This window comes from Schistocerca nitens, chromosome 5, assembly GCF_023898315.1.
Source record: "Schistocerca nitens isolate TAMUIC-IGC-003100 chromosome 5, iqSchNite1.1, whole genome shotgun sequence".
Classification (NCBI taxonomy): domain Eukaryota; kingdom Metazoa; phylum Arthropoda; class Insecta; order Orthoptera; family Acrididae; genus Schistocerca; species Schistocerca nitens.
In genome coordinates, this window is record NC_064618.1 from 601,736,958 (window position 1) to 601,809,046 (window position 72,089).

Genomic DNA, 72,089 nt, shown 5'->3' on the forward strand with positions numbered 1-72,089 from the left:
AGATCTAACGATAACACTAAAAGGGCCACACGAGCTGCAAGTTTTATCGTGAGACTTTTTCGCGTCTCTGTTACGTTGCAAACTTTAAAAACATTGCCCCGCCACGAAAAGTATAACGTTTCTCATTGGATAGACAGAATTTTTGTAGGCGGAGCTTAAGGTTAACATTGAGACCCTGATTGGTCAGATTAAAACACAGCCAGATAGGTTTTTTTAAACCAACTTCGGTAAATTGTAGTAAGGAGACGTTAGGAAAGAGTTAGTTCGGAGACGGTGAGCTGGATGGAGTTGCGCCTGCCGCCGCCCCCTGACGAACACCGACAAGGTAATGAACGCACGCGATGCCGCATTTTTGAGCGCATAAGGCTTCACTCAGAACTGCAGAAGTCTCATCTGTTACATCCCCTTTTTACCTAATACTAGTGTCGATCGTCAATTGAAGCTCATGGTATTCACATTTGCTATGTAAGTTCAAATCTGAAACGCGATGATTTTTCTGTTATATAATTATTGAGAAGACACATCAGCCACTGTAATTTACGACAAGTTAGATAAGTAATTATAATAGATGGTCACTGTAGACCATTTTAATAGTTTTCTCTTTTGTGAAACTTAATTTAAACCTAGATTATAGATGTGATATGGCATAGGTCATCCTTCGATCCATTGTAGAACTTGGAAACCCACTCAGGGAATATTCGTTCACATTTTTGTTGAACGCAGTTGGTTTTTATCATCCTGTATTAAAATATTTCCTTTTATCAATAGTGCAATTTATAAACAATGTTTTGAGAGTAGAATAAAATTTCCAATGGTAAAATTAACTGCTTTTTCGACGTTATTTTACCAGCTAACTAAAAATAGGAAAGCCTTGAACCCCTTCCACTAAATTTAGTTAGTATTAAGATTCTTTTACAGGGAGTGCAGTGGAGCTGACGCTGAAATCATTAAGTATTTGGTTATATCATCGCTAGTCTCACTGAATTCTTCTGAACTCTACATGTCATGTGTGGTCTGGCGTCTCCTTACCAGCAACAGGTCCCAGCTTCAAACTAGTCAATTCCCTAAAAAACACGCCCAGAGCGTCGTTGTGCGAAAGTGGTAGGGAGACACGACATAGAACAAACAGACACCACGCAGAATGTTAGACGCAGACGCCCTGTCTCCCCTTCTGATTGGCTCAGAATTTCATTTTGATGTGTCTGCTGCATCTTGTTGCCAAATCGCTGCACAGGACTCTGAATTGCTGGAATTTGTTTCCCTTGCACTCCAGAAAAATTGCACAGGCCATGGAAGCAGACACAGATCTCAAGATTTTGTTGCATTACATTCGCACGTCTTGGCCTCGTTCACTGAACAGTATCCAGAAGTCATTTGTGCGCCGATATTTTGCACGTCAGCCTAACCGTTCATTTCAACAGGATGTGATTCTAATTCAAAATGAGAGTGAACAATCGACCGTGCGTATTCCCAAAGTGTTGAAAAAGGGTGTGTTACTATTGCTCCCTTTAGGACAATGGGGAATTGTTCGCACTAAATAGCGCGACGGTACTGTACTTGGCAGATCATGGATGCCTATACTGAACAGATGACGTCACAGTGTCGTGTACGCGTGAAAATCAATCCGCTCCGCCACAGACATTCGCAGCTTGGCCTGAGACTCAATCTCCATGGCAACGAGTGCACATAGACTTTGCAGAACAATTCTGGAACACTCGTCGGCTCATAGTGGCAGACTCTTTCAGCAAGTTCCCATTTGCGGTGTCTATGAACTCTGCCATGTCAGCCGGCCGTTGTGGCCGAGCGCTTCTAGCCGCTTCAGTCTGGAACAGCGCGAGTGCTACGGTCGCAGGTTCGAATCCTGCCTCGGGCATGGATGTGTGTGACAGGTTAGTTAGGTTTAAGTAGTTCGAAGTTCTAGGGGACTGACCTCAGATGTTAAGTCCCATAGTGCTCAGAGCCATTTGAACCATTTTTTTGTGCCATGTCACGTAGAACGATTCAAGTGTTGTCCTCCATATTCTGCATAGAATGTTTGCCAGACGTATTTGTGTCGGACAACGGACGACAGTTCACTTCAATTGATTTTGAACAGTTTCGTGAACGAAATGGCATTCGGCGTCTAACAACTGCTCCGTTGCACACCCAGTCCAACGGAGAAGCAGCCCAACGCACTTTTAAACAACAAATGGCAAAGCTTCGCGCCACCCACACACGGGAGCAGGTGCTGGAACTCTTTCTCGCCTCCTATCGCTCCTAACCACGAGACGGACCATAACCGGCGGAACTTCTGCATGGCCGCCGCCATCAGGCGCTGCTACGCTTGCTACACCCACCGCACCATCCAGCGCCGCCAATGACCCACAAGTATCGCTATACGCCACGCGATCTTGTCCTTTACAGGGTTTATGGCAACCGTGGGCGCTGAGAAAGAGGCGTGATCCAGGAACGCATTGGCTCTTTTAAGTACTTGGTTGCAAGTCCCGACGGTTTGCAGCGCCGCCACCAGAACCAAATTCATGCGTGTCATTCGCACGTGATGCTGCTCCTTTTCTTCCCCAAGATCCACGGCCTCATGGGACCGCTCGGCCTTCGCAGCCGCTGGTGCCACTAGGACACTTGCTCCCGCCGCCCCACTCTCCGACCCAATGGACTGGCCCCACCATCGCCGTCACCGTTGGCGTCGCCGTCGCCGTCATCGCCCCAGGATATGCCCTCAGACCTGGACATGTGACCTGGCAGCAGTTTTCCAGAGGATTCTCCTGATTCCTTGAAAGCCAGATAGCGGGGTACCGTCGGGTGTACGCCGTCCTCCACAGTCACGGCTCCTGGCTCATCTCTACGTCCAGCGCCCTGCCTAGACCCCCCCCCCTCCTCCATCGTTTCGTTCGCATCCTTCCTACACGACAACAGTGTGTCATTTCGGGTGTGGAGGGGTGGGGGTTGGGGAGGCAGGAATGTGCTGGCATAAGATGTCGTCATCACACCACTCGGCACAGATGAAGCGAAGATCGATTAGTAGGCGCTGGATCAACAGCGCTTGTCACGAGGGAAGCCAGAGACACACGACAAATAACAGTACGTCAAAGCCCCCTCGACAGCCAGTATTTAGATCGCGGCCTCTGACCACTGACACACCCAATTGGGCGTCTGTCAGTTGATTCGCACAGGCTACGACAGTACATAGCGGGACTAGCAGTGATACTGAAGTTGTTAATAGTAAGATTACCGATATTGTCTGGAAGAGGACGATTACTGATGAGCTTTTGCCACAACACATGGGCTTCACTCCGGACAAGTTAATGTTCACGTAAGAATGGACAATGTTAATCCATGACAAAGTATACTGGCCACCTTTAACACATCCTCCCCTTTGGTTCCTTGCGGTACAACACTGTACATCATCAGTCCACCTTGTTTCAACAACCTCCTGTAGCACCACATCTCAAATGCTTAGGGTCTCTTCTGTTCCGGTTTTCCCACACTATCATACAATGCTCTGCTCCAAACGTAAGTTCTCACAAAGTTCTTCCTCAAACTGAGGTCTATTTTAGATACAAGTAGATTTCTGTTGGTCAGGTGTGCCCTCTATCCCGGTGCTAGTCTGCTTTTTATGTACTTGCATCGTCCTTCGAGTGTTGTTTTACTAGCAGGGTATCAGAATTCCTTAACTTCGTCTACTTCGTGATCACCAATTTTGGTGATAAGTTTCCCACTGCTCTCATTTCTATTACGTCTCATTACTTTCGCCTTTTTTCGGTTTCCTCTCAATCCATATTCTGTACTCATTAGGCTTCTTAACTTTCGGTGCTGATAACAATGTCATCAGTGAATCTTATCACTGATATCCTCACACACTGAATTTTAATCCCACTCTAGAACCTGTATTCTATTTCCGCAATTACATCTTCGTTGTACCTCTTGAACATTAGGAGCGAAAGATTGCATCCATTTCTTACACCATTTTTAATCCAAACACTTCGTTCTTGGTGTTCCAATTTTATTGTTCCTTCATGGTTGTTGGCATCTTGTATACAGGGTGTTACAAAAGGGTACGGCCAAACTTTCAGGAAACATTCCTCACACACAAATAAAGAAAAGATGTTATGTGGACATGTGTCCGAAAATGCTTAATTTCCATGTTAGAGCTCATTTTAGCTTCGTCAGTATGTACTGTACTTCCTTGATTCACCGCCATGATTTCATACGACATACTCTACCTGTGCTGCTAGAACATCTGCCTTTACAAGTACGACACAACATATGGTTCATGCACCATGGAGCTCCTGCACATTTCAGTCGAAGTGTTCGTACGCTTCTCAACAACAGATTCGGTGACCGATGGATTGGTAGAGGCGGACCAATTCCATGTTCTCCACGCTCTCCTGACCTCAACCCTCTTGAATTTCATTTATGGGGGCATTTGAAAGCTCTTGCCTACGCAACCCCGGTACCAAATGTAGGGGCTCTTCGTGCTCGTATTGTGGACGGCTGTGATACAATACGCCGTTCTCCAGGGCTGCATCAGCGCATCGGAGATTCCATGCGACGGAGGGTGGATGCATGTATCCTCGCTACGGAGGACATTTTGAACATTTCCTGTAACAAAGTGTTTGAAGTCACGCTGGTACGTTCTGTTGCTGTTTGTGTTTCCGTTCCATGATTAATATGATTTGAAGAGAAGTAATAAAATGAGCTCTAACATGGAATGTAAGCGTTTCCGGACACATGTCCACATAACATATTTTCTTTCTTTGTGTGTGAGGAATGTTTCCTGAAAGTTTGGCCGTACCTTTTTGTAACACCCTGTATATCACCGTGTCGTTTGATTCCATCGACTTGAATCTTAAATTGTTTTCACCGCCAAGGAAATGTAAATCGTCGTATTTGATATAAATTTCAACTGGATACCTCTGGGAGGTCCTGAGGAAAAAGGGTCTTAACAGACAGACACATAACAAATACCAAAGAAAAAATGCTTTTTATATGATGTAGTGAACAGTTTTTGTATTATTTTCCTTTGCTTGTACGGATTTCTTTCCAAAACCGCCACCCCCAACTCTACTACATCGCACAAGACCGATAGACCACTTTTCACAACCACAAGAATGCTCCAGAGCATATGCGACGATGCAGCCTACCTCCGCATTATTGACTCCCTCGCAACGCTGGGCACAGAGATTGTGTCGTACGCGAATCAGCCTGTAAAGCAGTGAGCATTATATGTTATACCTACTCCCAACACAGCGTCGGTTGCAATAGCAACCGATACAATCAGAAAAAAAAAGAAAACATATTTGCTGGAGTCTATAGTTGCACATTTATACTGCCTTCAGGCTAGCGGTTTCGGTAACAAGTACCATAATTACGCCATACCAGGCCAGCAATCTTCAAGTTTGCCTTCCAAGTAGGTGGACCATACATAATATGTGGTGTTAACCCACTGTCATCTCGCAGAGACCTCTAAAAAACGATCACGCTTTAACTACTTCTTGTATCTTTCCAGTCACGTTAATGTGACCATCTGCTAAAAGCCTGAATTACCATCTTTTGCAGCGTGGATGTTCTGGAGGGTATCTACAGGGATGTGGACCCATACCGACTCCAGTGCCGTGACCAGCAGGTTTCTCAGTTGAGGATCCGAGGCACAAACAGCCCGATTGAGGTAGTTCCACAGGTTTCTATTGGGTTTAAATCCATGAAGTTTGGCAGCCGGGGTGATACAGTAAACCCATCCTGGTGCTCTTAGAACCACACAGGTACACTACTAGCTGTGTGACACGTTGCATTGCCCTGCTGGTAGATGCCATTGTGCCTAGGAAGAACAAACTGCATGTAGGAGTGGATATGGCCCCGAGGATAGATGCATGCTTGCGTTGATCTATTGTGCCGTCTTGAATGACCACCCAGGGAAAGTCACGAAAATATTCCTCAGATTATAAAGCTCCTTCCTCCAGCCTGGATCATTCTGACGATTGTTGCAAGATGTCTGCTTTCAGACGTTTAAAGCTGTACGCTAACAACCATCTGTCATCTGAAAAGCCCACCTGTCGCCATTCAGTGGACGTCCAGTTGGGGTACTGGTGTCCAAATTCCAGCCTTCGTCTCCGATGAACAGTAGTCAGCATAGGTGCATGAATGCGCCGCTGCTGTAGAGCCCCATATGCAGCAACATTCGCAGAACGGTCGTTGATAAGGCACTTTTAATTAATGTTTTGTATTTGTCTGGCTCCTACGTAACGGGATCGAGGCTATACAATGAATTAAAGTTATTCAATTTAAGTAAATTTATACAAACTCTCGGCTCTTGTACATGGCATTTTCGTTAAAGGTCCATTCATGTATTTTTAACCGTTTTCTTCCCTGTGTGATTTTTGTAATATCGGACTTCGTGAAAAGACAGCACCCGAAGACAACGGTGGTTCGAGCTGGACGACTTTTTGCTCAAAAGTACGGAACCTTTCGCCATGCCAAGTCACCCAACAATCTTACAATAAAGACACAAAAGAAAACATACATAGGTTAGTAATAACTATATTCTGAAATGAAAACACAATTAAAAGTACATTTACATTATGTGATTACGAGTGCCGTTTGGTTGCCACTCGTGAATAAAATAATGAAATACATGTAGTATTAATGGCGGTGTGGCAAATACATACGATCTGGATAAGACCTAGAAAACAAAAGGTGGCTCTTATTCTTTCGCCAATGATGAGACGATCAAAAACCTTCAAATGTTTCCAGAGGCTGCATGCAATGTTTATACAGCCGTGAACTATATCTATGGCTCAAATTATTTGTTTCATTACTTTTAATTACGTTTTCCGCTATTAAAAGCTCTGCATGCAAATTTGCCTTTGAACTGCACCCAGAGTTGCGAGGCGCAAGGACACGCCTGCAGGTGAGCAACTCACTCTAGAGCACATTGCATATATAAGTCTACAAATAGACATCATATACAACATACATATCATAACATAATATTAACACAAAACAGATTTCCGATGTTTGAATGTGGCCCGTGTGCCTGTGAGTTTTATGTTGGCATTGCGCCTACCGCGGATGCGCAATCGATTTAAGTTCAGTACTAGCGCGGCCGTTGCGAAGAGAGTTCATCACACGACACATAGTTTATTCTCAGTCTGTGTGTTCATGTCCACAAGACGCCGCAAGTTTTATCATCATGGATTTTACAAATGTGAATTAACATCTAAAACAGGTACAAAATCCTAAAGTTACAACTCTCATTAACATGAAATTACAAATTCTTATTCCTGATAGTCTCTTTCGCACAGTATTGCGCTTGAAATGCCTTTTTGTTTCAGATATAACGTCTTTTCACGACGTGTCGTCGTTCACAGTTCCATGAACCGAAAACATAACATCACTTTATAAGGTGAGCATTGTTTATGGCAGCTCAATGTCATAGTTCGCAGTTTTGATACAGATGCGTGTGCACGATCGCTCGTAGCTCATTTTACATTTTTGCACTGGTTGCACTGTTTATTTAGACTGATGTCACTGTTTTTGTCCTGGGTCGTACATCGCCTGATAGACGACCAGTGGATTCCCATTCCACAGCATAAGTTCGTGAAGGCATGGAAGCAGGACCTCGGACAGCACCCGGCACGATGCTGGCGTCGACCCTCGGTTCGACCAGGTAAGTGTGTCCGTCATTTCCGAGAACATATTGCTCCCTGAGGACCTGTCCAAAATGCCTCCACTCATCAAGTGGTCTTCCTCATTTTGGAATAAAGCGACCCTAGGTGCAGTAGGAACCAGTTCTTGCTATACGGACTTGTAGAGATGCAGAGGTGCAGCGCAGTAAATGTCAATTTGCGATGCTCTCAAAAGTGTCGGTGCACTTCACTATGACAGTTTGTCAAGCGATATACAAATATTCGTACACAAGTAGTTGTGACGTAGAACAAATGTCCATCGTCAAGTCTTTACGCAAACAATTCGTAACACGATTCTACATCAACAGTTTGTAAACAAATTTCAAACATAAATAGTTCATCACGTCTGTATACATAGCATTATATCACGAATACTCTTTTTCGATTATGCGGTTTTGCACATCAGTTTCCTCGTAGTCACTAGTTCAGCGACGTATAGTAAACGTCCACAAATAGTTTCAGGTTATGCAAGTCTCATAACTTTTCTATATGGACACATGTAACAAGTACAGATAACATATACAAGTGAGCATGTATCATTTAGCTTTACCTTAATACAGATAAATACATACAAACATGCTACGTACAGGTTTTTTTACATAGGTACAAATAAATGAAAACATATTATATATTGGCTTTACATAAGAATAGATACATATTCCTCCTGTCTTCACACAAATATGATTGGTTACATAGAAATATTTTTCATATAGTTTTACAATCATTACAATCATTACATTTGCTTTTGCAAATGATGTCACCTGAAATAGAGGGGGATTAGACACGACATCCCACGCCACCAATAAGACCATGCGCACAACTACAAATAAGCAAATAACAAAGCAATGAACTAACATCAAACACAAAATACTCGCGACACGAGTGTAAGTGTGCAGTCTAAGCATGGCCTTAGCTACCTGTAAGTGTGTGTTCAATGGTGAGATGCGTGTTCAATCAGTTTCAAGGTGAAAGTGTAAGGGTATAGAATGATTAAGTATTCACGTCAATCAGTCGTTAGTAGTCGAAGACTGATGGTGCATATAGTCAATCTCGTAGGCTGAAAATATATCTTCTTCACACCTGTATCAAAGTGAACATAAAATGTGCTTCAAAATTTTAGGTGAGTGCTGTAAATATTTGCCGAGGACGAATCTCTTCTTTCTCCTTCTGCTGCTGACAAGAAAATCTGAAATAAAACTATTATATTACGTAGCTTCTCTGTAGAAGTACTGTGAGGTACGTGTATTTGATAGTTGAGTATAACTTAAGCATGATCCATAGATGTGTTTACTGTTGAGGATGGTATACTGTAAAATCGCGGTGAGCATGTAGTCAAAATGGTTCAAATGGCTCTGACCACTATGTGACTTAGCTTCTGAGGTCATCAGTCCCCTAGAACTTAGAACTACTTAAACCTAACTAAGGACAGCACACGTATCCGTGCCCGAGGCAGGATTCGAACCTGCGACCGTAGCGGTCGCGTGGTTCCAGACTGAAGCGCCAAGAACCGCTCGGCCACAGCATATGGTCCAATAATCCTGTTTGTTTTAGGATGCTGCAGCAGATATGCACCAGGAGGTGGAATGCTGACAATAATGAAAGGACCGTCGTACAGCAGACGCGATTTCGCGTTGCGCCACTGAAGAGCAGACGACTTATGGTGAGTATGCAAAAGCACTAACATTCCATCTTTAAATTAGGTTTAAGTAGTTCTAAGTTCTAGGGGACTGATGACCTGAGATGTTTAAGTCCCATAGTGCTCAGAGCCATTTGAACCATTTGAATTATAATCCCCAAGTGTTGAACTGAATTCACAGCCTTTATATTTGTGTGATTTATCGTGTAACCGAAATTTAGTATTTTTTTTTTTTTGTATTAATGTGGATGCTGCAGCAGATATGCACCAGGAGGTGGAATGCTGACAATAATGAAAGGACCGTCGTACAGCAGACGCGATTTCGCGTTGCGCTACTGAAGAGCAGACGACTTATGGTGAGTATGCAAAAGCACTAACATTCCATCTTTAAATTCCTGCTTCCTCTCGACATTGCGCACGTAAGTTTTATTCCTAATTTTGGCTTCCGCAATCAGTGTCGTATGGACTTCCCTTACCTTTTCGTCGTGTGTTGTTTGCTGAAAAGCAAGTTTTGGTAACGGCGTTGTCCAATCGTTGTCTTCTTTGCGATTGAACATGAGCTCATTAGGAGTGTATGGAGTTTCATAAAAATTGAGGTTGTTGTATACCTCTTCAAATAAAGACAAATATGCTACCCAATTGGTATGTCTGATAGAAATGTAGGTTCTCATAAATCTGTTCATCTCATGGAACACACGTCAATGGGATTACACTGGGGACTGTATCTTGAGATAAAAATACTCTTAATACTATTGTCTTTGAGAAATTTACGCAGTTTGTACCCAGTATAGTATGCAGCAATGTCCGATAAAATAGCTTTTGGTTTTCCCTCGTGAGGAATGTAGTCCCATGACAAACGATGAATGATGGCAGTGGCAGTAGCAGATCTTATAGCATACAGTTTAACATGCTTGGAGAATAAACTGTAAAATGCAAGAATATATTTCACACCACCACTGCTTGTGGCGCGTAGACTACTTATGTCAGAACTTACAATTTCTAGAGTTTACTGGGTAGAATTGAATGCAAATCAGTCTTTGTAGACAAGTTCAGCGATTTAGATTTTTGACAGATCGCACATGTTTTGAGTATACTGTGGATCTTATGTCTCATATTACTGAAGTAACGATAGGTACTAAGCTTTGTTGGGCACTTCTTGGTACCATAATGACCCCAAGCAAAATGCGTGTGCCAAATCAGGTTGCGTTCAGAATCCTTAGGAATACAAACACACCAAGTAGTGGCTTCAGGATGACGGCGATAAAATAACATTATGTATCAAATATCGGTTGGACGGAGGATGGTCAGGTTGATTTGTGAGTAAAACTCTTACCTTATTCCAATGAGGATCAGATTTCTGCAACCGTTGACATATTTCTACATGAGTCGATATAATACTGGTGATACAGCTTATCCTACATAAGAAGTATTCGGTAATTATTCACATTCTCCAGGTCAGAGGTTACTCATTCAAGTCTTGAGGCAGACGAGACAAAGTGTCGGCAATGATGTTGTCTTTACCCTTAATGTATATAATTTCAAAGGATTAGTTTTGCAAAGATAAAGACCAACGTGATAACCTGGGATGTACCAGCTTACAAGTTAACAGAAATGTGAGAGCTTGGTGGTCAGTATAAATTTTAGTGTGCTTACCATACAAATAATAATTGAATTTCTCAAGGGCCCACCCTATAGAGAGTGTTTCATGTTCTGTGGTAGAGTATGTGCATTCACATTCACAAAGTGTGCGGCTCGGAAAACTAACAATTTTCACATATTCTTGTTCTCTATTCTTTACAACTTGAAACAAACAACAGCCTAAACCACAGCAAGAGGCGTCACATGTCATACTAAAATCTAAATTAAAACCAGGGTGATTCAAAATGTTTGAGTTAATCAAAGCATGCTTAATACTATCAGAGTCTTTCTGACAGTGGTCAGACCACATCCATATCTGATTCTTTTTCAGTAGGTTCCATAGATGTTTGCTGTTTAATAGTTGGTGTGGTAAAAATCGTCGAAAGAAAGAACAAAGTCCAAGGAAAGATTTCAATTGCTTTCTAGTCCGTGGACTAGGAAAATTCGTGATTGCGTGCAGTATACTTTCTAGAATCTGGCGTGATTGGGACTTGCCAGAACGAATTGGTCAGCTCTATCGTAGAAAAATACTTATAATCTAAAAATTTGTGGAGCTGCTCCTCTAAATTCTCAGTTTTCGTGCGAACAGGTAAAATAATCTCATTAATTGCACGAGCATCCAAAACAACTCTGATATTCCCGCTGGGTTTTTTTTTTTTTTTTTTTTTTTTTTTTTTTTTTTTTTTTTTTTTTTTTACAAGAAGTAATGGGCTGCTCTAAGGTGCCGTGGAATGTTCGATAATTTTCCACTCTAATATTTGCTTCAACTCGTGCCACACAGCAGGTCGTTGGGACAGTGGCACCTTATAGGTTTTGTGGGAGAAACTCTGGTGAGGCTTAACTTCTATTTTATACACATATGTGTTGATCAGAACTGGTCATTTGCTAAATACCTGTATATACTTGGACAAAACATCGTGAAGTTCATTATGTTCATCATGTGTGGCAGCTGTGGTTTCTGCTAACTTATTACTAATTAAAGTTTTTTCAGCCCTCAAACTCGGCATCAGGTGCGTGGGTCTGCGTGTCAAGATCATTAGTGTCCTGTATTAACTGAACGTTGTACCCTGTACAATATTTATCGTGCTTCAGAGTCCTGGTATCCAGGTTAATTGAAATTTCACTGCTCTTATCTCTAAGTATACATTTACGTTGGGAGAAGTCAATAGTACTGTCCTTCTCGCACAATATATCTAAACCTAAATTGCAATTAGTGTCCATGTTTTGGACGGGGACGAATAGCCATTGTACGTTTCCATTGCCTACCTTGACTGTCACAAATACCTGTTACTTAACCTTAGAAGACTTATTGTCTACGGCATTTAAAATTTTACAGTTATGGACAGGATACTCTGGTACGAGTTCAAAGTCACACATTTTCTGGTAAAAATCATAGGACAAGGCACTAACAGCTGCTCCTGTGTCCAAAATAATAGTAGTGGGAATACCACCCACAACACCAGTAGCTGAGGCCAAAACAATTTCATTGGGTGATGAACGACATTGTGTGTTCTCTTGTAACAGTTCATCAGACAAGTTTTCGTCATGATTATACCTTATAAGTAATAATGGTTGCTGTATACAACTGTTAGCTACATGATCATTGTGCCGTTGGAAAGTGGGTGTGCCAAATAATAAATTCAAATTGAAGTGACACCCCCCCCCCCCCCAACTCTTTCACAGCCATGACCTGAGGGCAGAGTAGTGACTGGTTTTAGTTTGACGTCGTCACATTTGTAGTGGGTGCACGCACAGACGGAGGTGGAGTATCACTAGTTATTTCGATAATATTTACATTTGGATATTGTTTGTTCCAGTCTCCGAAATGTGACAGTCGTTGCGTTTTCATGTTTTGACTCACCTGCATGTTCGTAAATGCATTCAAGTTTTGAGTTTGCATTTACAGCGGTGGCAGTTGCCTCTGGCCTGTATTATTGTTTTGCTGAGGTGGTGTCGCAGTGTTTTGACACTGGGCAGTGTAGTTGTCGTTATTCCAGCTCTGTTGCTGGTTTGGTGGGGACTGATAGTTATTTTTGTTTCTCTTAAAATTTTTCTTACGATTCTGATAATTATTTTTACCGTTCTAGTTGTTGTTGCGCGGTCTCTTATTTGGGTTGCTGCCAATAGAATAAGAAGTGTTGTAATTACTGTTTGTGCTGTGTTGAGCATGTTGGTTCTGATGTGTATATACATTTGACATGTGAAGAGGTTGATTCTGTTGGCTTGCGTGTCCCACAGCAGCCAGCGCGCCGGAATTGGGTTGGCTACCTTGCGTATTTTGCATGGCGCTGGTGTAAACAATGTAGCAATTGTTTTGCCGTACGGAACGCAGGTGCTCGTAAACTAAATCAATAGAATCAAGCACTGTGAGAAAATACTCTGCGTTGTTGTCTGGCATGTGCAGATGTTTCTCTTTGATATTAACCGACAGTCGCCTTAAATGGGCGGAGGATGTCGTTCTTTGCAACCGGCTCGTCAAGGAAATGTCCCATATTTAAATATTTCTCGAAATACCGGCGCAAATTGCCGTGCTTAGGATTGAATGGTTCAGGATCCACAACCTGCCAACGAATTCGTTCCTGTACAGATTGTGACCAAAATTTAGATAGAAAGGCTCTCTCAATTTGTTCGTATATGACGCCTCTGTCGGATTCATTATGCGCCCAAATAGCTGCGTCGCCTTAGATATAACTGACAACATAAGATATGCTCTACAGTCACTCCACGTACGAGGAATTGCATTTCTGAAAGCTTTAATAAAGTTGACAGGATGTACGGTTCTTTTTTCAGATATAAATGTCTTAAATTGTCTATGTTTTATGAGGCTCTCCTCTTCCTTGGAATTTTAGTAATGTTTAGTTTCAGAATGATTACTTTAAGGTTCAAATGGCTAATGGCAAGGAAAATGATGTTGATCATTATGACGACTGCAATGTACTGTGTCTGTCGAGATGCGTACTTTTGTTGTTGTGAGTACGCAGTGTGCGTTGTGTATGCTTCACAAATGTACTTGTATTCACTGCCCAACTGTGTGTTTTGGTTGGTATTACCATCATTGCACTCTGGTTGTACGTAATTGTCAAACTTTCGATTGCGCAGCGGCAGATTGTGCTGCTTGACTGATTGAGTGTTTGTTGTTATTTATAAATTCCGCGACAGTGTCGTGGGGAACAGCAGGCAATTTTTCTAGTAAGCACTCGTCAAAATGTTTGTCTTTTTGAACGTTCCAACTGTGGAATTCTCTATTGATGCATGAGAAATGGTTGTCAGTACGTAGTCTTACTTTATCAGAAAACTGTTTGTCAATTGTGTCAACCTTGTTTTCGACATCGGTAATACGGGCTTTTATATCATCATGCACTGCCGGTCAAGATTTAATCTGAGTAACTACAGACTGGCATGTTTTACTGAGATTGTTGACTTGTGCCTGGATATCTGTCACATCTTTATTTGTGTTTTGTTGTTGTAATCAAAGCTCTGAAAATTTGGCATTGAGGTCGGACACTTGTCCAGTCAGTCGGCTATTTATCTCCTCATCACGTCTACATAAATTTTCGTTTGACATTTTAAGTGCAGCTAAATCTGATTTAATTTCATGATGTCGTGTTTTTATCTCGTCATGAGCTGTTTTCAAAGCGGCGCGAATAGACGTCGCCGGCTGTAGTGGCCGTGCGGTTCTAGGCGCTACAGTCTGGAGCCGAGCGACCGCTACGGTCGCAGGTTCGAATCCTGCCTCGGGCATGGATGTGTGTGATGTCCTTAGGTTAGTTAGGTTTAATTAGTTCTAAGTTCTAGGCGACTGATGACCTCAGAAGTTAAGTCGCATAGTGCTCAGAGCCCCTTTGAATAGACGTCATCTGTTGGTCGATACGTGCGTCAGTGTCCTGCTTATACTTTGTCATTTGATTTTTGTTGTCAGTCATCTTGTGTTTTTGATCGTACATCTGTTTCATAATAGCTTCGAACATACTAGCAATACTAATGATGTGCAACTGTTCCACCCCCGCCACGTCCTTAGGCATGATGTCAGACACCAAAATTGGTTCGGAACTAGACTTAGGCATTCTATTTTCTAAATTTACGTCACCAGAATAGTCAATAATATGTCGCTCGTTAGTATTCAAGTCAGCTGTAGCGTCACTTTCATTATTTAATGGAATGTCAGAGTCGGATTGCTTCTGTGTTTGCAGCCTCTGATTTTCCATATTTACTAACTGTTTTCTGGTCAATACAATGCCACACGCAATGCGTAACGCAATAAAAATTTAAAGTAGTATGTGTAATCAGAATAAATGTAAAAATTAATCTCGCTGTGCGACAATGTCTGAACAAGAAAATTAATTGTAGAAAAAGTAATATTGGAATTATGAATACTAATGGCTGCACACCAAATTACGTCGCACAGAACTAAAGTCGGCCATATTGTGAACTGATAAAACTGTATTATTGCGCTGTATGAATAATGAAAATAATTTTGGAAACCACGATGTAGCTTAAAATCACTGCTACGGAAACGGAAAATTGTGATTGGCCTACCAAGCAAGCTACGATAATACAAAGCGCTTGGGCAAGATTGCTGATGTAAAAATGCGGTGTCACCTTGTATCCGAGATTACAGCGTAATTTCAGGTGTTGACATAGAATTCAGTAATTTGTCTTACTTCAATGTATTCCTGTCTCGTATCCCGTATGTCGTTAGCAATAAACGTGTAACAAAAGGAAGACAATATAGCACATGGAACAATGAGTCCAGACACGAAGTCGCCAATTTAATTAATTTTTTTATTTGTTTGACTCATACGTAACTGGATCGAGACTATACAGTGAATTAAAGCAATTCAATTTAAGTAAATTTTTATAAACTCTCGGCGTTTGTGCATGGCATTTTCGTTAAAGGTCAGTTCTTGTATTTTTATCCGTTTTCTTCTCTGTGTGATTTTTGTAATATCGGAATTCAGGGAAAAACAGCACCCGAAGACGACGATGATTCGAACTGGACGACTGTTTGCTCAAAAGTACGTAACCTTTTTCCATGCCAAGTCACCCAACAATCTTACAATAAAGACACAAAAGAAAACATACATAGATTAGTAATAACTATATTCTGAAATGAAAACACAATTAAAAGTACACTTACATTATGTGATTACGAGTGTCGTTTGGTTGCAACTCGTGAATAAAGTAATAAAATATATGTAGTATTAATGGCGGTGTGTCACATACGTCCGATCTGGACAAGACCTAGAAAACAAAAGGTGGCTCTTCCTCTTTCGCCAATAATATGACGAACAAAATATCTTCAAATGTTTCCAGCGGGTGCATACAATATTTATACAGCCATGAACTATATCTCTGGCTCAAATTATTTATTTCATTTCTTTTAATTACGTTGTCCGCTAATAAAAGCTCTGCATGCAGATGTGCCTTTAAACACTGTTGCTCAACCGTGTCACGTCGGTTCACCTGTACACATCTCCAGTTGCAGTTCCACTAACTCGTGCACACCTCTGCAGCTGTCGTTCACCTCTGTCATCTATGGCCCGTGGTGAAAAACAGTTGCCTCGGTGCCAGTTTTCGACTACGCCATTATTTTATACACAATGTAATTTAACGCCGGTGGCGCTTGAACACGTTACAATCTTAGCCGTTACGGAAATGCTTCCAAACATGGCCCAAAATACAGTGATCATACCCCTTTCGTCGTCAGATAAATCGCTCTGTTTTCGCATTTTGAAAACGACTGCACTGATTCCCGCGTTGCCCTTGCAAGCTTTATTTACTCGCCACTGGTAGTGCTGAAACCTCCGTCTTGTGAGTGACTATTGCACGTTGATGTCGAACATAGATTTTTACTGTTCTACTTCAGCTAACAAGATTGCGCACGAACCGCAATGGCTACATTAGCTTTGGGAACCCCAGGCGCTAACCTAAGGACACGTCAGAGACTTCGTGTTATGAAGTCCTGTGAAAAGAAATGGCAAACCCACACACCAAAAATTGTGAACAGCTAAAGAGACTACTATTGTACATACCGAAGAAAAACAGTCGTCTCAGATTGCTTATGCATCGGCCGCACCAGACCCACTCACGAATTCATGTCTCAGCAAGCGGACCTTCCAAGTTGTATTTCAGAGCACGCCTGACAGTGCCTATTATCCTTGCAGAGCTGGATTCGTCGTTATTCTGACCCTAACCGACAACACAACAGCTGCCGACAGTACTATACCCTTTTCTGATAAAGCGGGCATTATAACAAAATTTAATGATATGTCCCCCTTACGCTTTGATGCAGGAGGCAGTTACAGAGGGAATGCTTTTTGATGCAATGCTGGTCCCGAGGGACATTCATATAAACTCCACCTCTTAGCCAGCACATACGATGACATTCCACTGCTTTCAGTCTGCATACATGTATACTCCATTTATTTTACTCCTTTGACATGTTACACAAGCCTTAAAGCATTGCATAAAAGTACTTCACACGTGATGTTGTTGTGAGTGGGAGCATTACATCTCCGTCTTCACCAAACTGTCCCGTAACTTATGTAAAACCAGTCATAAAAATTCAAATGAAATCGGAATAAATTAATCCCCACTGGATAATGAAATGTGAATCAGTACTTGTTGTTGCAAATAATTACTTGGTTTACAAACTGCTGTTTTAAATTGCTTGCACAGCTAAATGAGAAGCCGCTGTGAAAGTAGGTTAGTCTCTGCTGTGGACGGGAGGAAGCACTGCAGGTCCATAAAACCAGCACATAATCTGTCTACAGTCCCATTCGCAGAATCGCCACTCACCCTCTGTGTGCAGGGGAACGCCAGGCAGGTACAATGTTGGACCAGATTGTGTTCTGTGAAATAAATGTTGAAGGAAAGTCGTGCTAGTGCCGTGCGTCTGAAGTCATGCATTGCAGGTTACATTTGCAGGATATTTTTCGTGATGTATATGGTCGTGGAATATGTACCAATTGAAGGCAGAGCCCCCTTGAATTGCCACTGCAGAGGGAAACAGCGGGCCATCAGACTTCACCGGAAAACACTTGCTGTTAAGATCATGTCTCAAAACATGGAACGGGAACAGACTCCTTTGAGGATCATGGTACACCAGCACCTTGCTCAGGTGCTGCCAAACACAGTGTTTAAGATAATGTAAGAATGGCACCACTGGTTCACGTAAATAATTTACAATTGGGAGTAAGAAGTCTGACTGTGCTTACAGGGCTCAACCATGTTGGCCAGTGTAAAAAAGTAATCAGAGAGGGAATGAATTGGACACATTTTGGAGCAACAAGTCTAACAAGTGTTTTTATAAGTAAACCACATCAAATACGAGTAAGGTGGGGTGACCAACATCTAGTAAGATAATTTTTCAGTGGTTCACACACAAGAGCCATTATTCAGCCAATCCTAATCACTTGATGAATCACATTCCAGATGCCCTGTCCAGGTTAGTCAAGGAATTAGCTTACTACTTTCAATGATTTTTTAAACCATTTCTTATCAACTGATTACATATACGTAATAAACTGACGTCATTGTGATTTTTACGAACTTCCAGCATGCTGGAATAATTGCAGGTCTGCAACTCTGTTAATCAGTACAACGAAAAACCAGCCAAAGTTGCAAATTTCACTTTTTTTGTTTAGTCGATGACTTGTTTGAGGCCTGGACCCATATTCAAATCATGGTGCCAGACAGTCAAAATGGTATTTCCAAAAATAGAAAAAAAATCATCTCAAAAATATGTATGCATTATGAACTGCAAATGTACAGTTACTCCGCAAACAGGTAGAGATTTTAGTCTAAATTCGTAGTCTGACAAACTGTTTTATTGTTATTCTGACTGGCGATAATCCAGTTATGATTCCACCATTGTTTGGGGACAAGTAGCCGAACATTGCGATTTCTACTCAATGATCGGTTCAGTTGCACCAGAGGATCAAGACCATTCCATGTAAACACAGCCCACACCATTATGGATCCGCCATCAGCTGCCACAGTGCATTGTCGACAACATGGGTCCATGGCTTTGTGGGCTCTGCGCCACAGTCTAACCCTACCATCACCTCGTACCAACTGAAAGCGGGACTCATCTGACCAGTCACGGGTTTTCCAGTCGTCTAGGGTCAGACCGACATGGTCACAAACCCAGGAGAGGCGCTGTAGGCGATGCCATGACGTTAGCAAAGGCAATCGCGTCGGTCATTTGCTGCCATAGCGCATCAACACCAGATTTCACAGCCCTGCCTTAACGGATATGTTCGTCGAACATCCCACATTGATTTCTTCAGTTATTTCAAACTGTGTTGTTTGTCTGTTAGCACCGACAACTTTAACCAAACGCCTTTGCTCTCAGTCATTGCATGAAGGCCGTCGATCACTGAATTGTCTATTTGAGAGTTAATGACTAAATTTTTTTTATTTTCAGCAAATACTTGACAGTGTTGGTTTTGGAATACAAAATTCCCCAACGATTTCCGAAATGGAATGTCCAATGGGCCTAGCTCCAACTACTATTCCGCATTCAGAATCTGTTAATTCCGATCGTGTGACCATAATTACGTCGAAACGCTTTTACATGAATCACCCGAGTACAAATGACAGCTCTACCAATTCTCTGCCCTTGTGTACATTGTGTATGTCATCTGTACATGTGAATATCGCTGTCCTATGACTTTTGACTTCTCTGTGTCAAGCAAACACGCTTAGTATTACATTAAGAAGCAAAAACGATAGTTCTCTGGGCACATAATGTTTTTGAGCGAGAGTCAAAATCAGGAATAATGGTCCCATTCTGGCCCTTACTCCAGGATTGGCAGTTGCCGCGGTAGGTACCTGGTGGATTGTGTGACGTCCGACAGAGGTAGAGAGCACACTAGCGCTGCCAGGAAGTATTCTCCGCCTCTCTTTGCATGGAACGCACAACGGGCGCACCTTCTTATCCGCACACCACTATAGCGCTGGGGAGCCTACAGGCGGTGCTGTCGAAGCACTGACAAGCAACTCCTTCGCTCTTTCAACTTATGTCTGTTTTCGGATTTCTATATGTCTCGTTTTAATTCTGTTTGATGGAAGTTACGCATTACAGTTCAACTTTATGCACGATGTATTCACTATGCATACATTAATCAAAGAACTGGAGGTTGGCTGAGCACCATGTAGCTGACAAGTGGATAGATCAGCTGGTAGACAGACGCTAGAAGGAGCTCCAATTACCACTGGGCAGAATTCTCCTTGAAATCCCATAGTGGTAGGGGGTAATTGCATCACCACTTGGTTATGAAAGCTAAACAGTACAGCGAGATATTGACTGTGTTACAACTAAACTTTCAAATACTCTCCACAAATATCAAAATCACTTCCACATAAGCTACAAAAAAAGATAAACAAAGCCTTCTAAGTGTAGTAAAGAAACATGTTCAATAAAACTTTAGTATACTTATCTAACAAATATTGTGAACAATATTTTAGTGTAAAAATGTTTATAAGAGCCGTAACAAAAGCTACAGACATGCTACAAATCTGTATGACACGCCATCTGATAAAGTCAGCTATAAAATGTGCTTATTTATTACAATGCAGAACAGGCAAATAGTTGTAAGTCAGTTATTTAATAAGTATTTATGAGTAACAATATAAAGAATTCTTTACAGATAAGATATAGATTAGCTTCTGCATGATAGGTTTAGACCATAATTTTAATTTGTTTGTGTTTCTTTGCTAAGAAAATTTTTAAGTGAACGTAACATGTCTGAGGAATATAGTTAGCAAGGATCAAGCTTGAGAGGCACCCACATGCCTTGCTCATAGTGTGGCATCAAGCAGTCAGGCCTGCAAGATGAATGGTCTGCCAAGCGAGTGGATTCATTCTTATTTATCGAGTAACATGAACTCTCGTACTCACAATTAAGTTACAAATTATCCTCCTATATGAATAATACGCAACGGAAACGCACATCTGACTATCAGTAATTTATACAACTCTGACTGTTCACTACGCACTGGCAATACCACATTTTCTTTCTTTTTCAACGGCTTTGATCAACACGTGGCTATCGCACTGAATATGAATGGCGCACACATTATAAATTCTCGATATCATGGCTACACACTACTCGAAGAACAAGGCCACCAATCTTTTTCTCTTCACTATATTTTTTATTCCGATAAAATCTATAACCTAAACACACCATTACATTTTCTACAACAATAACACATGAGAAACTCTGCCCAGTGGGCATGGCTTTACATTGGTGATTCTCTATCTTATGGCCTCGTAATTATCTAACACTACAGTGCACTTTCTGGATAGGATGGTGGATCTTTTGCTGTATCTCACACTTCGACTCTCACACCCATCATCACGAACGTTTCCTCCAGACCGAGCGGTACAAAAAGGAACATGCATAACCCACTGCCTCTGAACCTATCTTGCTACTCTCCCATGCGTACCATACATACTTAAATTACATGAAATGCACCACACTGGCAACGTGGAATACAACACAAGGAATAGTCACAACGTTATAATTACATCGCTTTCAGCTTTCCCATTTCAATTAATATTCATCCCAGTCTCACACGACACTGCCCCACTTCGTAACTTTTCTTTCCTACCATGAACTCTCGAGGATATATGCACGTCTTCCTGTGCAATGCAAGCCAAGTGGCGTTGCTGGATAGACGGCTGACTCACCTTGCTTCACTCTCAGAGTATTATAGTTTGAATCAAGCATCACACGGAAACATAACACGCAAAGTAATATTAAGAACATATTCATCACACACGCGAGTCCTCAACTGATACCATGGACGAGTACTTCTCCTTATCCTTTGTCTCATACACAGATTGAGACTCACACAGTACTAACCACGTGGAAGCACTCGTCTCTAATTTCAAATCCTGCACACGCCATTTCTTAAATATTTCCAACTTGTAGTACATACGCCAGTAATTCAGCTTAACTTATGCACTCGAAGGTATTTCAACTTATTGCTACACGTGGTTTCATTGTGACCGTTGGTCACTTCCGAAGATTACTACGATCCCCTTAATATTACCTACCTGACATTTAATACTCCCCACAAAAGTTCCTGAAATAGAGAAATTATTATTCCAAACTACTCTTAGGTATTCCACATGCATACCATTCTCTCCACTCTTTTCTCTTTACGGAGCACACCTAAGACAGGTCTTACCAACACAAGATCCACCGCCAGAGTGCTGAAACATGGCCGTTCTTCAGGTCATCTCGCACTTCTGTCGAAGTGGGGGAGCACCTTGCTACCGTATTGGTCAGCCACATTTCAGGTGCTCAAAGCTGAGGTAAATTTCATCTCTTTGGTTCCACCAAAGGTGACCAAAGCACCGTCTCAAAGATGATCATATATTGCACCTTCACTATCTGCGGTTAGCAGACGACCATACATTCATTCATTTCACAGATCTCACCAAATTGGGTGTAGGGATTTATTTTGTGGGAGTGCACATGTGAGCAATTAAATAAATAAATTGTCATTCTTTCCTACACTGGTATCCGGCTTTGGCGTATTAAGTGAAATTGAGTTATTATTACCAAAAATATCTTGTTCTGACAAGAATAACGAACAATGGTTTACCTATTTTCAATGTCGGGTGGTACTGTACCCTTTCAAGCTGACTAAAGTAGTGTATCTGACTTAGCGCGTACTATTCCTTCTTGTGCGAAAAGTAAAACATAATTTAAAGTTGGGTATCTACAATGTTCAAGCTATAATTAAATAATATCTGTCTGCTGACTGTCGAAATATGTATGTTATGTATATTTCAGATATTTAGTGTTGTGAAAATTGTATCTTGTGGAATGGTGGTCAAACGTCCAGATACTTGCTTGACTCATCGCATGCTCATGGGAGCATTTTCTAGCACTTTTGATGTTCCTTGCTGGTTGGGAAAGGTTCTTTTAGCGGCCTGTGACCTGTACATGCTTAAGTTTGGTGGGTGACAGAAGTGTTTCGACGTGCACCAGTTTGGTACTTAGTCATTTTGCGACTTGAATCAATTTGCAATTTAGAGAACATTCGAGCAGTAAAGCTAACGGCAACTGAACTTCGCTGTGGTGAATTAGTTGTTACATGTAGACTTGAATGAACTTGTTTTGCATTAGGAATGTATCCTCCTTAGTTGACTTCAGTGTACTGTGAATACTCTGCTAAATCAGTTGTTCGATATTTCATTTGTTTCACTACATATACACTGCTGGAAACGAATCGCAACACCAAGAAGGAGTTGTGTGACATAAACGAAAGTATGTAGGTGTGTTTCTACAACTGAAAGTTAACGCCTATTCAAATTTCGCGCCAGTCGCATAAGAGTGGTTCAGTAGCGTCACGATGAGGATGCAAATCAGATTTGCTTTAAATACACACTAGCGTTAGTTACGTTTGATATTCGACGTGGTGAGTTGGTGGCAGTGAAGAACGCTTTTAAGGCGACAAAGATGCCACTATCAGCACTTCAGTGAGTTTGAATGAGGTCGAGTAATGGGGCTACGACAAGTTGAATGATTTTCGCGAGATTGCAGGAAGACTTGGCAGGAATGCAGCCACTGTTGATGATTGCTGGCAGCAGTGATCATGAGCATGTACGGTCGCAAGGAAACCAGACTCCAGACAGCCATGTAGCCCTACGAAGAGGAAAGACAATTGTGTTTGGCATATGACTCTGGCGAATCGTGCTCCATCTGCAGCAGTAATCTGAGCAGCAGTTGGCAACACAGTGATACAACGAACCCTTACAAATCGGTTACCTCAAGGGCACTCTGAGCCATATGCCCTGTAGCTTGCATTCTACCAACTGCAAACCACCGCTATCTGTGACTGCGGTGGTGACTTGCGAGAGCGCATTATATAGCAGGGCGGAGGTCAGTTCCTTCTTTCTGAAGAAATCTGGCCCTGCCTCTGTGCCAGTGTGTTGATTAGAAGGAGGCAAGTTCAGGGCCTGCACTCAGCCTGTCTTTGTGCTAAACATACTGTACAGAGACAGGTTGGGTGCAGGCCCTAGACTTGCCTCCTTGGAGTTATGGTCTGAGGTGCGATTTCATATGACAGTTGTAGCACTGACGTGGTAATCCCACCTACCCTGGTTGTAAATGTGCATGTCAGTCTGGTGATTCGACCTCTTGTGCTGCCATTCATGGACAGCATTCCGCGGCGTTTTTTCTAACAGTGTAACGCTCATCCACATACCACTGTTGTAACATAGCACGCTCTACGAAGTGTCGACACGTTGCCTTGGGCTGCTTGGACACCAGATCTGTCTCCAATCGAGCACAAATGGGACGTCATCAGACGAAAACTCCAGTGGCATCCACGACCGGCAGTAGACATCCCTGTGTTGAATGATCAGGTGCTACAGGCATTGGCGCTTCATCCGTCAAAATGACAGCCGGCAACTGTACAGCACTATGCATGAACGTTTTCATGCTTGCATCAACATTATGTTGGTTACACCAATTATGAATGTACCACCATTTCATATCTGCGGTGGCTATCACTCATATTAATCTGTGATTTTGCAATGTTAATTATTTAAATATGTTACCGACAAATGTATACCAGAAATTTCGTTTCTCAACACGACAAACTTTTTTGGTGTTGCGATTTTTTTTTTCGTTATCGTAATACTCTCGTTTGTACGGCCGTCATTCAGAGTAACTTGTGTTTGATCTGAATAAATCTGGTAGTGAACACTAATCACATGCTTAGATGATGTCACTATGTCAAGGGATCGTTCCTTTATTCCTTTTATTCAACGATTTTAATATTCGTTTGTGTGCTTCTGTATTTTATTCACTGTTTATTCAACAGTCTGACCATTTGATTAATTGAAGCTTCTTTATTGGCACAATGGAAAAGCGCACAACCGAACCCATACGTTAACACGCGAGCCATAAACGGAATTAAGTATGCGTACTGTTCCTCTAGTGATTAGGTACCAACGAACTGATTTTAACTGATGATCGATCTCATAACGTTAGCTGTTACCTTAGACCACAGTGAAATTGCAGTTGGTTTGTCTCATCCGGCGTTATTAAGTTGCAGTCTTTCACGTTGTAGCAGGTGTTAGTAATGCAAGGTGTAACAGAACGACGTTTTAAAAAAAATTGGGAAATCGTAGAGGATGAAATTTTCGACTTTTTAATGCAAGAAACGTATAGCTGGAAATCTGAAATAACGCTTTTGCAGAAGTATGCACTTTCTATGTGTTCAGTAGGCTACGTGAAACACCAGAATACTGTTAGAAAAAGTTTATTGATTGTAGAGTACACACAAATACTGTAAACCGAATCTGTGGCTTCGCTACTGTAGGGTAAACGTTCTATGTGATGATTGTCAACTTCTTTACATACTGCGCAACAACGAACAATTTTTTCTCTGCTTCTCTTTAAGATTTCGATAGTATCGAACGCTGTAAAGGTGCTCTCAACAAGCTCACTTACTGTTCCTACTGGCGTTGAATACACAAAGGACATTGCACAACCCAGGGGAAATAGTCAAGAGAACTGAGAAGTCAGGAAAGCGCACAGGCCAGAGGACTCGGCATTCTCTTCCAATTTCTCTCCCTCTGAGCCAGTCCGCGAGAAAGACCCTGCGCCGAAGGTCAATGTTCGCTGGAGAACCATCGTTCTGAAACCACAAACAGTGCACAGTAGCAGGTCGCACGCCAAAATATTTTTCATTGGCGCGTCACGATTTCTCTGTTCGCCTTCCCTTTTTATGTACTATAATTTAAATTAACGTTTTTTTACGGAGTGTGCTTAATGTGTTGGGTGATTATGCTTATGTCTGTAGGCAAACAATTGTCGTAGATGTACAGTAAGTAACCTGGTCGGCGGTCGCAGGATGAAGTTGCCTTGTCCTTGCCAAGCGGCCATGGTGGCCTCTAGGAGCAGAGAACGAGAATCAACTGGCCGTCACAGCAGCGACCGACAGCTTCGATCAAAAATGCACTTATTATCATAAGGATGAAAAACTGTTCTTTTATTTGTTTGATGACCTACTAATGGATTCTCCATTGACTTAACAGAGTGGCCAATCCTGCATTTCCATCCCTGAATCTGAATTATTTTTTGTGGGTAGCATCTTCTATTTACCCGCTTAGAAGAAAATTGATGCTATACCGCAAGTCGGAAGTAAATGGACGCTTGTGGTGACACAAATATTCGATATTAAGGGGACCCGGAAGGTCCTATACCGCCAATGTTAAATGTAAGGAACATTTTCTTATGAACTATTAACACCAGAATGATGAAACTTTTACAGTATACTATTACTTATATTTAATACCATGTACCATATGGATTCTAATTTATTGTTGTTTTTTGGGAAGATATTAATTATTTTGTTACTGAAAATAATTAACACTTTTCTTGGCATAGTATCTTTGAAATAAAATCTGTTATCAATTATGTATCACAAAAAGGCTATGATACAAGGTGTATATTGGCACTCTTTACATTCCTTGAAAATGTTAAGACTTTATCTATAATAGTTTAGCAGAAAATGTTCCTTATATGGCAAAAAAGTGAACTTGTGGAAAACGAGTTTCAAAGTTTCACTAACATATTAGTGGAGTCTAGCACCATAAGAGGAGTTTTCACTGTCACTAGACATCTCCCCATCTAGCCTTCTTTTCACACCTTTCATTCTTTGTCTGCCTTTCCTTTCACACTCCTTTTCTTTCCTTTCAGCATCCCGTTTCTTCTCGTTGTCTATCAACATCATTGCACTCACCATGTACTTTCCGGGCATCTTATACAACTTCTGCAGCACATTGCACTTTATAATGTAACCTTTGTTGTACGTAGCAATTGCATCATATACTCCAAAATGAAGAGTATGAATTTCCAAAAACACATTTTTTGGGATTCTGCTCCAAATTACATTATTCACACTCTCATTTTGATTTTGTGTACGTCCATGCAGACATTTCTTCAAACGTTCAGTTGCAAAAAGATATCTGAAAATTGGTTTTATAGCCTTCACGACAGTTTCTGGTAGACTGTGATGATGCTTGTATACACGTTCAGATCCCTGATATCTGTTGTACTTGCACCAGGAATTGGGTCCCTGTGGGCATAGTCCATGTAGTGGTTCCTCGTCCATCAATAAGGTGTGGCAGTAAAGTGCCATTACTGCCTTTTCCATTGCATCAACACTGTGAGTATTTTGTCTCATTGCCAGTCCATAGTCTTTCTGCAATCTGTTGATTACCTCGTCTGTCAATCTTTTAGCTCCACCCAAAGGTTTTCCACCACTAAGTACTTGGCCTTTCATTGTGATCTTCAGTCTATGCAGTCTTGTTCCCATACGTTTCTGAGCGTGACCTATGCACTACTGTTTAGTAATGGTAACATAATTTCCATAAGGTTTCACCTCAGATACAGTAACAAAAGACTTCGAATCACCATCACCCAGGAACTGTAGGTATCTGACCTTGTACCACAGAAGAGAGCGACTGAAAATGTCTTTCACATTATGTGAATTGTGCCCGCGCTTCTGCCACGTACCATCTAGTGCGACAGTCAGATCCCGAGGATTCTGAAAATCTGGAGTTTCTTCAATCACCGCCACAGCCTCCTCCACTGCTTCTTTCATGGATTCTTGGGCAATATCTTCAACACAGGATGCAACAAACGAGTTATATTTTGAGAATTTCATTGGTGGTGGTCTTGGTAGATTCATTACACCACAAAACATTTGACCAGCAGAGTATCCCTTACCGATTGACCTTAGAGCATAAACACATCTAATATTTACACCATAGTACTTGCTTTTCTCACTATCAGTTTCACCTTGGCCTATTTCGACATATTCTGAGTTCCAAAATGAAACACTGTAATGACAACTGGTACAATGGAGACAGATTTCTCCTGCAAGTCCTATGTGTCGCTTGACATTTACTAACATACTCCATATGCAACATTCCTTACACAGTACTGAACTCTCAATCACCTTTGAGTGCAATGAAATGTTAATTATTTCGTTCACATTATCCTCGCTACAATTCTCCTGCAGTATTTTTCAGTTGATCCATGCAACTTCTTGCTTGTGCTAGAGACAGGAGTAGATTTCACTTCATGAATAACCTCACTATTTTCAGAATCATTTCCCACGGTCGGAGAAATTGTCACAGTTCCACTAGTGTATCTCAGAGGTGGCTTCTTCCTCTTGTAAACTCTGTTACTAAATCGAAGCATATTTGATAAGTTCCAGTTACGCAATAGAAATACAACACAAATCGTGCAATAACCACCAAATGCTCAATGTAAACAACAGTATCCAAAGACTACAATACGTAGACAAAACAGTTGCCTATCAAATCGTGTTGCCAACATAATATAAAGTCTTTGGAAAGACCGGAAGTTTTGGGAAACGATGTTTTCAATGAACATGTGTCCATGGAAATTCAATGTCGTGAATGCCCTCTACAGCACATTATTGAAAATAATATTTTCAATACTTGGAGTTGAGCTACAGGTAAGATTAATATGTCATTTTAAAGAGGAAGATCAGTAGTATTTTATTTCACAACAAACTGATAACCCAAAATTTCATCATTTTTAGGTTCCGGGTTTCCTTAACATAACTGGTGTTCTGGAGGTCGTCTTCAATGGTTGATGATCTTGTACAAGTCAGTTAAAGACGCATAGATAATTTTGGGATTTCAGATGTAAATAATACTGAACTTGGGTTAACTTTATTAAAGATATCACTTTAAATGTGGAACGCAGATGATTGTGAATGGAGGAGGCAAAATGTTATGGTATAAGAGCATAAACCAACACATTACTCCGATTTTTTAGAGAGGGATATCAGCTTAGAGAGCTCAATGGTAAATGAGTGCATCCCGTTTATGATTTAGATTTTTGTTGCTGGGAAAAGGTGCACTGAATACGAGCTGAGGTCTCAGGGGCATTGGTGATATTTTATTCAGTTATCCTTTCCCTAGCTGTCACAGTTCTGAGTATTTGTTTAAATTAAATCCAAGCTATTACCTAAGAGTCCTGTGCTGGAAAGCATTCTTGAGAGAATTTATGATTATTGACCATTAATCGAACAGAACAGCATTTGCTGAACCCTTATTCAACTTTATGAGGAGTCTCATTTCTTCAGTTGTAACAGTGTGTTTTTAAACAGGCTAGTAGCTAACGCCTGAAGAGGAAAAAAGAATTTTTGCTGATGTAGCTATGTTTAATGTAAAGGAGGCGGTAGCAACATATTTTTATTTTTGAATAAACGAGGTCTGTTGAGTAGGTTTGGGGATAACCAGATTTTGACACACTCATAAAGCTGTCACTTCTCTGAGCTGCATCTTTACAAAATAACAAATAAATAAAGGGCCAGGAAGGAAAGACAGAGACAGAGAGAAAGAGAAAGGGAGACGAAAGTGGAAGCCAAAGGGAAAATTTCTGATTTATTTTATCTCTATACTGAAAGAGAGTTACCAGTTCCATAGTGAATAAGTACCTAATAAAGGTCCTCTCAAAAGGTCTTCATAATCGTAATTCAGCACTTGAAGCGGCATTTCAAGAAGGCACGATCTGTTTGTCAGTTAGTAATGAGTCAACTTGTATCAGAGAATTCATACAGGGTGAAGTGGTCCGTAGCTCGTGGTCTTGCAGTAGCGTTCTCGCTTCCTGCACACGGGGTCCCGGGTTCGGTTCCCAGCGGAGTCACGGATTTTCCCTGCCTTGAGATGATTGAGTGTTGTTGTGTTGTCTATATCATCATTCATCCCCATTACGGAAGAAGGCAATGGCAAACCACCTCCGCTAGGACCCTGCCTAGTCGGTGGTGTGGGTTTCCTGCATCACCCCCTACACTCCTCGTAGTACAGGACCTCATCATCATCACAGAGTGAAGTGACCTTCAAAATCCTGATACAGCTTTGAGAGGAGAAAGAATGGTGATAGTTCATATTTACCTAAGTAATTTGAATTTTAAAAGATAAAGTATTAGTACTTTTATGTCACCTCAGTACGTAGCGACAGATTAGCGTTTTCGTTATATCTCTGAATCAGGTGCTGTGAGACAGTTATTTCCGATGTTGTCAGATGTTTGTCTAATAATAAAGGGTAGCGCACGTTTCACAACAATTCCCGCAAACAAGACGTCATTCTGACGTCACACACAATATCGGTGACCGTATGATTGACTATTTATTGACTTTCGATAACATTCGTTAGGGGCCCCTCACAAGACTTCATTCGCGCGTATTGAAGATTTACCAAAACAAGTCCTACTTGGAATTATTTATTATAATTATTGCTGTAATAAAATGTCACGTAATGATCTATCGACAGTTAATGCCTTTATGTAAGGGTGTTCTCTTAGGAGTGAGCTATTATCGTCAACAATTTACAAATTAAGAATGAATCACAATTGTTTTATCATTTGCAGTATACCGTATCAGTGTAATGGAGCGCTGAACACATCACCATTTCTCATTAAATGTCCCTTAACAACGCATCAACAATAAAAGCCTTCAAGACAGAATATGATAACCTAGACCATATTTTAAACATTGCATGGTCAAGTGCCAGCTAGCATAATGAATAACGTCGGGATGGCTGGAGTTGAAAGTTATTGGGTCACATCCCTTTGCATACAATTTTTTTTCATGTTCGCGCTGTTAACACGTTCTGTTACTTTCTTATGAATGTAGTTCAAGTATGTTCTACTATACTGGGTGCTGTTTACATACAGACTGATCCGAGAATGAGGGATAAACTTAATATTTAGTAATTTTCGAGCATGTGTTTAGGCATGAACCTAAGAGGACAGATTAAACTGCAGCGCCTGAAACGAACAACAATAAAATTCGTATTCTTCTTTGTCACAAATATTTGGCTCTTTATTTCCGAATATGTGCCGCCTTTCGAGTGTGTGGTTAGGCAGGAATGTAAGAGGACAGTTTAAAGTACTGCAAGTGATACGAGGAGTATTAACATCCATCCATATTCTTCCTTATCACAAATATTTCACTGTTTATTTGCGAATGTTTGGCGTTTTCAGAGGTGTGGTTAAGCAGGAACCTAAGAGTACATATTTAATTGCTGAGACTGACACGAGCAGCAGTAAAATTCATATTCTGTCTTTTCACCAATCTTTGGCTCTTTATTTCCGAATATGTGGCAATTTCCGAGTGTGTGGTTGAGCTGGAACCTAAAGGTATATGCTGCAACTAAAACGAGCTGAAATAAAATTTGTATTTTTTTCTTCTCACAAATATTTGTCTCCTTATTTCCGAACATGTAACGACTTCCAAGAGAATGGTTAGGCAGGAACCTAAGAGGGCTGGTAGTGAATCCAAGAGCAATAATATTTCTATCCTTCCTTGTCACAAAGTCGATAGCCAATCATGCGATCGTCGGAAAATGACGTTGCACTTGCGAGAAGTGTTGTGAAACGATCACTACACAATAATAAAAGACAGTCACGTGATGCAGCAATGCGATTTCAATATCAGAAAAGCAAAATGGTAAACACGAAACTTACTTTGAAGGGAATATTTACATAACTACATGAGGAGACTTGGTCTGCTTACAGCTCTTCAAAGATGACTCCTCACAATTACATTTACATTTGTAATTTGCAAAATATCCTGTAGCAAAAAGAAAACCTAAAGAAATTACACATTATTTCAAGATTATTTTAGGTTGCGGATGAGCAGTAGGCTGTAAGGTAGTAACTAATTTCAAATCTTGCCTTTTCTTCAAACAAGGCTCTGGCTTAATGAAAATAAAGCTATTAACATATGAGTAGAGATTCCTATACTGATTTAGACAGGCACCCAGAGAGTTACAGTGTGTTGTTCCTTGGTGGTAATCTTTTAAGATGTAGGACACAAAATATATGTAAAGTAATAATTAAATGAAGTATCTATTAGTAACTGGATATGGCCAGTTCTACCCAGGCTGGGGTACTGGCAATATCAATATATTACTGACAATTAGCGATCACCCACCACAGACTCGATTTTTAAACGAAAGAGAAACAGTAATTCTCAGTTTTAAGTGAATATAAAAGTAAATGAAATTTATTTAATTATAAATTTTTTTAGTGTATAAAAATTAAAAATCTCACATATGAAAAGAAATTTTGATTTGAAATAAAGGGATAAAACATATATTCTTCCAAATCTTGTTCATCCATTTAAAAAAATCACTTATTAAAAGATAAAGAAAGCTACTTTTCCGCTTATAACTGAGTACACAATTTAAAAGCTTGAATGAGGTTCAACAATATTTTAAAAGAAGTTTCTATATATTTAACCCTTGAGAAAGTTGTGGAATAAATTATTTAAAATGATACAATAAATTAAATAAACATAGTTTGACTTAAATATACTTAAATATTAAATATTTAATAAAAACAAAATAAAGACAAGAAGAATTGGAAAAGATTACCTTATTATAAAATAGAAAATAGTGATGATGTTTTTGAAAATAATGAGGATAAACCCATTATCATAAAAAGCTTTACTGATTTTTACTAATCATCTTATATATGAAAATATGTATATAAAATCCTAGAACTTAAAGACTTACATAATTTATGTTTAATGAATGAGACATGAAAAAATTTATGTTGTTGGTTATATCAAAATTGAAAAAAAGATTTGAATTAGGATTCAAATATGGTAGTTTTTTCGATTAGTTTTAAAAACAACAAAAATAAAACAAGGTATATCAAGTTCTCCAGAAATATAGGAATTGGTGATATGTAATTCAAAATTTCTCTTTCCATTTAATCCAGCAATATCAATGGTTTGTGATTAAAAAAAAGATATGGGAGTTTTGGATTTTTTAGTCCTTCTTGCTCCATTTTGAGCGAACACTCTGGCTCATATCTAACCACAGCAACACGAATTTCCATTGATTCCGCATTGATATTAGCTTCCTTAGAAAACATCTTTTATTTCAGCTCCAGCCTGACTACAGTCACACCATCCAAGAACGGCACTCTTTGCACTAGAACTGTTAAAAATCATAGTTAAATCTCCTTCCCAAATAACCTCCTTGTAGTCTTTAAAGAACACACCAAGCAAATCTAGTGGAAAGAGTACTTTATTTTCTTACTTTTTATCTTCCCATTATTGATGCTATGACCTTTCATGTTTAGCTCATTGGCTAGAGATAAAGTCATTTACATAAGGACAGACAAAGGAATAAAAGAGTACCCAATCCTAGACAAAATATTATTCTCTGTCTTTGTAGTGATAACATTGAACAGCTTTGCCACATAGTTGTCAATCAATGTTTTAATGGGTTTCCATCATATATCAGATCATCTGTACCATCAGCTCCAATGATACTGAAGCTCATATACAACTATGCATGATTAGGATGAACAAATCCACCATCAATATGAATAATAAGCTCTGTCCCCATATCAGGAATATTTATATTATATTTACTCTTCACATTCACAGGAAATGAGTAGAACTGATAGCTCTCAACCTTATTCATTTAATATTGATAAAATTTATTAACACATCTAAAACAACATTTACAGTAGCAGCACTGAAGTCAATCAAATTATCATCTTTATCAATTACAAATACTTATATGTAGTCTCAAAAATTGTAATATATGCAGGGTAATGAGGTTGATGAATTCTCAGTCCCCCAAATTTTACATTGAATTTCAGTGATGCACTAATATTAGTTTCTCTATGAAAGTAATCACCATGATTTACATTCAATCCATCAGTAAAATCAAAATTTATATTGATTAATTTGAATGGAATGAATTTAGACACTTCATTACCAAACAGCTTTTACCTTGGCTTCAGTAGTTTGGTTTTTAAATCATATTGCATAGCTAATGCTATCCTTTATGTCAATAATTAATTTAAGATAGCTTTAAATAAAAAGTCTATTTCAAATTTCATCCACTTATGTATTAGGCACCCTGTGTTCACAGATTTTCTAAATTTTTCAAGCTAAGTCATTTCATCAGCACAATACAACTTATTATTTTTCAAAGTGATGTTTGACATTAGAAATTTTACATAAAAACCAACTAATGAAACATTACTGTAGCTGTCTCTTGTAGGTATTCAATGATATAGGTGACTAATTTCTATTAATAATAATACTGCCGCCCTCTGAAGAAGATAGATTTAAATCTATCGAAACTTAGGTAAAGATTACTTTATCCTTTGCAACTGGTCGGCTGTTTTTTAATCTTAATACGTGGAACCGTTGCTGTTGCGCAGCTATGTTTAAAATACAATACTAATTTAACTAAATGAATGAAATAGACTGGGATCCAGATATAAGAGGCTTTTCCAAATTCTATTTGATGTGCAATAATAGGTTCAAGTGGATGTGGAAAAACAACACTAATGAGTGGCAATTACATTCTAGCTCCAGCACGTCTAAAATGAAATAAAATACATCATTTTTATGTTTATTATAAAAGACTGGATCAACTGAAATACCAAGAATTATGTAGAAAATTTGAAGATATTTATCGAAAATAAATCCTGGAATGAAGATATATTTGGTTTTATTACAATAGATTTGTTGTTGTTGTGGTCTTCAGTCCTGGGACTGGTTTGATGCAGCTCTCCATGCTGCTGTATCCTGTGCAAGCTTCTTCATCTCCCAGTACCTACTGCAGCCGACATCCTTCTGAATCTGCTAGGTGTATTCATCTCTTGGTCTCCATCTACGATTTCTACCCTCCACGCTGCCCTCCAATGCTAAATTGGTGATCCCTCGATGTCTCAGAACATGTCCTACCAACTGATCCCTTCTTCTAGTCAAGTTGTGCCACAAGTTCCTCTTCTCCCCAATTCTATTCAATACCTCCTCATTAGTTATGTGATCTACCCATCTAATCTTCAGCATTCTTCTGTAGCACCACATTTCGAAAGCTTCTATTCTCTTATTGCCTCAACTATTTATCGTCCACGTTTCACTTCCATACATGGCTACACTCCATACAAATACTTTCAGAAACGACTTCCTGACACTTAAATCTACACTCGATGTTAACAAAATTTTCTTCATCAGAAACGCTTTCCTTGCCATTGCCAGTCTACATTTTATATCCTCTCTACCTCGACCATCATCAGTTATTTTGCTCCCCAAATAGCAAAACTCCTTTATGTTGTGTCGATTCCCTAAGGTCTCGACACAATGAGTGGCTAGGTGCACGCGAAACTAACGCAGACGGGCGTAAATTCTGAAACAGGAGACTGGATGAAAACTATAAAGAAAAGAAGAGAGATGTTAATATACTTAACTTTAATGTAGTCTTGTTCTTGTTGAAATACATCTCTTGCATAGTAGTAAGCAATTAGCAATGATACACATGGCGCCTTGCTAGGTAGTAGCGATGGACTAGCTGAAGGCTATTTAATCTGTCTCTCGGCAAATGAGAGGAAGACGTGATACGTGTGGTCGCAAGCTATGTCGTCCGTACAACTGGGGCGAGGTCATGTCCGTGTCTTGTGACCTGCCCTGTGGTGGCGCTACGTTTGCGAATACACAGTGGCGACACGCGGGTCCGACATGTACTACAGGACCGCGGCCGATTTAAGTTACCACCTAGCAAGTGTGGTGTCTAGCGGTGACACCACACTTTACTACTTTAAGTGTCTCATTTCCTAATCTAATTCCCTCAGCATCACCCGACTTAATTCGACTACATTCCACTATCCTCGTTTTGCTTTTGTTGATTTTCATCTTATACCCTCCTTTCAAAACACTGTCCATTCCGTTCAACTGCTCTTCCAAGTCCTTTGCTGTCTCTGACAGAATTACAATGTCATCGGCGAACCTGAAAGTTTTTATTTCTTCTCCATGGATTTTAGTACCTACCCCAAACTTTTCTTTTGTTTCCTTTATTGCTTGCTCAAAATACAGATTAAAATACCTACTCAGAATTTTTCTTTTGTTTCCTATACGGCTTGCTCAATATACAGATTGAATAACATCGGGGAGAGGCTACAACCCTGTCTCACTCCCTTCCCAACCACTGCTTCCCTTTCATACCCCTCGACTCTTATAACTGCCATCTGGTTTCTGTACAAATTGTAAATAGCCTTTCGCTCCCTGTATTTTGCCCCTGCCACATTTAGAATTTGATAGAGAGTATTCCAGTCAACATTGTCAAAAGCTTTCCCTAAGTCTACAAAAGCTAGAAACGTAGGTTTGCCTTTCCTTAATCTTTCTTCTAAGCTAAGTTGTAGGGTCAGTATTGCCTCACGTGTTCCAACATTTCTACGGAATCCAAACTGATCTTCCCCGAGGCCGGCTTCAACCAGTCTATCCATTCGTCTGTAAAGAATTCGCGTTAGTATTTTGCAGCTGTGACTTATTAAACTGATAGTTCGGTAATTTTCACATCTGTCAACACCTGCCTTCTTTGGGATTCAAATTATTATATTCTTCTCGAAGTCCGAGGGAATTTCGCCTATCTCATACATCTTGCTCACCAGATGGTAGAGTTTTGTCAGAACTGGCTCTCCCAAGGCTGTCAGTAGTTCTAATGGAACGTTGTCTACTCCCAGGGCCGTGTTTCGACCCAGTTCTAGGCAAAGAAGGGAAAGCAGAAAGGTGGAAGGAGTATATAGAGGGTCTATACAAGGGCGATGTACTTGAGGACAATATTATAGAAGAGGATACAATAGATATGACAAGAAAAATCATTAATGGTAAGTACAAAGGGTAGACTAAACTTTATAAAAAAACATAACCTTAAAAAATAAATGTTAAACGTAACAATAAACGTTAAACATAAGCATTAAATGTTAAAAATACATTATTAATGTTTTTTATCCTTAACAAATGTTTGCTGAATATGATCATTCGAAAGCACACAGCACACCGATGGTGTATGACCCAGAGGTTTATAAAAGGCTAAAATAAACAGAAAGGTAAAGGAGAGTTAAAAAGGAATTTAAAAAACAGAAGAAACAACCAGAATTCACCACAAAAATATAAAAAGTAGATCATCTTGTTATTGTTGCAATCGAAAAACTAAAGCAAGAATCGAAGGTTTAGGAGATGATGTTCTGAAAGCTATAGAACAAAAGAGAGAAGCCAAAAAACAGATGGTTACTTATAAATATTTTGATAAATTGAGTGGCATACAAACAATTAACCACTATGATAGTGATAAAAGAAATTATACATTAAGTGAATTACAATAATATAAGGTTTATTGAATAACTATGAAGAAGACGTTAAAAATAGAAAAAGAAAAGAAAAGGTAAATGAACCATTCGTAAAAAGTATATGAAGGAACAGAAGGGTTGTTACTAAACTGCAATTACTATTGATGAAATGGGTGAAAAATTCGATAGTGTTGATTTATCAAATGATGCAGATACATTATTGTATTCTGATACTAATCCAAATATAATAAAATCAGTTAAAGGTATTAAGTACAATGGTTGATAGAAAAATTGCTGATAATTATTTTGCAAAATTAAGACAACCTATTTCAACTCCAGATTTTTCAGATGGAAGAAAGGTGAAAGCTTCATAAACAAAATATAGAGAAAAACCAACTGAGTATATTGGACGAATGATGTTACATATTTAATCGGTAGATTAGCTGCAAGTCATACAGAAGAACTAGCTGGAAACAAAAATTATCATAATAAAAAAGTTGGAATAAAACATGTGTCAATGAACGAATTTATTGATATGTTTTCAACAATCCAACAGGAATATAATACGTGATTAAATTTTTGAATAACTTGCCACAAACATTTTGGAATAATAAAAAATATGAAGAAGAATTATTAAATGCTTTCATTAATAAATTACATCGAAATGCATCTCATTGGCTGTAATTAGAAGAAAGGCTAGCTAGAGTGATCAATGAATAAATCCCTAGTGCAACTTGCAAAAGACATATATTCGCATATTGGGATAACAAAAACTTAGAAAAAAGACGCAAAGGAGGTAAAGAAGTTCACCTAGCTACAAAAAATGCTTGCTTCTGATGCAGCAACTGAAGTGAAATTAGCTGCTATAGCAGTTAGAAGGATATTGTCTGGAAGGAGAAAATTAGATGTTACGATAATGGTTGGGTACTGTAAAAATATTAGTCTTTATAAATGAATAACTGCAGCATTTTTATACTTTGCTACATAGTGGAAAGACTAAACCAAAAGCAATTAAAATTAACCTACAAATGCGCTGCTACGTAGTACTGACAATTTTTTAACTGAGGCACAAAAAAGAAAGAGAGAACAGAAAATGCATTAAATTTATCATGATATCAGGTATACCTGCTTGAAAAATATTATCAACTCTAAAAAAAGAATGAATATTCTATATTCTCAAAACATGAATGAAGATTTCTTCCATTACTTTTGGCGGCATTACCATGTTTAGCAACCCTTGGTTTATTAGATGGTGTTGCAAAAGCAGTGATGGGCGGAAAAGTAGATCACAAATGATTAGAACAACAAGAAAGATGGAATTTAGCAATGGAAAAGAAAGCAGCTGTAAGGAAAAAAACCTTTCAGAAATTACTTCATATGTATCCTAATGCATTAAGTAATTCTGCTGTAGAAAATCATGCCAAACAGTTAAACATTAAATATTTTCGTGGTGTTGTTACAACTGATGAATTACCTATACACCACAATGAATATGAGTCTGCAACAGTTTATTTAAATACATCTGAGCTTTCTTTATATACATCTGGTCATGCTGGCTCACATTGGATATGCTATTACACGAATAATGATCAAAAATTTGTTTGATTCGTTTGGAGGAAATATTCCTAAGGAATTCGTTAAATACTTTGGCTCAATTGAGCTGTTTTATACTGACTAACGAAAACCAAGTTTTAACCAAAACATAAGTGGCCATTTTTGTTAAAGCTTCTGTCAGATAATTGTATGTTTAACGGTATTTTGAACATAATAAATGGACATTTTTGGAAATAATGTTCTTAAAAAGGCCACAGATAAATTTGTGAGAGTTAGAAAAAATAAAATAGGCTTTAGAATCATTCAATCCAACAATAGAATAACTTGATTAAAAAGTAGGAAATATGATTAAATGGTTTCAAAAAGAGCTAAAGAAAATTTTCTAAATGAGCAAGAGTTATATTAGTTTTAAGGGAAGAGGATAATCTACATGAAAAATCCATGAAGTGTTTATGATGCTGTTGCTAAATGATACATAAAAACATTTAAAAGATCTTTCCACAATGGTTGAATACACAAGTATTGCCACACATTTTCAACGCAGAAATGAGAACATGGATTTTCTTGAATTACCAAGAATCAAAAGAAATATTTAAGATGAAATGTACGTAGTTTTTTTGTGAAGAATCTGATTCTGGGGTGCAGGCTAATTTTAGCACCAGCAGATGTCCCTCCGGAAAGAATCAATGTGGACATCTACACATTCTTTTGTGTTAAGGTTATTTTTCAGTTTATTCTGGTTTGTCAACTTAAAATTTACACCCTGTGTATGTTGACAGTATGAGTCAAAATTTATGACATAGTGGTTATGAATGAGATTCAGGAATCAATTTTGATTCTAAAAAGATAAGTGTAAGTTTAGACTCTTCTAGAACTCTCTATAGTTCTGAAGTTGACTTATATTACCTAAAAATTTACATTATTCACATAGAGATTTACTATTAATCCCCCAAAACACAATTATTCCAGGTCCTAAAGAAAAAATTATTAAATTTATTTTCACTATAACATTAGGAAATAAATATGGAGAAAAGATTGAACTTTATTATCAAGGAACAGTAAATTATATCAATAATAAAGAGTGAAGATTTTATGAGATATGTGACTGATTATGAGTTATGTGCCTGATTATTTTCATACTATTGATTACCCAGAAAATACAGTTTACCTATGTTAAATAAAAAGTATTAGAAAAAATGAAAAACAAATGATGGATTTTGTTGTTTTGAAAGCAAAAATAAAGTTGATGATAGGTAGAGCAAAACTCGAAAGATGTCAAGAAATATGTCATAAAGAACCAAACCAGCTTTCAGGACTACAATGACTGTCTGTTCAAAAAAAAAACTGTGAAATATAGAATAGTGGCCATATTTAAAAGCATATCTATACAGTTAAAGTAAACAAGAAAGCAGTGAGTCCACACGAAAACAAGATATGCATCATGGAAAATAAAATCGATACAATGCCATATGGCTATAAATAATAATATTTAAAATTAACATTTAATATTTTTATGTTTCATATTAACAAATAAATTGCTGTTCAAACTCCTCTTATATTCTAGAATTGTTACTTGGATATTTATCCTTGCAAGTAGGATTTTTAGAAAAACAATTAAAATCATTAATTTCTTGTCTTTTGCACATTTTTTGGAACTAGCCTCAGCCAAAGCATGCTTTACATTATCATTGTTTCTGGTTTCCATAGACCATAATAAGTTTGTGTGTTCCTCACTTTAGTTTTAAATTTCCTTGTAATAATGTTTAGCAATATTTTGTCATCATGCACAAAGAATTTGATTTTTGTTACATATTTGTTTATATACATGTTTAATTAAGATCTGCACAGATTTCTTATAAGTTTCTATGAAGCAAAACTATTTAACGATTTCTTGATCCCACAGTTTTTAGAAATCTTAGATTGGACGCATTTCATTTAGGAACAAAAATTAACTAGAAGAAAAACTTAAAATTAACTTTAGAAACATATTTATATTATAAGATTATTCTTGATACTCAGCTATTATGATAATTATCAAAACAAAGTCATCTTTCAAAAACTTTATTGTCTTGTATTTATAATTTTTTCTTCAAATTATGTGTCTGGAAATTTTGTTTTTTGTAGCTCTCATTCATAAAAATTGTCTGTCATGTCATTTACTTTATATGTAATTGGATTCGAAAATATAATATCCTCATTTTCAAAAATTATTGTTGGCTAACTAGCTATGTATCCTTTCTCAAAAATTTCTTTTAATATACTTATTTATTCTTTATATTTTGCGCCATTATTACATTCAGAGAATACCTTTTTATGACTTTCATTAACTTATATTGGTTTAACTTTTATTTTTGAATGGCTTGTATTATTGGATACATCGACTAATTATCAGAATATATCTATCCATGTATCATTACCTTGAAGAGCCACGTTTTGCCTCATTTTTTCTGTTGATGTCCTATTAAAATTTTCTACAACAGCTGCTTTTAGTTCTATGAAAGTAGAATAGTGATTAATGTAATATTTGTTCATTAATCTTTGGAAATTGTTATTGTAAAATTCTTTTCCAATATCTGAGTCCAAATTTTTTCTTTTCTCTATGTAAATATTGCTTCAAAAGCATCAGCTACATTTTTAAACCTTTAATCTTTAACTGGAATAGCCCAAGGAAATTTTGAGAAGACATCAATTACAGTTAATGAAAATTTATATGCTTTATTAATTTTTAAATTCTGTTCAAAGTTCCAGAATCCATTTCTACATCTGCTTGACACAAATCAGCTATATCGAAAGAAACAATAATTCTTGTTATAAATTTTTTGCGATTGGTTCCTGTAATTCATTAATAATTTATTGACCTGTTTCAGACAACCACCTACACAATTCTTTTCTAAAAAATCTACTCTTTTAGTCTTGCATACTGTGCAAATACCTTCAGTCTTCTGTCTTCCATTTTTAGTAGTGATCTGAGGGTGATAAATGTTAATAAATTTGCTGCACATCAAGCACCAAATATTTTTATCCAATTATACAGACAAAAAGTTCAATAACTAATTAAATTTATCATCTTCATTTGGTTCTAAAAACATTCTACCAAATAAATTATTTTTGCATTTACTTTTATAGTTATAACAGAATTTTTTTAATTTTATGCTTAGAAAGTTTGATTTATATTCAATCTGATAAAGTGTGAGTATTCACTTGGTTAACTTTATCAAAAACTTTTAATCTAATATTAAAACCTTTCAAATTTAAATTTTAATTGTTTTTTGACCAATAAAACCGTTATTAAGAATAAAATTATGCTCGAAATTATGAATTGGTTGTTTGTTTCCTGTAATAGACATCAATTCGACTGTTTGATTGTCATGGATTTTCTCGAATTTAATCGAGTTAATATATGAAATTAATTCTGTTCATGCTTTTTCTGTTGTTTTATAATTATTTAGTCACAGACTGAAGTCTGCAATACCTGAAGTTCATTATTCTTTAGTACATATTTATTAACTTGTGTGAAAATACTTGTGTATTGAAGCATTGTGAAAATATCTTTTATATGTTTTTCTAAATATCCGTTAGCAAGAGCACCATAAAGACTTAATGGGTTTATCTTATACACTATACCTCTTCAATTAAAGCTAATATGTCTTGCTCATTTGGAAAATTTACACCCAGTATATTATTTGCATCTAAATACTCTAAATAATTCTGCAATATTTATGTATCAAAGTTTTTCGTTTTCTTATTATTTGCTTTAACATTGTGGTGGTTCTTTATGTTTTGATATTTATATGTTATGAAAAGTTGAAGTTAATGTTATTCTACCTGCTTCACATCTGGAAAATTATTTACATCACTGACTCACTTGTGCTACTTTTCACAGTTGTTTGCCCCACACAATGTTTTTTATATTAAAAGACACCACCAACACCCAAAATTCCAGATATATGACTGTAAATTTTGTTACTGAAATTGACATTTGTAATTTTTTTTAATTTTATGAAAATGCAAGGCTAAGGTGATTCTCGTGATTTCATTAAACAAGGATTGAAAAGAATTTACTGATCTCACTTAACTCAAATATGATTCAATAGTGAAATAGTTGCTACTTTTATTGTTGCTATGGAAGAAACGCTAATAAAGAGAATTCTTGTACATTTACATATATTTTTAATTGTCAAAATTAGCAAATATTAAGATATTTATTACGATTCTGGCCTCTTATCATTTAGAACAATGGCGCTGACGTCTGCTGCAATTTTCTCCTATAAAATATGCATAAAAACATTTAATTTTGCAGTTCCATAAATATAGGAGCTGGAACATAAAAAACTTTAGCACATTTTTAAGTAATACCTGCTTATATTTAGGCTAAATATAATATTTAACTTACACATTTTCGTACCCCATCACAAAATGGCTTCTAACATGGCTAAGAAGCAAAATGGAAGAGAGAGCATTTGCAGATCATATTAACTGATTATAGAGTCTTTGTTATTTTTCTGCAGTTATATTTATTTAGTTACCACATCAGATTTGGTATATTTGTGAAGTTATTCAATATCATTTTTATCATGATATGTGGCATACTGTCACAAAATGTCTTTTACAATAAAGGGATATAACACATCTTATTCTGATTTCAACCATTAAAATTAAATTGTAATCATGTAATCATTCAAGTGATTAACCAGTCATTTTCAACATTGCACCTGAAGACATCCCAGGTACTGTAAATCACCAAGGTGGTTCTAAATCGGGAATGTTTTTCTAAATTTTAGGGAACATGAAGCTGGTAAAAAGACATCAGTTTTTAAATATAAATCATGATATTCACTAAGGTTTTCTACATCAAAGTTTTCCAAAATCAAGTTACGATTATTACAATTTTTAACATTTATTTCATAGTCTTTCAGTTTATTGCAAAATTTCTTTCTTGCTGAAGTTTCTTCAAATTTTCGCCAACAATATACAGGTATATAATGACTAGAATAAAGCCCCCTCTTGTCACTATATTTATTAGTTCCTCTAGAAAAAAACTGATAGTATTTTTAGTTTGATTCTTGTTTAACTTTGGAGTAAGTTGATCAAGGCTTATCCCATAAATTGAAATGTATCAATAAAACTTATCTGCAATTCTTCTGTTTTTCATCTGAGGGAATAGATTTAACATCATTATTTAGTTTTAAGACTATTTCTTTTCATCATAACCAAGTTGTTTAACAAAAAAATAAGAATCATATCCTGATAAATTATGTAAATAAAGTGCTACATAAGTGCTACATAATTATTTTATAATGGATTTAAATTTTTTCCAGTTAAATGATAGTGACGATGAGCTTTTTTTCTTTTGTACAATATTTGTTTCATAAAGATAATTTTTTAGTTTTATTATGTCTTCATTGTTGTTTAGTTGTTAGCTGTTTCATTTCTTCAATTTCATCATAAATTTCCTCAATTTTTTCTGCTTCTTTTTTAATTCATTCCATAAACTATTATAGCAATTTAATGCTTTATAGGCAATTGGATTTTCATAATGTTCATTTACACATTTCGTTTGGCCTGTTTTCGATATTTTATAGTAAAAAAATTCTCTTCATTGTCCTGACAGTTATTCCTTTTTAATAATAAAATCTCTCAAAATCTGCATAAATAATGAAAGGGATATTTCTATAAATTACTAATTTTTAAATTCCATATAAATACCTTTCAGATTTTACTGGTTTATTAATTAAACAATTTTTGTGTGATTGTGTAATTCATCTTTATTAATAAATTATTACAAATACAAACCATTAATAAATTTTTGATACTCATTTTTATTAATTTGACTATAATCAATTCGAAATAAACCTTTTATTGAACAGTAGTGTAAATTGTTTTATTTTTAAAATATTACAATTAATATGTACTTCTTTTTTAGATTTTGTTAATTTTAATAAATATTCATCATAATGATGTTACGGGACAAATTTTTACTTTGAAGTATAAATTTTACTGTTAGTTTTTGGGTTTCCATTAATTTCTTCTGGTATCGAAATATCCAGTACTTTTTCTTCAAGCTCTTTAGCAAAATATTTATACTTTCTTGGTCTCTCTCCATTTTTACATTTCTGTGTATCTGCTGGTTTTAAAACACATGCTGCCGCCAATAAGAAGCATTTTTGATCAATATCTTTTACATTTACGTAAGTTTTTTTATTTTTTGTGTAATTGGATCTAAAATGAACCCTTTAATAAGAAAAATATCCCAATCCTCTTAGTTGAAAATTGAAGATTTTTGTTAAAATATCCTTTTTCCCATTCATAAAATTTTTAATTGTATCGTTTTCTGTAAGAATCCTGTAATTTTTATTTTAATGTCCAATAATTTAAGAGTTCCTTTAATGTTTTCATAATTTTTGATTTTTCTGGATTTTAGAAATGTTTTGGATCCAGCAAATCCATATTATTATTAAAATTTATTGTCTGTAAACCTTTTCAAAATGCTGTATCAACTACATATTAATTCTTTTTCCATTTTTCACATTGGTGGAAAATGGAAACATTTTTGAAGTGGTTACCTTCATCATTTTTTCTTTCCCAAACACATAGGTAGAAAATGGAAATATTTCTTTGAATGATTTGTCCTCTTGTTACCCAAACATGTTGGTAGGAAATTAGAGTAGTTCTTCTAATCAGGTTACCTTCCATTAGAAAAGTGGGGCACTCAGCGACTGTTATGAAATTTATAAATGATAGAACACAGCAATCAGTCATCCTTTTTAGTTTTGCAGGTTATATTACACAAATCCAGATTTTGGCTAGTGCTCAGCATTATCTTTCAATTTATAAACTGTGACTGACACAAGGAACTAATATGCATCAAGATTACAAAACAGTTCATTGATAATAAGTAGGCTCTAACCAAAACCTGGATTTGGTAATAAAACCTGTAAAAAAAGGACGATTGATTGCTGTGCTTTATGATTTATGGTGTTGTTTTAATGTTTCATCCTTATAATTCCTAAAGAGCTCATCAGTATAATAAAGTTATCGTTTACAATTCTTCATTGCCTTTATTTCATTTCTCATTAAATATGTAATTATTAATGATATCAAATTATCTTTATTTAATGTATAATACCCTATTTAATAATTTAATTTAAAATATTCTCGAATGTAAACCATATAGAAGTTTCTTTAAAATATTCTTGAAGCTTAGCAAAGCTTGTTATTTCATTTATAGGATTAGATTCTTTATTACTAAATAAAAAAATTTTGCAATAGAAAAACGAGATATGCGAGAACATATTTTTTATACCTTTATTCTAAAATCTACTTTTTACATTTGTGAGATTTTTCATCTTTTATTCAGTTAAAAATTTATAGTCTTGAATTTCGTCTATTTTCATATTCAGTTAAAATTTATAATTAATTAATTTTCGTTCGTTTAAAAATCGAGGGTTAGTTGGGTGAACAGGAATGGGAAGTAGTGGGTGGATATTTATTGTAGCCCCAGGCCTGGCACAGAACTGCCCATGTCCATCTATTACCATTGGATCACTGATAAACATATCTAATAAGTAATATTTCTAGTTCTGTTTACACATTCTTAATACAATTGTAATCTTCATACAGTCAAAAACTAAAAACTCAACTCCTCCGGAACAGGCCATGAAGGCCCAATGGTACCAACCGACCAACCGACCTCAGCCCACAGGCGTCACTCGATGCGGATATGGAGGGGCATGTGGTCAGCACACCACTCCCTCAGCCGTATATCAGTTTTTGAGACCAGAGCCACTACTTCTCAATCAAGTAGCTCCTCAGTTTGCCTCACAAGGGCTGAGTGCACCCCGCATGCCAACAGCACTCGGCAGACTGGATTGTCACCCATGCAATGTGACAGAGATGGGTGTTACCACTGTGGCAAGGCCCTTCGCCCCTATATAGTCACCCATACAGTATTCATTACTGTGTACTACTCTGGAAAAAATCGCATAAGCTTTTATTTGTTTTATTTCTTGAAAATCTTGAGCACCAAATTTTGGAGTCTTTCGAGGTAGTCCTTACGAATTCAGAATAGTGCTGCATAAAACAATTATCTAGATATAAATGAGAAAAAATAAAATAGCATGTAGCAGTGTCGAGAAGTTTGTTTTATAGGGCCTACACCTTGAAGATTATTATAAACACTCTTGAACAGATCTCTATGACTTGCTGGATGATTTAGCAATTATGCTGAGCTACAGATGTTAATTGTTATTTCAGCAATGCTGTCAATGTATGTACTATGAATCTCTGATTTGTACCATTACTATCCTCCAGAAGTTCGGTCAAGGCATTGTTCAGAAAGTTCAAATACCATGAACCATTTAAGCAATATGGTAAAAGATGTGCAGTCCGATAATGTGCTCACCAATATTTGCAGCCCACATGTTGACTGATTGTCTCACATGGTAACTTCTTGTTCAGGTTGTCCATGGAATTTTAACAGCTTTTTGCTGGCTCAGGGAACTTTATTTCTCATTCTAGCTTTAGGTTTCTTGCATCAAAACATTCAAAATTTCGTCCACCTAAATCCTTAAAATTTTTAAAAATGTCGTTCTGTTACACCCTATACAGCTACAAATATTTGGAAACCTTCAAATCTTTTCTCGTGTAATATTTATTTTTTCCAGCTCCATAGTAATGGATGGGCCTCGTACATGAGCTCCTTTAACTCATTATCATCAAGATCACATGTGCAAAGCAGGGACACGTGTGAGACAGTGACGTGTAAAAGAGTGACAACGTAGGTCTGTATGAGATGGCAGAGTGATATGTCAGTCATAAAGTAATTTTGATGGACGTGCAGAAGAAAATGGAACGCCTTTTGGGACTCGTCAAAAGTTCTGAACACGCTTTCAAAACTCTCATCTCACTTTCCGCCGTTTCGACACAGGACACGAAAAATGCTCGCGTTTAGAGGTCGGACCGATGGAGGGCAGTGCTCCGCGGCGCAGAAGAGAACAGAAGGGAGCGGGCCAGGTGACCCGCAGAGCTGTGAATTCAGCGGAGAGGGCGACAGCCTGTGGGGGCGGCGGCGGTGGTGGCGGGGGCGGCGGGCCATTAAGGGCGGCCGTTTGGCGCTCGACAAAGGGGCGGCTGGCGGGCTGGCGGGCCGGCGGCCACGGCCTAATGAACGCCGCCTGCGGGACCAAAGGCCGGACACGACAGCGCTTTTAGATCGCGGCCGCTGATAGCGCTTCCCATTTAATGTGCCGGACGCGCAGCCTAGGTGGAGGCGGAGCGGAGCGGAGCAGGCGGGTCTCCGCCCACGGCGCCTCCACCGCCACTGCGTCTGCTGCCACAGAACGGCCGCACACCTCTGCTGCCATGCAACGCCATGCTCGCGCAACGCCCCGTTTCTCACCTCTCTCGACACCGACAAGGTGATAGACCTCCGACAAGGTGATAGACCTAAGACAATGACTGTGACGCACGAATATATATCTACATCGAACTACCCAGCAGGTAGTAACTATGTATCGGAACAGGACTCAAATCTGGGATACCTTACCTGTTTCGGGCAAGTGCTCTACTAACTGAGTTATCCGACAACGACTCTCGACCCTTCCTCACGTCTGCACTTCCATCCGCAAGCGTTCTCCTACCCTCCGTTGTAGCTCATTCTGTAGAGCACTCGCCTCCCAGGTTCGTGTCTTAGTCCGGCACACGACAAAAGGGCGTGCTGAAAAGTTGTGCCTCCAAATTTTTTTCTGCGAAAACTCTTAAAGCTTTGTAAACTAAACAACCGTTATTACCATGGTACATCTTTATCCTTCGTGTCCACGTATGTATTTCTCAACATAATCGACCTAGCGAAGAACTCTTTCCCGCAGCGAGAAATCAGTTTATCTCATACTGGCACTGTAGTTGACGGAGCCACAACCTCGCATCTGCTTCCACCTCTACATCACTATCGAAGTGATGTCCTCGAAGGTGTTCTGTAAGTTTTTATATTGATGAAAATCAGATAGGGCTAAGTCGGGACTGTATGGGGGATGATCGATGACTGTGAACCCCAGGCATTGCTTTGTTGTAGATATCGCTGCGTTAGCGTGTAGTCTGACACTGTCGTGCTGAAGGCGGGGGTGCTTCATGTGTGGACGAACTTCCCGAGTTCGAAACTCGAACACAATACCCTCTTTCTCAAGCACCGACATATATTAGACACAGATATGTTTCATGGTACAGTCAAATGCCTCTAGCGGCAAAGGGCTGTAAATATGTAGACATGAAGAATAACGATGTAGAATGTTGATAACATTTGTTTTATTTAGAAAGCTGTACGAGTTTTCACAAAAAAAAAAATCAGAGGCTTTACTTTTCAGAATGGCCTCGTATTAATCTACGAGGTAATTTCAAATCAATTCACGCTACTCTGCAGAGTGAAAATTCGTTTTATATATCTCGTTCAACTGATTATTTTAACCTTCCTTTTCTCCTTCACTCTTGGCCAGTTTGCACACTAAGCCACATCAGGGTGAATTCTGTTCGTCATCCGAGCGCTCTCTTCTTGGGATATCGCACTGCGCGTGAGCACCACAATTCAAGTAGCTTTTGTCATTCCACCATTTTCAGCACACAGCATGTGATAAATCATCATGTAAGGAAACTAGACACTCGTCACTGAGGAGTGATCCACGGACATTATTTCTAGAAATGGACACAGAACAGTAACAACTGTGCGAATTAAGTTTGAATAGTGGCGTGTGGTGTGTGTGCGCGTGTTTGTGTGAGAAGAGCGAGAGAGAGAGAGAGAGAGAGAAACAGGGAGGCAGAGGGAGAGATAGGGGGGAGGGAGGTAAGAGGAGAAAGACAGAGAGAGAGAGAGAGAGAGAGAGAGAGAGAGAGAGAGAGAGAGAGAGAGAGACTCTAGAAATGACGAAGTTGTGGGAGAAGGTTCTCATTGTTTTTATTCGTAATTAGAACAAAAATCAGTTTCTTACTGTACGCAATAAAACATTTATATTGTAGCTTTCTCTTATCCTAAAACTGATCTTTTAACGTTGGAGTGAACTGTAATTGGGTGAACTTTATCCTACTCGCACGCATAGTTTTTGTTGGAGGATGTGCAAATAACTCTTCGCCAGCACAGTCTGATGCATGACATATAATGTTACCGACATAATGTTATTACATCATTCATTTCCATTTTGACTGATCCATCTGGCACGGCGATTTGCTAATGTTTAATCTACAACTGATGCAAATGCTAGACGAGTGACCCAGTCTGTCCCTTCCTTTTTGTACGTCACCAGTTTTCAGTCTGGCCTGGTGCAAGCCTGCACAGCTTTCCATCTTGTGTCAATCTCATCTCTTCAGAGTCGAACTTACTGTGCAATCACCGTCCCAAAATATTTGTTCGATATACGTCATGTAAGCGATAACTGTTTGCAACGTACCACGCTGATGTAGGAAAAGTCGAAACGAACAATTTGATATAGACGCATGGGTCTATCGACCCGAGAAACAGCCTCAAAAAAATGGCTCTGAGCACTGTGGGACTTAACTTCTGAGGTCATCAGTCCCCTAGAACTTAGAACTACTTAAACCTAACTAACCTAAGGACACCGCACACATCCATGCCCGAGGCATGATTCGAACCTGCGACCGTAGCGGTCGCGCTGTTCCAGACTGTAGCGCCTAGAACCGCTCGGCCACCCCGGCCGGCAAACGGCCTCAAACTGACCTACAAAAGCCATCTAAAGCTACAAATCACACGCTGTGCAAGACTTCGGATATTCTCTCGTCCTCTTACGCCACAACATTAATCAACCGTTTGAAGTTCATTGCTTTTGATCGCTAAAATCTCTTTTAAAAAATTACAAATTATAAAATTTAGGTATTGTAAAACTGACATTATTTTCAGTATTTCCTGAGCATTTTATAAATTTTAACCGTGAAAATTAAAAACTAAATCACTTTGTTCCTCTGGCATCCTTACTACGAACTTTTGTGATTGTAAGGGTTAAGTCTAGGTTCTGTAAATGTAACCAGTTTCTGCTTAACGAAGTCTTTATTTTTCACTATCCCTACGGGGTAGTTTAAATCCAGATTCTGACGAAATAAAAAACTGCGAAGTCTGAACGACTAAAACAGAGGCGTAAGGTGGGAGGATATTCAAAATATCGTGTGGTGTGCATGCTCTGCAGTATAGATGACTTGTTGTCCAGTTTGAAGTTGTTTCCCGACTTGACAGACCACAAGCGTCCTATAACGAATTGTCCGTCTCGACATCCTCCACACCACTGTTGTACATTCTAAATTGTTACTGTTTACATACTGTCTTCTAATCTCTGTCTTCGCCTACAGCTTTTATCTACTTTAAGTCTACAGCTTGCGTTAGCAAAGATATTCCCTGATGAGTTACCGTATATCCATTCCTCTCGTCATTGTTTTCTACTGTATCATCTCCTCGTCGACTTTGCGGAGAACCAACTCATTTCATGCCTCATCAATCTGCCTAATTTTCAACATATTTCTATAGCACAAGCTCTCAAGTGTATCATTTATCTTCTTTTACGGTCATCCCACGGTCCGCGATACACTTCCGTTCAACGCAGTACTTCAAACGTACATTTATTCTCCGCAAGGCAACTTCGGTGCCCTGCAATATGTACATATGTTTAGAGTTTAGTTTACATTTTGGGGCAATGTACCTATAGGTTATAAACAGTTCTGGTGGCTGGTTTTTGCTATGATGTAGTAAGATCTTAAATTCTACTTACAAGTTGTGTGGATAATTTCCTACATATTACGTATCTGTTCCATTGTTAGTGCCATTCCTCTTCTTATAGTTGTCACATTTCACAGCACTAGGAACTGAGCACTTGTTTTGAGGCAGTGTTTTCGTTTGTGTTGCCGACTGCCTGATGTTCTTGCCAAAAATAAAATGTTATTGTCAACTATCGAGAGTAATTTTTGAAGTATCTGTGAACTGTTTGTGCATGCATGTATGTTTATGTGTGAGTGTGTGTTTTTGTGTGAAATAATATTTATTTTGGTGTGCTTCCTTCTTTTTGTGGCTTCTTGTGTGAGATGAACGATTTTATCTTGTCATTTCTTTTATTAAGTGTAGTAGGGAGCCTGTACTGATGTGTGTTTGTTCATTTATCACATGTTTGTTTTCAGCAATGGCTTTCTGAATGTGGAGGTTTTCTTGCATTTGTATAAGGTATTTATCATGGTTATTATTCTCCTCATTTTCATTTCTTGTTCCATGTTTATAGGATGGTGGTTGTGGTGTTTCAAACGTTCTGTAAATGTGGAATGGTTTGTTTCATACTTCCAACATGCGATATGTTCTTTGCACTGTGTTTTAAAATCCTGCATGTCATGCCTATGTACACTGCATCACAACTTTGACATTCAAATTTATGTATTCCTGATCCCTGGAATTTATCTCTCTTGGTATTTGGTTGGTTTAGGTTTGATTTGAGGGGTTGACAGTCTCATACGCTATGTTGAAGACCTGTCTCTTTAGTATGTTGGCAACTCTGTGTGTTAATTTATGTACCATCTTTTCTGTGTGATGTTGTCAATTTGAGCGTTCTTTTGGTGTGTTTGTGAGTTTGCAGGTTGTGAGTCGTCTCGTATTCTGGAAGTGTTGTGATTGTTTCGTATTTGTGTTTTAATTTTTTGGTTGAACCTGTGTACTAAGTGTGTGTCATACCCATTGTACCTAGCTATTTGTATGCTTGTACTCATTTCTTTTTTATGGTTTCTCTTGTTGAGTGGGATCCTGTTTAATCTGTGTGACATATGTCTCAGTGCTGCGAGCTTCTGGTAGTGGGGATGATCAGATCTGGAATGTATTAAAGTATTTGTCACTGTTGGTTTACTAAAGATGTCAAGTCTATGTTTGCCATTTTCTTTTTTTATTCTTATGTCAAGAAAATTTATTTGACTTACTTCTTCTTTTTCGAGTGTGTAATTTAAAATCATATATTGGTACAGATATATGGATGCCATTATTTGCCTGATAGATGAGCCAAATGAAAAAATATATGAACTCCACTCGGAAATCAACAAAACACATCAGACACAAAATTCACACGTGAAAAAGAAAAAAAATCCAACAGCCACAGACACAATAATACATTCCACATCTAATCATCCCTACAACCAGAAGCACTGAGCCATATGTTACATAGATTAAACAGGATCCCACTCAACAAGAGAAACTATGAAAAAGAAATGAGTAGAATCATACTAATAGCCAGGAACGATGGGTATGACACACATATAGTACACAGGCTCTATCAAAAAATAAAGCCAGAAATACAAAATAAACACAACTCTTCCATAATAAAAGACAGTTCACAAGCTGCAAACTCACAAACACAGTCAACACACACAACGACATCACACAGAAAAGAACCAGATGGTACACCATGACTGACATACATAAATTAAAACATACGAGTTGCCAACATACTAAAGAGACAGGTCTTCAACATAGCGTATGAGACTGGGCGAACCCTCCAATCACACCTAAACCAAGAAAATACCAAGAGGGATAAATTCCAGGGATCAGGAATATATAAACTTGAATGTCAAAGTCGTAATGCAGTATACATACACATGGCATGCAGGATTTTAAAAAGTCGTACAAAGAACATACTGCATGTTGTAAGTATGAAACAAACCATTCCACATTTGCAGAACATTTTAAACACCATAGCCACTATCCTACAAACATGGAACAAGAAATGAAAATGATGGGAATTAACCACGACAAATACCTTATTCAAATGGAAGAAAACTTCCACATTCAGAAAGCAATCGCTGAAAACAAACATACGATAAATGAGCAAACACACATCAGTACAGGCTCCCTACTACACCTAATAAAAGAAATGACAAGATAAAGTCGTCCCTCTCACACAAGCACCCACAAAAAGGAAGCACACCAAAATAAATATTATTTCACACCAAAACACATACCTACATATAACATACATGCATGCACAAACAGTTCACTGATACTTAAAAAATTACGCTCGATAGTTGACAATAACATTCGATTTTAGGCAGGAACATTCGACAGTTGGCAACACAAACCAAAACACTGCATCAGAACTAGTGTTCAGTATTTAGTGCTGTGATGTGTGGCAGTTATAAGAAGAAGAACGGCACCAAAAATGGAAGAGAAACATAATATTTACAAAATCGTCCACACACCCAGTAGGTAGAATTTAAAATATTACTACATCACAGAAGAAAAATCAGCCACCAGAACTGTTTATAACTTATACGTACATTGCCAAAAAATGTAAACTAAATAGTAAAAATATGTACATATTCCAAGCCAATGAAGATGCCTTGCGGAGAATAGAGGCGAAATGCGTAATGCACGAAAACTGCTACATTCAGTTGCAGTCATACGGTCCAAAAAGTAAAAATTGTCAGTATTCGGTAAAGTCATTTTTCTCTCTATTTTTTTAGGTGCAGATCTCACTGTTCTTCTTCACTGGGTTTATTGGGACGAATTTCTTTAGTGAAAATATGTGTTGTGGCGGCACAGATAAAATGGCTTACTTTTTGTCATCCGTGGGTGAACACCGCATATTGTTTTTACCACTCGCTTTTGTGTGTTCCATACTTTCTCAATAAGGGGTGAGTTACCCCAGAAAATTATTCCATAGGACGTTAGTGTGTGGAAATATGCAAAATATGTCAGCATATTAATTCGCTTGTTTCCAATGTAATCAAATATACAAAGAGTAAAAGTAGTTGAACTGCAGATACTTGTGACTAGAGTCGTATCAATGAAACAAGGACCAATGATCCGGTTTCTCAATCTCCCACACCACACGGTGGCACAAGGTTGTTGTGTACCTCCCTAGCGTGGATTTAACTGATCTGTAATGCACATGGAAAGATTGTTTTGTCTTGGTATCCAAACGATACTTCATCCGCAACAAATTTTTTTATTGAAATCTGTCATCACTGTCTTGTTTTCGTAGACACTATTCAGAGAACTGTAATCTATTGTGAAAGCCATTACCACGAAGCTGTTGATTAAGAGAAACGTGGAAACAATAAAATGCATTCAATGAATACTACAAGAGCATGCCTGTAGCTGATCCCACTCACTCATTGAAGCAATCTCGTCGTGACTTGTGGATTTCGTGCTATCACTGCTAGAATGTTGTTTGCATTTCTCTACTCATTTTCCGTTCTTTTTCATTGGCGTATTTTATTCTTCTCATTTTTAACTTTTACTGTGATATATTTGTTTCTATAGGCAGACCGTGAGGCTACAGTTGCAGAGCACAGAATGATGAGTACCAAGCGCAGATGCAAACACGTAACGTGTACTTGAGTTACATGTTTGCTTTCGTTTGGTGCAGCAGGGTAGACTATTGTGAAACCTCTTCTCCTCACGACGGAACAGTGGTCTGCAATATTGTTATCCTGTTACTAACTGAACAAATTTCACACTTGTTATATCTTTGAAGTCCCGCTCCGAAGGCTATTTCTAGTGCTGCAGTAGAAAGTACATAGTTCCACTGAAAAAGACAGGTGGTGCAATAATTCAGCAGCAAAAACGCGTAAAATTACTAGCGTGTGCCAGAAATCACTGACAAGAAGCAGGGAGAGGTTGTCGGGACATGAGTTACTTCAGGGAATAACTTCGCTGGTACTAGAGGGAGCAGTAGAGGGCAAGAACTGTACGGGAAGACAGAGTCAGGAAAACATCCCACAAATAACTGAGGAGGTTGGCACACGGGAGGGGGGGTGGGGGGAGAGGGGGGATTTGTGGCTCGTCACATCAACTAGACAAAATACTGATGACAAAATAGATAAACAAGTAAATAAACGTGACACGCCAGAACATCTGCTACATTGTCCACTATAACTATGCAAAAAATCCCACCTCAATACACTGACTCATTCTGGATAATTTGGGGTCGTCTGCCGTAGCTGACTCGCCATGTATATAGACAGCAGCATATAAGTAAGTTGATAATGCCAAGAGTAAAGTTCCTCTTTTAATTCACATCTCATCAGTAGTCATGCACACATTGCATGAACTGCATACATTGCACACGTCAGTTCAGATGACATCAGCGTTACGACCTGCTTTCCAAACCCATTTGTAAGCCTCAACTGAAAATGTAGTTGATGCTGGACTCGGGAACATGATAGCAAAATAGTAGCGTCAATCTTGAATTTTCTAGCAACAAACATTACAGAACGAAATTATAATTCAAATAGAGAGACGCGTTTTATTATTCACTTATTGTAAGTTTTTACCAATTTGTTACTTCTGTTTCCTATTTAATAATTTACTACATAGTACGTACTACTCGACAGACATACTTTGGATCCCCTGTAATATGCTGGTATAGTCTTTTCTTTAATCTACTTGAACAGTTTACTACATGCTTTGATTCCCCAGCAGAGAACTTATCATTTATTGTTTCATGGCAAATGTATGTTACGTATGTTGCTCCATAATAATGGCTAGGATTATTTATTTTTGTTGCAATTATCAATATGCAGTTTGTAAAATAAAGACATGGTTGTAAGCCTGACTGTTATATGAAATAACTTGATGATGGTGTACAGCAACCAGCCACATATTGGTTTTTGGTTACTTTATTTAAAAAGAATTTAGAATTTTTCACAGTTCATCATCAGACAGTTTTTTTTTCATGCTGACATCAGAACAAATTATTCAATTTTTACTGTGTGTTGCCGTGAAATATCCATCTGGCGCATTTGTTTTTGCAGTTTTCTACCATGAAATAACGGCTGAAAGCAAGGGGAAACTACAGCCGTAATTTTTCCCGAGGACATGCAGCTTTACTGTATGATTAAATGATGATGGCGTCCTCTTGGGTAAAATATTCCGGAGGTAAAATAGTCCCCCATTCGGATCTCCGGGCGGGGACTACTCAAGAGGACGTCGTTATCAGGAGAAAGAAAACTGACATTCTACGGATCGGAGCGTGGAATGTCAGATCCCTTAATCGGGCAGGTAGGTTAGAAAATGTAAAAAGGGAAATGGATAGGTTAAAGTTAGATATAGTGGGAATTAGTGAAGTTCGGTGGCAGGAGTAACAAGACTTTTGGTCAGGTGATTACAGGGTTATAAATACAAAATCAAATAGGGGTAATGCAGGAGTAGGTTTAATAATGAATAAAAAAAATAGGAGTGCGGGTTAGCTACTACAAACAGCATAGTGAACGCATTATTGTGGCCAAGATAGACACAAAGCCCATGCCTACTACAGTAGTACAAGTTTATATGCCAACTAGCTCTGCAGATGATGAAGAAATTGATGAAATGTATGACGAGATAAAAGAAATTATTCAGGTAGTGAAGGGAGACGAAAATTTAATAGTCATGGGTGACTGGAATTCGTCAGTAGGAAAAGGGAGAGAAGGAAACATAGTAGGTGAATATGGATTGGGGGGAAGAAATGAAAGAGGAAGCCGCCTTGTAGAATTTTGCACAGAGCATAACTTAATCATAGCTAACACTTGGTTCAAGTTTCAAATAACTTCCGGGAATTCAGCCAGGTAACACTTTCAGCGACCGCCGATATTTCGGCGGGAGAACACCCCGCCATTTTCAAGGCAAACTGCAACGGACAGGCGGCGTGCATGCAAATTTAATACCTCGGTTCTGCGACAGAAGCAGGAAAGATAACACACACACTGAACACTAGTGCCACCAAAGATGACCAAAGTCAGAGCTATCGATAGTGAGACTATGAATTCACAGGTGAGGCAGCACTGACTCTGTTCCTCTGTTTTTTGACAAGGGAGAGAGCCGGATTCCAAACAGAGTTTAAACAGAAACCTCCATCCCTGTTAACGAGGTTGCTCGCTAGTTTAATCTCAACTGCCTCCTTAATGACACTGTCCCAATAGCTGGACGTGCATGCCAATATCTCGGTGTTATTATATAACATGGGGTGACCAGTATCCAAGCAATGTTCGGCAATAGCAGATCTATTTGGCTGCTGTAATCGTGTGTGCCGTTTATGCTCAGTACATCTGTCCTCCACGGTCCTGATAGTTTGACCAATATATGCCATACCGCAGCTACAGGGAATACGATACACACCTGCCTTACGCAATCCAAGATCATCCTTAACGGAACTCAAAAGTGCTCTAATTTTAGATGGAGGTCGGAAAACACATTTCACATCGTATTTCCGTAAAATACGACCGATCTTATTGGACGTGTTTCCTACGTAAGGCAAGAAGGCAGTAGACTTAGGTGTTGACTCAGAATTATCATCAATCACCCGATGTACAGTTGGTCGATAGCGCAACACACGTTCAATCTGTCTATCACTATAACCGTTTTGACGGAATGTAACTTCAAGATGGAGATTAAACTAGCGAGCAACCTCGTTAACAGGGATGGAGGTTTCTGTTTAAACTCTGTTTGGAATCCGGTTCTCTCCCTTGTCAAAAAACAGAGGAACAGAGTCAGTGCTGCCTCACCTGTGAATTCATAGTCTCACTATCGATAGCTCTGACTTTGGTCATCTTTGGTGGCACTAGTGTTCAGTGTGTGTGTTATCTTTCCTGCTTCTGTCGCAGAACCGAGGTATTAAATTTGCATGCACGCCGCCTGTCCGTTGCAGTTTGCCTTGAAAATGGCGGGGTGTTCTCCCGCCGAAATATCGGCGGTCGCTGAAAGTGTTACCTGGCTGAATTCCCGGAAGTTATTTGAAAGTTGTATACGCCAGGAGAAACTCAGGTCTCACTTGGTTCAAGAATCATAAAAGAAGGTTGTATACCTGGAAGAATCCTGGAGATACTAATAGGTATCAGATAGATTATATAATGGTAAGACAGAGACTTAGGAACCAGGTTTTAAATTGTAAGACATTTCCAGGGGCAGATGTGGATTCTGACCACAATCTATTGGTTATGAACTGCAGATTGAAACTGAAGAAACTGCAAAAAGGTGGGAATTTAAGGAGATGGGACCTGGATAAACTGAAAGAACCAGAGGTTGTAGAGAGTTTCAGGGAGAGCATAAGGGAACAATTGACAGGAATGGGGGAAAGAAATACAGTAGAAGAAGAATGGGTAGCTCTGAGGGATGAATTAGTGAAGGCAGCAGACGATCAAGTAGGTAAAAAGACGAGGGCTAATAGAAATCCTTGGGTAACAGAAGAAATATTGAATTTAATTGATGAAAGGAGAAAATATAAAAATGCAGTAAATGAAGCAGGCAAAAGGGAATACAAACGTCTCAAAAATGAGATCGACAGAAAGTGCAAAATGGCTAAGCAGGGATGGCTAGAGGACAAATGTAAGGATGTAGAGGCTTGTCTCACTAGGGGTAAGATAGATACTGCCTACAGCAAAATTAAAGAGACCTTTGGAGAGAAGAGAACCACTTGTATGAATATCAAGAGCTCAGATGGCAACCCAGTTCTAAGCAAAGAAGGGAAGGCCGAAAGGTGGAAGGAGTATATAGAGGGTTTATACAAGGGCGATGTACTTGAGGACAATATTATGGAAATGGAAGAGGATGTAGATGAAGATGAAATGGGAGATAAGATACTGCGTGAAGAGTTTGACAGAGCACTGAAAGACCTGAGTCGAAACAAGGCCCCGGGAGTAGACAACATTCCATTAGAACTACTGATGGCCTTGGGAGAGCCAGTCATGACAAAACTCTACCATCTGGTGAGCAAGATGTATGAGACAGGCGAAATACCCACAGACTTCAAGAAGAATATAATAATTCCAATCCCAAAGAAAGCAGGTGTTGACAGATGTGAAAATTACCGAACTATCAGTTTAATAAGTCACAGCTGCAAAATACTAACGCGAATCCTTTACAGACGAATGGAAAAACTGGTAGAAGCGGACCTCGGGGAAGATCAGTTTGGATTCCGTAGAAATGTTGGAACACGTGAGGCAATACTAACCTTACGACTTATCTTAGAAGAAAGATTAAGAAAAGGCAAACCTACGTTTCTAGCATTTGTAGACTTAGCGAAAGCTTTTGACAATGTTGACTGGAATACTCTCTTTCAAATTCTGAAGGTGGCAGGGGTAAAATACAGGGAACGAAAGGCTATTTACAATTTGTACAGAAACCAGATGGCAGTTGTAAGAGTCGAGGGGCATGAAATGGAAGCAGTGGTCGGGAAAGGAGTGAGACAGGGCTGTAGCCTCTCCCCGATGTTATTCAACCTGTATATTGAGCAAGCAGTAAAGGAAACAAAAGCAAATTCGGAGTAGGCATTAAAATTCATGGAGAAGAAGTAAAAACTTTGAGGTTCGCCGATGACATTGTAATTCTGTCAGAGACAGCAAAAGATTTGGAAGAGCAGTTGAACGGAATGGACAGTGTCTTGAAAGGAGGATATAAGATGAACATCAACAAAAGCAAAACGAGGATAATGGAATGTAGTCAACTTAAATCGGGTGATGCTGAGAGAATTAGATATAGAAATGAGACACTTAAAGTAGTAAAGGAGTTTTGCTATTTAGGGAGTAAAATAACTGATGATGGTCGAAGTAGAGAGGATATAAAATGTAGACTGGCAATGGCAAGGAAATCGTTTCTGAAGAAGAGAAATTTGTTAACATCGAGTATAGATTTAAGTGTCAGGAAGTCGTTTCTGAAAGTATTTGTATGGAGTGTAGCCATGTATGGAAGTGAAACATGGACGATAACCAGTTTGGACAAGAGGAGAATAGAAGCTTTCGAAATGTGGTGCTACAGAAGAATGCTGAAGATAAGGTGGGTAGATCACGTAACTAATGAGGAGGTATTGAATAGGATTGGGGAGAAGAGAAGTTTGTGGCACAACTTGACTAGAAGAAGGGATCGGTTGGTAGGACATGTTTTGAGGAATCAAGGGATCACAAATTTAGCATTGGAGGGCAGCTTGGAGGGTAAAAATCGTAGAGGGAGACCAAGAGATCAATACACTAAGCAGATTCAGAAGGATGTAGGTTGCAGTAGGTACTGGGAGATGAAGAAGCTTGCACAGGATAGAGTAGCATGGAGAGCTGCATCAAACCAGTCTCAGGACTGAAGACCACAACAACAACAACCATGAAATACTTCCTCAATGATGTTTGTATTTTCACAGTCACAAACGCTGCACTGCATTGTAAACGACTTTCGTTCAATGGTTTAAAATGCAGTGCAACGTTTGTGACTGACAATACAAATATCCTTGAGAAAGTATTTCATCGCAAGAAAACTGCAAAAACAAACTCGCCAGATGGACATATCATGGCAAGTCACAGGAAACCAGTGTACAGTTTGCTCTGATGAGAGCATGAAAAAACCGTCTGATGATGAATTGTGAGAAATTCGAAGCTAGTTACGGTACTTAATAAAGTAACCTAAAACCAATATGTGGCTGGTTGCTGTACACCATCAACAAATTATCAATATATTTCTTAATGTATATAAAAGGCTGCTACATGTACACAGTTTCTTAGAAGGATGTACTGGTACACTATCATAGCATTGTAAGTGCATAACATGCTGATTAGACAATCTTTATTTGTGTATTTGAGTGCTTATTTCGCATCTGCTGACACTCGTTTTGCGTCTCTTAAATTGAGATTGCGTGGGCTCTGAATCGTCCGATTGCTGACCAATAGAAATGCCTCTTAGAAAACTGTAGTCCCTTTTCACTAGCTGGTTAATCGATAACGTTCGTTCTACTGCCTTCCACAGGGAAAAATCGCTCACTGTCTCTCTGTCTCTCCTTGTCACCAGTGAGGAATCTTCTTGGCCACCGTCGCATTTCTCTCCCTAACCTGTACTGTATTTACGTTAGCCAATGTTTTTTGCAGGGTCAATACGTTCAGCTGTGTCAAATACGTTCAGCCTAAACTGCAGGACCCCCAACACATCTTCCAGATGTTGACCATTGGCGTCCGGTGCTTTCTAGAGAAACAGTCAACGTTCTACATATGAGCGCAACAATGCTTACTGCTAAAAAGCGAACGTTTTCACTCCTCTCTCAGATTATAAAATATTTTCAACGCGAGGTTGCACCACAATAGATCTTATCTGTTGCTGCGCTACGAATAGGCACAGGCGTGGATTTCGAGAATTCTTGTAAATATCCTGCAGCTATGGCTGGAAGGTAGTAGTTAAGGGACTGATTGCCACATCAGATGGCAGGAGAGGGCGTTGATATTTTGCAAATGACCCTGCAAGGAAGGTTTATGACACTTTTCACATGCTAGAAGACATGTCCCGCCAGGAACTGTATACAAATGTGAAGTAATCAGGATAGCACAGGGCACTGACATTCTGTGAAGAACCCATACGTTGCAGTTACAACAGTAGCTAGTGACCTGTGTGTAGGGGCTGAAGCGGGCTGCAGAAGGCCGTGATTATCAAAGAGCACTCCACAGAGGAACTATGTCTGAGGCATACGGAAAAGACGTATAAATAAGCGAGCCCAGAGCGTCAAAGGGAAATCCCTCATCCGCCCTATCCTCTGCTATGCCCATCCCGCCTGGATCGCCGCCCCTCCTACCATCTACAAATCCCTTCAAATCCTGGAACGCCATGCGCTCCGCCTCGCCTAACGCATCCGCCTCCCCTCCAACCTCCACTCCCTCACACGGATCCTCTATGACTTAATTGCGTCCCCACACCTCCTCCTTTTCCTCGAACGGATAAGGATCCTTTACACCTCCAACAAACTTCATCCCCCTCACCCATTTGTCTCTCCCATCCTTTCCTGCCCCCATCCACTGCCCAATCTGTACTCCCACATCCCACCCGCTCTCCATCTCTCCACGCTCCATACCCTTGCCCAAGGTGGCTTCCGCTAACCCCCCCTCCCTGATGATGCCCTCATCCCCTCCATCTACCCTTCCTCCCCCTGTGTTTTTCCTCCAGGGCACCCTCTTTCCCTTCTCTCCCTCCTCTCTTCCTCCCTCCATCCCCTACCCCCCTGGGCTTCCACAACCCCCCTACTCTTTCCCCTCTCCCTCCTTTCTACACTCCCACTGGCATCAACACCCTCCCCTCTCCTTCCTACGCGCACCTCTTCCCTTTGGCAGGTCCCCGTCTTTGTGCGTGAATAGTGCATCTTCGTGTGCCAGAGGTCATCGCCAGTGCTCTTGGGTGTCTTTGCGTCAATGCTTCAGTGTCTCTCCATTTGTTCTCCTCCGTTCAATTGTGTCAACTCGTTCTTCCCCGTTGTTTACAGTGATGAACGTTTTTTATCCAATCAGTACGCCCGTGAACGGCTTCATTTATTTTAACTATATCTGTCTCCCGTTTTTGTTCACCATGTTTGTTTGTTTTTCTGTCTCTCTGTTTCCTGTATGTGTTCTTTGTGGCTGAAGAGCGGCGTTGATAGGCCGCTGCCGGCCTGCCTTTATTGTAAAGGTATTAAAATAACAATAAATAAAAAAAAGTGTCAAAGGGGCAGTCGTGTCGCCATCTTGACCGTGTCTAGAACTGAAGAGAATGACGACTGTTTAAGTTACAGGCAAACCACGAAGACTTATTGGTGATGGATGTCTGCCACCAACTTGCCCGCTGAAGCTACCTCCAACCTCTGCTGCACAGACGCGTCATTGCTGTGGCGGACCTTGGAGCTATACCAGCGCGAGGAGCGAGAGCGGTCCTATCCTTCGCTCTCTGGTTGGCATCGTCCAGCGGACTACAAGCTGCTGTCCGCAGGGGTGGGGCCGGGGCGCGAACCCGCAGCCTCTCGGGCGCAGAGTTGTCTGCGGGCACTGAACGAGCTGACCTGGGAAGGCGGCTGGAGCCGCTAAGGCTCACTACAAAGGCGGCGGTCGGTTGCTTCCCTTCGGCTTTCTACATGGGGTCCACAAGTCGCGCTTGAGGGAGGAGTTTTGACTGCTAGAAGTGTTAAGCAAATAGGGGGTATGCTTCTTGCTATAGGGAGAAAACCGTTACAGCGATATGTTGCTTCAGCGCTGTTGGCACCTACATTTCCTCTATCTTCATCTTCCCCAGGAAAAGAATGTCTTAAGTAAAGATGGACCACTTTGAAGAATAAATGGTTGCTCCGTCAGTGGCTGATCGAGTTGGTCATTATTTTTCGAAAGGATCCAGCATTCGCAAAATAAATGTAACATGGACTTTTGACGAGCCGGTGCTGTTGATTTTAGATACAGCAGCCATATTTCACTTCGTTTTCAGTTATGTAAAGAAATTCTAGTGTAGTGGTAACTCTACCTCCACACACTCCTCACAAGCTTCCACAGATTGACGTTACATTCTTTTCTCATTTGTAATCAGATATTAGTCAAGGTTGGAAGATAAAATACAACCTAGTGAGATCGTTGATCTATTTTTGGCATATGTTAAAGTTGCTACTAAGGGCAAAGGACAGTCGGTGTTTCAGGCATGTGGCATTTGTGTTTTCAGTTTAAACAAATTTCAACCAATCGATTTAGAACAATGTGAAACCTTCAGAGACATTGTCCTTGAAGACGAAAAACTCCCGAATGCAACAAAAGGAAATGTGGTGATATTTCTACAAAGGAACCAGATATCCCTGAAAGGAGCCAAGAACAATTTCCTGGATCATCGGCGGAAGAATTTCCATTTTTCGTAGACGAGATCTCAACAAAATCAGCTCTAAGTTCAAGTGTCAAGCATGTTAGTGTATCTGAGATATCTCATATTCCAATACATAAAAAAAGGTCTTCCAAAGACAAAAAAAGCCAAAGGAAAGACAAAGAAAAAAGTCAGTGATTCTTACAGCAATCTTAGAGGAAGAACATCTAGAAATGATCAATAAAGAAAGAAAAAGAAGCTATGGAAAAGATAGCTGAAGAAAACAAGAAAAGAAAATTTAAAGATAAAGACGGTAAGTGCACAATTCTACAACTTAAAAAAGGCTCACAGAAGAAGAAACAGGAGTCATACAACAAGAAACTCAGACTATAAACTGAAAGTAGCATCAAGGATGACCTACATTCGTGATAACAATGAAATGGGATAACAATGAAATGGATGATACCGATCCAATGGCGTTCCCAGAAGACGTCCGTTTAGTTTGCGGAGAGTTTGGGAAAGATGGAGAATTATGGTACCGATGTGTTTCGTGTATTACGTGGAGCCAAGAAACATGTAGCGGCTGGAATACTCCAAAACACTACTAGTGTGATGTTTGCTATACAAAAAAAATGAATTCTTTTCCTATCTACAAAACTTAACAATCTATGTTGAAAACGTTTACAGAACATCATTATTTTGTGTGTTAACTCTTTATCTGGCGAACACTAAACACAGTGAAGAAAAAGTACTAAGCTATTTAAATTGGATGTATACAGCCATGGAAACAATTTTACATAGATTGTTTCAAAATACAGTATGTCCCCTGTAAGAATCATTGGCCACAAAAGGCGTATGGGTGCTGCAAAAGTACTACAGTGTTATTACTGTGGTTCAAAAAATGATTGCATTTTCCACTATTTCATGTGAAATGTCTTAAAACAACTCCTTTTTTCTACGGAGCACAGAGCAATTCCACATTTTAAGCATTTTGCAGTCTAGTATACCTAATGTCAAGGTCTGCATCTTCCATTTTGGCCTGTACTCTGGGCAGTGGACAAAACTGTTATCATACATCTTTCACCGGCATAGGTGTTGCTGTTTTCTTCTTCTTTTGGTCTTGTTGTCCATCAAGTACCCAAAGCCCGACTTCTTCTTTGTAGAAGAAAGAAATTCACTTGCTGTGTCCCAGGTAAGAATTCGCTAACACATTTGTATAATAATTCACCTTCAAGACTTCCTGTTTCCGTTCGTAAGCAGTTTCCGTTGCAGAATGAAAAACATCGCCATAAAATGTAATGAAACTGTTACACCGATAACTGATACTCACATAAACTTGCAAGATGTGTGCTAAAGATGCATACTATTCAGAAACTTTTCACGATAGACAATAGAATATCGCTGTATACGAGAGCTTAAATGTTTTTTGCAAGAGCCATTATCCGTCCAAGGAGGAAACTTGAAACATGTTGTTGAAAATAGTGTGCAGTTTTGATGTTGCTTGAGAGCGACATTGCCAACTAAAGGGTTACTTTGCTGTTTCGTATATGTACTTAATAAACGAATAGAAAATAAAAATAACGCGTCTTGTCCATTTTTATCTACATCTACATCTACATCTACATTTATACTCCGCAAGCCACCCAACGGTGTGTGGCGGAGGGCACTTTACGTGCCACTGTCATTACCTCCCCTTCCTGTTCCAGTCGCGTATGGTTCGCGGGAAGAACGACTGTCTGAAAGCCTCCGTGCGCGCTCTAATCTCTCTAATTTTACATTCGTGATCTCCTCGGGAGGTATAAGTAGGGGGAAGCAATATACTCGATACCTCATCCAGAAACGCACCCTCTCGAAACCTGGGCAGCAAGCTACACCGCGATGCAGAGCGCCTCTCTTGCAGAGTCTGCCACTTGAGTTTATTAAACATCTCCGTAACGCTATCACGGTTACCAAATAACCCTGTGACGAAACGCGCCGCTCTTCTTTGGATCTTCTCTATCTCCTCCGTCAACCCGATCTGGTACGGATCCCACACTGATGAGCAATACTCAAGTATAGGTCGAACGAGTGTTTTGTAAGCCACCTCCTTCGTTGCTGGACTACATTTTCTAAGCACTCTCCCAATGAATCTCAACCTGGTACCCGCCTTACCAACAATTAATTTTATATGATCATTCCACTTCAAATCGTTCCGCACGCATACTCCCAGATATTTTACAGAAGTAACTGCTACCAGTGGTTGTTCCGCTATCATATAATCATACAATAAAAGATCCTTCTTTCTATGTATTCGCAATACATTACATTTGTCTACGTTAAGGGACAGTTGCCACTCCCTGCACCAAGTGCCCATCCGCTGCAGATCTTCCTGCATTTCGCTACAATTTTCTAACGCTGCAACTTCTCTGTATACTACAGCATCATCCGCGAAAAGCCGCATGGAACTTCCGACACTATCTACTAGGTCATTTATATATATTGTGAAAAGCAATGGTCCCATAACACTCCCCTGTGGAACGCCAGAGGTTACCTTAACGTCTGTATACGTCTCTCCATTGATAACAACATGCTGTGTTCTGTTTGCTAAAAAATCTTCAATCCAGCCACACAGCTGGTCTGATATTCCGTAGGTTCTTACTTTGTTTATCAGGCGACAGTGCGGAACTGTATCGAACGCCTTCCGGAAGTCAAGGAAAATAGCATCTACCTGGGAGCCTGTATCTAATATTTTCTGGGTCTCATGAACAAATAACGCGAGTTGGGTCTCACACGATCGCTGTTTCCGGAATCCATGTTGATTCCTACATAGTAGATTCTGGGTTTCCAAAAACGACATGATACTCGAGCAAAAAACATGTTCTAAAATTCTACAACAGATCGACGTCAGAGATATAGGTCTATAGTTTTGCGCATCTGCTCGACGACCCTTCTTGAAGACTGGGACTACCTGTGCTCTTTTCCAATCATTTGGAACCCTCCGTTCCTCTAGAGACTTGCGGTACACGGCTGTTAGAAGGGGGGCAAGTTCTTTCGCGTACTCTGTGTAGAATCGAATTGGTATCCCGTCAGGTCCAGTGGACTTTCCTCTGTTGAGTGATTCCAGTTGCTTTTCTATTCCTTGGACACTTATTTCGATGTCAGCCATTTTTTCGTTTGTGCGAGGATTTAGAGAAGGAACTGCAGTGCGGTCTTCTTCTGTGAAACAGCTTTGGAAAAAGGTGTTTAGTATTTCAGCTTTACGCGTGTCATCCTCTGTTTCAATGCCATCATCATTCCGGAGTGTCTGGATATGCTGTTTCGAGCCACTTACTGATTTAATGTAAGACCAGAACTTCCTAGGATTTTCTGTCAAGTCTGTACATAGAATTTTACTTTTGAATTCACTGAACGCTTCTCGCATAGCCCTCCTTACGCTAACTTTGACATCGCTTAGCTTCTGTTTGTCTGAGAGGTTTTGGCTGCGTTTAAACTTGGAGTGAAGCTCTCATTGCTTTCGCAGTAGTTTCCTAACTTTGTTGTTGTACCACGGTGGGTTTTTCCCGTCCCTCACAGTTTTACTCGGCACGTACCTGTCTAAAACGCATTTTACGATTGCCTTGAACTTTTTCCATAAACACTCAACATTGTCAGTGTCGGAACAGAAATTTTCGTTTTGATCTGTTAGGTGGTCTGAAACCTGCCTTCTATTACTCTTGCTAAACAGATAAACCTTCCTCCCTTTTTTTATATTCCTATTAACTTCTATATTCAGGGATGCTACAACGGCCTTATGATCACTGATTCCCTGTTCTGCACTTACAGAGTCGAAAAGTTCGGGTCTGTTTGTTATCAGTAGGTCCAAGATGTTATCTCCACGAGTCGGTTCTCTGTTTAATTGCTCGAGGTAATTTTCGGATAGTGCACTCAGTATAATGTCACTCGATGCTCTGTCCCTACCACCCGTCCTAAACATCGGAGTGTCCCAGTCTATATCTGGTAAATTGAAATCTCCACCTATGACTATAACATGCTGAGGAAATTTATGCGAAATGTATTCCAAATTTTCTCTCAGTTGTTCTGCCACTAACGCTGCTGAGTCGGGAGGTCGGTAAAAGGAGCCAATTATTAACCCAGCTCGGTTGTTGAGTGTAACCTCCACCCATAATAATTCACAGGAACTATCCACTTCTACTTCACTACAGGATAAACTACTACTAACAGCGACAAACACTCCACCACCGGTTGCATGCAATCTATCCTTCCTAAACACCGTCTGTACCTCTGTAAAAAATTCGACAGAATTTATCTCTGGCTTAAGCCAGCTCTCTGTACGTATAACGATTTCAGCTTCGGTGCTTTCTATCAGCGCTTGAAGTTCCGGTACTTTACCAACGCAGCTTCGACAGTTTACAATTACAATACCGATTGCTGCTAGGTCCCCGCATGTCCTGACTTTGCTCCGCACCCTTTGAGGCTGTTGCCCTTTCTGTACTTGCCCGAGGCCATCTAACCTAAAAAACCGCCCAGTCCACGCCACACAACCCCTGCTACCCGTGTAGCCACTTGCTGCGTGTAGTGGACTCCTGACCTATCCAGCGGAACCCGAAACCCCACCACCCTATGGCGCAAGTCGAGGAATCTGCAGCCCACATGGTCGCAGAACCGTCTCAGCCTCTGATTCAGACCCTCCACTCGGCTCTGTACCAAAGGTCCGCAGTCAGTCCTGTCGACGATGCTGCAGATGGTGAGCTCTGCTTTCATCCCGCTAGCGAGACTGGCAGTCTTCACCAAATCAGATAGCCGTCGGAAGCCAGAGAGGATTTCCTCCGATCCATAGCGACACACATCATTGGTGCCGACATGAGCGACCACCTGCAGATGGGTGCACTCTGTACCCTTCATGGCATCCGGAAGGACCCTTTCCACATCTGGAATGACTCCCCCCGGTATGCACACGGAGTGCACATTGGTTTTCTTCCCCTCTCTTGCTGCCATTTCCCTAAGGGGCCCCATTACGCGCCTGACGTTGGAGCTCCCAACTACGAGTAAGCCCACCCTCTGCGACCGCCCGGATCTTGCAGACTGAGGGGCAACCTCTGGAACAGGACAAGCAGCCATGTCAGGCCGAAGATCAGTATCAGCCTGAGACAGAACCTGAAACCGGTTCGTCAGACAAACTGGAGAGGCCTTCCGTTCAGCCCTCCGGAATGTCTTTCGCCCCCTGCCACACCTTGAGACTACCTCCCACTCTACCACAGGTGAGGGATCAGCCTCAATGTGGGCAGTATCCCGGGCAACCACAGTCTTGGTCCGATCGGGGGATGCGTGGGACGAGCTGGCCGTCCCCGACAAACCCCCATCCGGACCCCCACAGTGATGCCCATTGGCAACAGCCTCAAGCTGTGTGACCGAAGCCAACACTGCCTGAAGCTGGGAGCGAAGGGATGCCAACTCAGCCTGCATCCGAACACAGCAGTTGCAGTCCCTATCCATGCTAAAAACTGTTTTGCAAAGAACGTCTGAACTAATCTACAGAGAGCGCAAACAAATCGACAAAATTTAAACGGTTATTAAAATACAAGATTGCCTAGTAAATGCAGTAATGCTGCTACTAACGCACTGCTGACACACTGCTCGGCAGCGGAAGGAGACTACGCGATTTTACACCACTCAGGCACCAAAACGCGATGCCACAACTCGCAAATACTACAATACGCCCGAAATCCATGTATCAAACAATGCAAGTACCAAAAACACTCAAAGAAATTAAGAATCAAACCATGCAAGAAATGAGTGAGCCAGGAGTACACGACTTGCTGCTGCAGCCGCTTATCCAACGGCGGCAGGGAGCACACTTACTGACCAACCGACACTGGCCGTTCAAAACAAAAACAAAAGACAAACGACTACGCGAATTTACACTATTCAGGTACTAAAACGCGATGCTACAACTCTCAAATACTATAATACGCCCGAAATTTATGTATCAAACAATGCAAGTACCAAAAACACGCAAAGAAATTAAGAATTAAACCATGCAAGAAATGAGTGAGCCAGGAGTACACGACTTGCTGCTGCAGCTGCTTATCCAACGGCGGCAGGGAGCACACTGACTGTGACCAACCGACACTAGCCGTTCAAAACAAAAACGAAAGACAAACGACTACGCGAATTCACACCACTCAGGCACCAAAACGCGATGCTACAACTCTCAAACACCACAATACGCCCGAAATTCACGCATCAAACAATGCAAGCACCAAAAACACGCAAAGAAATCAAGAATCAAACTATGCAAGAAATGAGTGAGCCAGGAGTACACGACTTGCCGCTGCAGCTGCTTATCCAACGGCGGCAGGGATTGATTGTTTTGCGTGTTATTGCCCTGTACCACGTGTGTCAACGCCGCAAGGGGTGGGAAATTGCGTACATTTGTACTTTTTTATTTTAGTTTTAAAAATTTACGTAATGTTTGTAGCTATTTCCAGTCGGTTGGAATATGTCGACAAACTCAATAGTATGATATGTTTTTGTTTTCGTAGGTGTTTAATGACACAATGGATAATTTACATCGATTGCTTGTATTTCCCCCACCATCCTCTACTCTCTAAGACAAAAAAAGAAAAAGAAACGACGTATCACGAAGGAATTACCCGAATGGGAGGGAAATCTGTAGATGTGATGTACATGCACAGACAAACAGATGATTATAATTTCAGGAAAATTGTGTGGCTTAGTCAGCATTTCGTGGCCACTTGTTGACAAACTGCCTGTTGGCTCCCAGCTCGGGTTCTTCGGCCATTGTCAGTTTCATGATTATTCTGACTTTTCGAAAATGGCTCTGAGCACTATGGGACTTAACATCTGACGTCATCAGTCCCGTAGAACTTAGAACTACTTAAACCTAACTAACCTAAGGGTATCACACACATCCATGCCCAAGGCAGGATTCGAACCTGCGACCGAAGCAGACGCGCAGTTCCGGACTGAAGCGCCTAGAAGTGCTCGTCCACCGCAGCCGGCTCACGTTTCGACAGCACGTGTTGTTGGCATTGGCAGAGCTTCACCCTCTACTGCTGGAGATGGACTGGACTTAAGCTCGCGACCGCATGTTATACGTACATGGCGCGCCCACATCCAAGGACGTTTCGATGGGCATTTCCTGTGCGGTTCTCCTCTTGATACCTGCAATGATCTTCCGTTGCAACATGGGAATCCATAATCCGTTCACTTTGAGGCTTTCTTCTTTCTTATTGAAGCTATTGTCAAGTATGTGTATGTCTGTAGCTTCCCTGAAAAGCGGGTGTGATAGTTCCTCTCTGCAGCAAGAACTTCAGTGTCGGCGACTACATAGTAAAATTTCGTAATTGGTTTGCTGTTGGTTCCAGAAGGTTCTATGGCTCTATAATATCTTCTCCCCGGCGTCTTCCGCAATAATTCTCTAAATCTTCTTAATTGTAATTTCCTTCTGCTCTTGAGCTTTCCCTTCTGCGTCGACTGCAGAATAAATACTTCTTCTCTGAAGTTTCTCCCGGCGCCTTGTGCAATAATTCTCTAAATCTTCTTAATTGTAATTTTCTTCTGCTCTTGAGCTTCCCCTTCTGCGTCGATTACAGAATAAAAACTTCTTCTCTGAAGTTTCTAGGTAATTGGAGCAACAACAATAAAGCAACTATCTTCCACAATGCTCTTAGTTCGACTCGCATTTTCTCGCAAATAATGACGTATTCAGTCTCAAAATTGCTTCCTCGAATATCCTCCAAAAGATTTCGACTTTCAACATCTTTAACATAATATTTTTTCACAGTTTAATCAAATTTTTCACAGATTTCCACCGCGGCCGCAACTAATTGAGGTAGCAATCACTCCGCCTAGCTTTGAACTA